At 39.0% G+C, this 72,089-nt stretch overlaps 4 protein-coding genes across 4 annotated transcripts; 1 reads left to right on the top strand and 3 right to left on the bottom strand.

The window, feature by feature from the left end:
- Positions 1-35,608: 35,608 nt before the first annotated feature.
- LOC129240659 (uncharacterized) lies at positions 35,609-37,720 on the bottom strand. Its single transcript, XM_054876587.1, has 3 exons — positions 37,502-37,720; positions 35,832-35,999; positions 35,609-35,773 (listed from the first exon to the last, which is right to left on the bottom strand). The coding sequence occupies exons 1-3, from the start codon at positions 37,718-37,720 to the stop codon at positions 35,609-35,611; spliced, it is 552 nt and encodes a 183-aa protein (XP_054732562.1).
- A 9,736-nt stretch (positions 37,721-47,456) lies between these two features.
- On the top strand, positions 47,457-49,326 carry LOC129240908 (uncharacterized). Its single transcript, XM_054876981.1, has 3 exons — positions 47,457-47,702; positions 48,927-49,094; positions 49,162-49,326. The coding sequence occupies exons 1-3, from the start codon at positions 47,457-47,459 to the stop codon at positions 49,324-49,326; spliced, it is 579 nt and encodes a 192-aa protein (XP_054732956.1).
- Positions 49,327-53,842: 4,516 nt separating this feature from the next.
- LOC129240654 (uncharacterized) lies at positions 53,843-55,867 on the bottom strand. The gene is made up of 3 exons (XM_054876585.1): positions 55,649-55,867; positions 54,075-54,242; positions 53,843-54,007 (listed from the first exon to the last, which is right to left on the bottom strand). The coding sequence occupies exons 1-3, from the start codon at positions 55,865-55,867 to the stop codon at positions 53,843-53,845; spliced, it is 552 nt and encodes a 183-aa protein (XP_054732560.1).
- A 4,071-nt stretch (positions 55,868-59,938) lies between these two features.
- On the bottom strand, positions 59,939-62,953 carry LOC129240653 (uncharacterized). Its single transcript, XM_054876584.1, has 3 exons — positions 62,735-62,953; positions 60,171-60,338; positions 59,939-60,103 (listed from the first exon to the last, which is right to left on the bottom strand). Exons 1-3 carry the CDS (start codon positions 62,951-62,953, stop codon positions 59,939-59,941), a joined length of 552 nt encoding a protein of 183 aa, XP_054732559.1.
- Positions 62,954-72,089: the final 9,136 nt, after the last annotated feature.

The following is a 72,089-nucleotide window of genomic DNA, read 5'->3' as shown; positions in this document are numbered from 1 at the left end:
TGACGACAAATGAGTTTCTTCGCCTTACACTTATTTTCGTGGTGCAAAGCAATGCAATGCTGGAATCATCATCATCGTCACAGCGGTCTGCCTACAAGAAGTATATCGCTGTGATAGCGACGTATAGAAAATTTCTTTGTTCGTTTGAAACGGAAGCGGTAAAGTGACTTCCGCATTAAGTAGCACCGCTGCTGTAAAATACGATACACTAACATACATATACATATATACGTATGTAGAGCGTTGAAATGGTAGAAAAGCGATTGAATCTATTTATTAAGAATATTTTCTCACAGCTGTGAATGAAATTTTTCTTATTTTATTTTATGACTATCAAACTTGTAGATATGGCTGGTGCTTGTTTTGTAACAAATCACATTCATCATCACGTTTGTCGATACACGTCATACTAGACGATTCGAAGCTAGTAGAAAACGACTGAACTTCAACTTCATTTGTTTTCTTCTTCTCCTTTTTCTTCTTTCTCTTAGCATCACAGTTCTTGGGGAAACATTGCTTCATTCACAACCTTTCGCCACCCGTCTCTATCTAACGCTACTTCGCCACACAGCTGCACGTTCAGCTTTGCTTAACGTCTGCGAGCCATTTCTTTCTGGGACGTCCTCTTCTTCAGCCTCCAAAAGGGCGTAATTCAACTGCCTTTCGAGTTGTTCTCTCATTGGGCATTCTAAACACATGTCCAAATGAGGATTTTATAAGGGGCTGGGGGTAGTCAGAGGCCCGAAGAAAAGATGATTTTCAATAATTTTGCTGGTCAATTTATTTACAGGAATATTTTTCAGAAATAAAAACATAGCATTAATACATCATGTTTCGACTTGATTTGAAAAAAATTCATAAAAAACAAATAATAATAATTGTAAAAGTTATCGCTGTTTGCGTGGAACCCGTTTCTTCAGAAGTCCCTTGCGGTGATCATCACAAGTCCTTGGAGATTCATTTAAAATCAATGTGCTTGATCGACGCTTTTTTCAAAATTAACAATATGGCGGCCTCAGGAAATATTTTTCAGATTTTCGAGAAAAAAATCGACAATTGTTTAAAAAAATCGAAATTAAAAAAAAAAATCCTTCAATCAGGCACGAGCTTTCCCTGTTTTTCAAAAGCAGTATACATTTTATTGAATTTTGCCAAGCGGTTTTTATGTTACAGTGATCACCAGTTACATGCATACAACATAATTTTGAGAAAAATGCATTTAATGTTTTGCTATCGAGCTAAGGAGCGCCCTTTGTTAATTGTTGAACAACTCGAAAAGTATTTGTCGGACTCACTTCAAATTTTTACACAATGTTTTTAAGATATTATACTTTCAGAAAATGCAAAACAATTTTTTTTTTAATTCTGACTACCCCTAACCCCATAAATCTTATCACAGTTTCGTTTTTCGTTAAAACTTGCAGCTCATGAGTATATCTTATTCGATAAATACTGTCCTGCAGTCTTATTGGTCCATAAATTGTTCGCAAAATTTTTCTATCGAAGACCATTAGCTGATTAATGCCGGTAGTTTTTAGCGTCGTGTTGTATGGATGCAAGGGCGCAATTGGCAAAAGATGGGGTCTTTCGCCTAGAGTTGTGTTTTGGCTCTATAATACCATAATAAAGCCAATCTTGTTGTATGTAGTCGTTGTCTGGGAAACTCACTTGAGAGGATGACATCATTTAAAAAGCTAGAGGGAGTTCAAAGGTCTGCACTCATTGCAATCAGTGGGCCGCTTCGAACTACTCCTACTCTAGCACTTAATGTAATGTTAAATGTGGCACCTATAGACATCGCAGGCAGAATTGCTGCTGCACGTACTGCAATCAGACTGAGGGGTTTGGGCTATAGCGCAATCTCGCATATGGACATTCAAGCATCCTCAGAAACTTTGAGTTCATCCCCCCGTCGACGGATCAGTGTGCTCCCTCACTTAGTCCAACTGGAACTTTTCCCACTCATATATCCTCAAGGGAGGAGTGGACCGGGGGCAACACCTGGGAATAGGGCCTGGTTAACCTGTTCACGAATGGCTTGAAGGTGGACGGTAGGGTTGGAGGAGGAGTATTCTGCGAGGAGCTCCCCATCAAGCTCAAATTTAGGCTTCTGTACCACTGTGGTATTTTCCTAGCAGAGGTGGCCGCAATCAAAGAAGCAGCTGATTGGCTACTTACTTGCTTAATAACTGTTAAGAAGGTAAATATTTACTCCGATAACCAAGCGGCAATTAGGGCCCTAGGCTCTATTATGGTGCACTTGAAACTGGGCAGTGAATGTCTGGTCTCACCTTCGATTGCATGAGAATTCTTCGACATAAAGATAATCTGGGTACCTGGTCATAGTGACATTGCTGGAAACCGCGAAGCCGACGAGCTGGCCAGACAAGGGACCTGTGAGGTAGTGTACCCGCGAAAGGAGAGGATCGGGATGCCCTTGATAACCTGCGCTCTGCTCCTGAAAGGATGGATTTTGCACCAACTCAGCGAGCGCTGAGCAAGTACACAAACGTGTAAGGTTACGAAATCCTTCTGGCGTTCGAGAGATATTCTGAGGATGGCATCCTCACGGGGCACTATCCGCGGGGTATACATGAGTCAGCTGTATGGAGGATGAGTCATCTCAGCACCTGCTCCTTAGCTGCCCCGCTTTAAGCATCTTGGTTCTCACTTCTTTTCTGCGTCTACTGACATAGCAGGTCTTGATATCAAAAATCTGATGAACTTCAACAGCAGCATAAAACAGCTAACACAACCGCAAATTAGTCACCGTTCATAGTCCATCAATTTTTAACCCTCCCCACCCCTCTCCTTTTCGTCCTATCGTTTCTTCTCCTCTTTTTCCCTCTTGCAATGGCATCACAAAGGATGAACCAAACCTCTTTCGTCCAAGTGGGCCCACTCTCTAGGCAACCGTTACAACCTAATCTAACCTAACCTAGCGTCCATAGTTTGCAACAATAGGTAAGTACGGGGCAGATCAAGGTTTTGTGTGTTGGTCACTGTTGGTCACCAGATAATAATTTTGACTTAAGCAGTTTCAAATGAAAGTAGTAAGACTTATTTGCTGCTAAAACTCTGTCACTAATTGTCACTGACATATCCTTATTGGCTGATATTTTGATATCCAAATATGTAGGTAAATTCTTGCACGCTGTCGAATGTATAGTCTCCGATCAGCAGGTCATCATGCTTTAAACCGGAGCTGGACCGGTCCATAGAGTTCGTTTTTTCTGTAATAATTCTTGGCTCAGCAGTTCGTTCTATTTTTTTCTAGTTTGAACGCACTCTGTAATTCACTCCGCCTTTTCGCCACGATAAGTATATTATCTGCATATGCACAAAGCTGGATCGGCTTGTTGTATGTAGTCCCATTTGGATTTAGTTCGGTAATTGCTGTGTGCAGGATCAATGTTGATAAAGCGTCTCCCTGTTTAACTCCCGATGTATTGGGAAATGATTCAGAACACTCTCCTTGTACAATGACCTGCGCCGTTGTATTTGTATGCGTCATAATAGCTTTAGCGGGATGCCTATAGACTGCAGCAAAAATTTAGTATGCCTTCTGTCTATGCTGTCAATTGCTTGTCCACATAAAGTCCACAAATAAGTAGTAAACGTTAATGACATATTCGTATAGCTTCTCGAAAGTTTGTTTCGCTATGAAATCTTGATCTATTGTAGACCGGTACTTTTTCGGAATATTCGCGTATGTTTGTAAATGTTTTATAATATTCATATTTAAAATATTCATTGCGGGACACAAAATTTCAGTTCAGTTTCGGTACGGGTTTAGCGAAAACTGCGCTGAACATTTTGATAAATTTTTTATTAAAAACTTTTAAGCTTTTAGTTTTTGTAAACATTTTTTTGGCATACTCTCTTCAAAACCCACGTTTTTAAAATCAACTGCTCCCTCATCGTGTGTGGCTAGTGCGGAATTATTCAGTGCTGTAAAGCTGGCCACAAACAGGGTACAATTCCCAGCGATTTGTTGCAGTTGGAAGAAAATCCATCGTATATGGCGAAGTGCGGACACAAATATCAAGTAATTGAAAATGTTTATTTACCTAAGATTTGTTGCTGGTTTGTCGCGCAGTTTGTGGTCTTTCTCATTTTGTACTGACCGTCATTGTGAAAAGAGTAAGCCGAAAAATGAAAAGTGTTAATACAAATTGTTTAGAAGAATTTATAGTGTATCAAAAATGAGCCATCATTATGGCAAATAAAAAGTGAATTATTCAGAAAAAGAGTGGAATGGAATGCTGTGGAAATAACTGTAGCGGAGAGAGTCCAAAATCTTTAATTTTTGCCGCCAGAGTTAGATATTGGTTGAAAGAATTTAAACGTGGGCGAATATCCGTTTGGCGGCCGCCGTAGCCGAATGGGCTGGTGCGGGACTACCATTCGGACTTCACAGAGAGAACGTCGGTTCAAATCTCGGTGAAACACCAAAATTAAGGAAAACATTCTTCTAACAGCGGTCGCTCCTCGGCAGGCAATGGCAAACCTCCGAGTGTATTTCTGCCATGAAAAAGCTCCTCATAAAAAAAAAAATCTGCCGTTCGGAGTCGGCTTGAAACTGTAGGCCCCTCCATTTGTGGAACAACAATAAGACGCACGCCACAAATAGGAGGAGAAGCTCTGCCAAACACCCTAAAAGGGTGTACGCGCCAATTATGTATATATAGAATATTCGTTTTTGATGAGGCGAGACTAGGACGCCCGGCAGACCTGGTTACCGAGATAATCATTCAAAAAGTCCACGACATGGTTCTCGCTGATCGCTGATCGAAAAAACAGAAGCGCGCGAAGTAACAGAGGCCATAGGTGTGTCGACCGAAACGGTAATTAATATTTTACAAGAAAAGTTGGCGAAGGAAAAACTGTCGGCCCGATGGGTGCAGCGATTACTCACGGTGGACAATACTCGGATGCGGCTGTTAACTTCAAAGCAGTGTTGGTGTAATTTAAAAGAGATCCGAAGGAATTTTTGTGTTGAGTTGTCTCCGCCAATGAAACATGGATTCATAATTACATACATACCAGAAACTAAGCAACAGTCAAAACAATGGATTTCTCCCGGTGAATCGCTCCAAAGAAGGCGGAGACAGTCTCAACGGCCGGAAGGATCATGGAGACGATATTTGGGATGCGAACGGCGGCATCCTCATACATTTTTTTGGAAAGAGGAAGAACGATCACTGGATAATACTACAGTGAGCTATCGGACCGCTTTCACAAAAAATTGAAGGAGACACGGCCGCATTTGGCGAAAAAGAAGGTGCTATTTCACCACTATAACGCAGCAGCTCATTCATCCGAAGTTGTCACCTTCAAACGTCGCGTGAATTGCGTTATGAATTGCTGCCGCACCCCCCTGTGACTTTTTCTTGCTCCATTACATGAAGAAATGGCTCGCAGGGAAAAAATTTGGTTCAAACGAGGAAGTCATCACCGAGAGAGAGACGTATTTTGAAGAGTTCGACGTATTTGGGAGAAGTATATCTTTCTAAAAGCGGACAATGTTGAAAAAATTAAAAAAGTGGTGTCTTCATTTCTAACACGGAAACTTATTTTACACCACCCCTCATACATATATCGCAGGGCAGGCGAAAATATTCCAATTAATTGGAACACAAAGTTGCACACCGGAAGTTATTTTAATTATTAATACATCCAGGATAACCGAGAGTGAAATTTTGTATAGCTACTCACCTCCTTTAATAAAAGATCTGCATATTTGCCTCATACATATCTACACAAACGGCATTGAAGCATCCACCCGCACCTATTTGGTTTGCCTACATTCATATGTATATACAAGTGTGTGTGCACCCCATACACTCGTACAAATAAATTGACTTATGCAAATATTAAATTACCAACTAACTTATTGAGAATTATGAATTTTCAAGTTTATTGCAAAAAAATGTTGAAATTGCAATTGCCCAATACGAAGTAAGTATTTGCATTGCAAATCCATAAACATACACACACATGCATACATGTGTATGTGTGTTATGGCTAATGTGCTTCTATGGCTTCTTCCAGCACGCAAACCAGCTGAACGACCGCAGTCGTGGCGGCATATTGCAGTTGCAACATTTGTATTAAAATGAAATGAATGCGAGAAACTAGAATTACCATAAAAAGGAAAATTGCGCTCACTGCATCGATGGATGTATGTGTGTTTGTATGTATGTGCATACACGTGCATACATATTTTAGTTACTAGCTGGTTAACTGAGCACTTGTCTTTGCGTTTGTAATATGATTGGCTGTTGGTTTTTTGCAGCTGCGCCGGAAAATTTGACGTAATAATTGTCAAGCTGACATTTCTAACCGTACAGGCCGACAGCTGAACGGTAATGCAGCACCAACTACAACAACAAGAGCACCAGCAGCGACATCAGCGACGCTGCAGTGAACAACTAGGTGACGAACTTAATGTGCCGTTGGCGGCTAACTTGACGACCGGTTGTTTGACTTGAACGCCACAAACTTTGGAGAAGGTGGTAGAGGCATGAGACAAGGACAAACTGTCTGGTTGGCTAAGAACGAGAGAGAGAAACAAAGATGGAGGGAATGAGGCAAGGAGGCAAGGAATGGTGTTAGAGAGGTCGATCAATTGGTACCCTGGTTAATACCATCGATAAACGCTGCCCATGTAAGCGCAACCATGGTGAGTCTGTCACGTCAGATTGATGGCAAGTGTACGCACACAGCGCGAATTAAGTGTGGATAGACGCATAGAGTAGAGGTAGAGGGATAGGGAGTAAAGGCCGCCTTCAAACGGCTCATAACGCGGGTAATTTGTTTTGCCATCAAGTGAAAGAGCGAGAAAAGGCGTCAATGAAAAATATGGAAACCAAAAACTGCACTCAATTGTGATTTTCACACGAATCGCCAATGGCAATCGACCAGCTGTGACTATGTCGCTTGGTAAGCAGGTAAGCCGCAGTTCTTTACAACCACTTTTTATGTTGTTATTGTTGTTTTTCACATTGTCGTCGTTGTAAATGTAAGACACCTGCAAACGCACCTGTACGCCACTCCAACGCCACCTGAATCGCAAACACTGTATGTGCGCAGTCAACTGTTGTTGTTGTTGCTGTTAGCGGTATTGCCTCAAATCGCACAATTAAGTGAAAAATTTCATAGCGACAACAACACGTGAAATGCTGCAACTAAACTGGAAAGCGTAACAGCAACGCGTCGTGTTGTCGGCCACGGCGGGAAGGCGCAATGGAAGACTGCTGTCGTCGCAATCCACAAGACGGCTCGCCAATAACAACACCGTTCGTTGCACCAGCGTTTTATTATAGTTAAACTGGCCATTGCTCGTTTTCTTCACAATAACCGCGGCTGCTGTCTCTGTTACAGGTAATCGGAGCAGTTTGAGCGGAAATGCAGCAGCATGACAAACTAAGTAGTGCAAATATTCAGTCACTCACTTTTCTTGTGGCCAGCACCGCAATGCTATTTCAGCGCTAATAAGGAAGCGTTTATTTAATTTATGCGCTAAATATTTTAGTTATGTAGCAATTCGTACGCGTGTGGCTGCAAGGAAGCGCAGATGGTATGTGGTTGGTCATAAAATTTTAATTGCTTTCATATCTCGCATGGCGGGAATTTTACAATTCAATGGCGAAATCAATGAAATGCAGTTGTGATGCCGGCTGAATGAAGGAAGATTGAACGGCGGGCGCGGAAGATAATAAATTCAATCCAGCTTATTAATTAGCAAAAAGTTATTAAAAAATGTCTACATGGATAAATATTCTGAGCTTCTAAGTTTAACACTTACGAGGGGGGTTCAATAAGTTTCAATAAGTTAGAAGGTGTTCCTTAAATATGCTCTCAGGTCGTTAAAATTCTCAAATCCTATCGCTTCCTAAAATTCCCGTTTGATTTTAATTGACTTAAAGTCTCTAGAGAGTAGAAGGGCTATACTCTCACGGTCTTTTGTTTTTGATGTAATTAAAGGAGAAATTGATTGTTCATCCCTATTATGTAGCATTCTCTTTCATATTCCTACTAGAGAATTTAATGATCACGAGTTCTATTCCGCTTGACTTTTCGGTTTCAAAGAATGAATTTTATAAATTCCCAAACTCTTTTTTTAGACTTGAAATTAGTGCTTGGCATTTTTGCTTGATCGTATTAACGGGTCTGCTATGTCAAATAAAAGAGCGTTTTGGAATTAGGTGATCTCATCTCAACCCTTTTTTGACAATCAGCTGAGTGTTTTTACTTATGGATCGGTACTATGGTTTTTGATCCATATCTTTCGGTTTTTGTAGAGCTGCGAACGACACATTTTATTTTATGCATTTTCCTGAAAATTTCAAAATGTTTCAATATGTAAGTAATAAGAAAGTTACCAGAATATTTCGCCTTTGTTTGAGCGCAATTTGAGGGGTATTGGTTGTAAGCAAAGTCGCAATCGCCACAGAATAGAAACTATTATTGATCCAACACTTTCTACTTGAGAGTTCCCGTTTTTAGCACGACACAATTTCGTTCGATTAAGTAGCTGCGCAAGTGAAATACCGAAAATAACAACAACACAATCAACGCGACAAAGCGCAGGTGTTTGCACTCAACTGTCAAATCGGACGCAGCGCAAATAGGAGCGGTGGCGTTATGCGCAATGAGTGAGTGTAATAGCAATATTGTCTAAAATAAAAATTCAAACGAAATACAACAACTAAAAAAAGCATAGTACTCGTAGTTGTGTTGTTGCTGTTAAATGCGGTCAATTTACGCGCCAGGTGTGTGCACGTCAAATTTACCTGTAGCGCCGCTGTTGAGCCGTTTCGCTGATGGGCTGCGCCAAATGTCTCAATAATTAAAATCGACTGAAATCAACGTGAAACATAAATGCACGGACATACATACATATGTATGTAGATAAATATTGTATGTAAATAGAAATAAACCGCGAGTGAAATAGAGGGGAATAAGAATAAGTACAAAAAGCTAAACATTCAACAAATTGCTTGACCAATGCACAGCGACGCATGGTGAATGTCAACATAAAAGCAACAACAAGTGCCTACAACGCAACTGTAAATTGATAAAAGTGTGTCAACTGCAGAGAAGGCTAAAGTGGCGTAAGTGAATGGAGGGCGGGGAATTTTTTTTTTTTGGTTACCACAAACAGCCAAACGTCCAACAGCTATAAAGTAGGAGAAAAGTCGATGAATGAAGTGAAAAAATGTTTCAAGGGAGAGATGGCGCTCGGAATTTCGGAGAGGCCGTTGAGTAATCGTCCAGTGAGTCGGCACTTCAAAATGTTGCCTAAGTAGCCTAAGCTGAAAGGAGGCACTATCCAGTTATCCGAAGAAATCAAATATCTTGGAGTAACCCTCGATAGTAAACTTCTTTGAAAGTCACACGTTGAAACAAAGTCTTCCAAAGCATTAACAGCCTTCTGGCGGTGCAAAGCTGTCTTTGGAAAACGCAAGATCCTATGGATCTACACAGCTATGATAAGACGAACCATTATCACCTATGCATCAGTGATCTGGATGAGTAGACTCTCACTCGTGGGAGTCCGGAGGACCTTATTGAGACTACAACGCACTGTGGCCATATGTTGCACCGGTGCTTTTCCAACTACTTCAGGCCCAGCACTAGATGCTTTAGTTGATCTACCACCACTTGATGTTGTCATCCAAGGAGAGGCCTTGAAGGCCATCTGCAGGTTGAATTACAATGGGAATCGGTACGGCCTCTGTCCGGCATTGGTCAACAGAGAAAGCGTGGACTTGGATCCAACGTTCCTCTCCATGCCCCTTGACTCCATGCTATCAAGAGTTGGACTTGAAAAGAGGTACAGTGTGGTGCTATCAGAGGCTCAATTGCGTTCGAACTCTGAAAATTAGAAACAGTGTTTTTTCGCATTTTCAGCTTTCTAACCACATCTACGGTAGTTGGGTCCTGTAAATCCAGGCTAAACTATGTCGATAGACATAATATCCTGATGATAAAATAGTTCCCTGGACACGTGGGTATTGCGAGATTTCTGACTCTTTAGCTAGGGTGGGATCTGGGGCCAACTTCTTTGGCACCGAAGTCCGTTCTGGCACTCTTTTCTGCAGCCATCAAAGCCACGATTAGCGCAGGGGTAACTTCAACCCACAAGCGAGCTTAGCAGACTGAGGGGTGCTGCAAATGGGCAAAACTGATGTTACCTGTCACATTCGACCGACTGTCGCAGATCCTTCTTTTATTAAGCAGAATGGACTGAGCCTACAGTCTGGTTGGACTGAGTACGGGTCACTCTTTATGGACGAAGCACATGAAAAAGGTAGGCATCTCAGACAGCAAGACGGCGGGCCACTTTCAGTGCGTCTACCCGGCCTTCGCTCGAATCAAGCTTAAAGTCTTTGGCACTGATATGTTAATGAGCAACCACCTTGGTTCCCTGGCACCACAAGATCTATTAAGATTTCTTCGGCGGTCGGGTATATTTAAAGAAAATTAAAAAGGGAACCCGAATGCAGTACAATGAATTTAATGTGTCTTAGGGCTGTACTTGCTAGTGTGTCGCGCACAAGTATAAACCGTCCGGTATTCAAAATACTTTTACGCAAAAAAGGCACAAAATTAGGGCGTTAACGTTGTAGGGCGCAGCTGCCTTAAGGCAAAATTTGGCCAAAATAAATCTCAACCGGCCACACGTGTCCTATAGCCATATAAATACCAACAACAATTGGCAGCGAGACGAATAGGGAACAAAACAAACTAAATTTTACCACCATTTCAAAGGAATTTCGTCAATTGTCAAGCCAAGCTAGCAAATCACCATGGCCCCCTAACGAGCGCGGCGACAGGCTGCAATCATAGTAGTGTCGCATAATTGCCTGAGATCAACAACAAAGATATAAGCCGTCTCATATACATACATATGTATGTATGCAGAAATACAGGGTGCTTGCAAAATATGATAATAATTGACTTATGTATATATAATTGGCGCTTGCATCCGGTTTGGGTGTTTGGACGAGTTACTCCTCGAATTTGCGGTGTGCGTCTTGATGTTGTTACACAAATGGAGGCAGCTACGTTTTAAGTCGACTCAGAACAGCAGAGATGTTTTATGAGGAACTTTTTCGTGGCAGAAAGGTTTGTCGGAGGTTTATTATGGGCTGCTGAGGGGCGACCGCTATTAGAAAAAACTTTTTCTACCATGGCAACAGCAAATGTGCGTTCGGATTTCATTTCAATTAGAATTAGGTTGTCTGGGGTTTAAACTCAATTCCGCGTACACCCGGAGTTGATCACATCTTTTTTTTTCCTTTGGTTTTTTTTTGTGGGTCAAAACGCCTTCGCACTTACAGCGACCGTCGTCTACTGCATTGAGTGATGTGGTCACTAAAACAATCCCTCTTCTTTTTCTGGGACGACTTTCTGCATTATTTCGTGAGGGCCAAGAACAGCATCCATAAAGGACCAATTCTATTCATGTACGTCTGAATCCACCGTATTTGTAGCCAGCTTTCATGTTATAGGCTCATCTGCTTGGGCCTCTACCTGTAAGGCTTCGCTTTGTTGCACTATCTTTTGTTTCCGTAGTACGTTCTCGACGAATCTCTTTACCGCGTTCCAGCTGTCCTCACGTTCGAGCATTTAGTTGATTATGTCGCTCGGTGCGATGTCGCCAATCTGCTTCCTCAGAGCATCTCTTCCTGCGAGCCATCTGTCACAACTAAAAAAAGTGTGTTCAGCGTCATCGCTCGGCGCTTCGCTCTTGAGAGTTTATTATCTCTGGCATCATTATTTCAAGGTTAGTTGCATCCCACCGATGAATCATTAATGCCAGAGAAATTAAAGGATATGTTTGATCCGTGCTCTAGTAATGATTGTCTTACAATTTTGTCTGCCGCTTAAATTAGATGATTCCGGTTACGTATTGACCTTGAGCAGCCTCATTCCCAATGAAGATGGGTCTAGAGTAGTAAAACGACCTTGAATTGTTACCGATTTGGAAGAGTAACTCCATCAGTAGTTAAATTGTTACAAAAAGTAAAGAAGGAAAGCAAAGTAAGAATGCCTAATTTTATTTTTCCGCTCCTCAGGCAATAAAAATATTTTATTGTACATGAGAGGCATAACCTACATAAATAACTGCGCCGTAACTTTGACTTCTCAACGCGCCTGATGATGGTAAGCAAACAGAAAGTAATTTCCTCAAAGTGACTGTAGACAAATATCACAGACGACGGAACAATGAGCTGACTGAGATTTATGACGACAGCTTCTTTCTAGAATTACGCCGAGAATATCTTTGAATCCTGTTTAGTCTAAAAAAAACGGGACTAGTTCAGATGGCTTCGCGAACTAGGTCATATCGTCCGAATCGATACAAACATTGCGGCTCTGAAAGTATTCGATGCCGTACCAGCTGGTAGTAGGAGAGGAAAAGGAAGGCCTCCTCTGCGGTGGAAAGATTAGATGCAGAAGGGCTTGCTTCACTTGGTGTTACCAACTGGCGCCGGTCAGCACAGGAAAGAGAAGACTGACGCTTTTGTTAAACTGGGTCGAGATTGCTGAATCAGTTGTCACGCCAATCAAGAAGTGAATAAGAAGACTGAAGAAGTATGGGCACTTTTCATCTGTCAAAGAAGTAACACAATCTAATGGACCTCTTCATACTGATCAATTTTCATTAGAAGATTTTCTTAATAAATTTCGTCCCATTTTATAAAAAAGGTAGCAAGGCTATCAAAATTTATTAACCAATATATCGAAAGAAGTCAACCATAATTCTATAAATTATCGTTTAGGGTCAAAATTTGTGGTATCACCAGGGAAAATGCTTTACTTTTCGGAACTTGTATTATGAAATACTAGAAAGTAAGAATGGAATAGTTCTTTGGTTTTGCTTTGCTTTCTTATATCATTTTGTTGCACCCTTTTTGTACAAGAATCACATGTGGGCGTTGGATTTCTGCACAGCTCAATCCGATTTGCATTGCGCGCATGCACACCTTGAAAAGCCGAAAGCTGCGCCGAAAAGCTAAACAGTCAGCCAACTGTTGCTGTATGCTTCGCTGCTTGGGTCAACAAAGGGTGTGACCGGTAGGCAGACTGACTCGAGGCTGCGCCATGGTGAGTGTGTGCAGTCATCGTTTAATTCAATGTAGACTTATTCAATATCTCAGATTTCATACACATAAAATAGATATATACATATACACACACACACACGCATACGTGCATATACAAACTAAGGTGGGCGTTTTAAGGTTCCATGCCACATGCCTACATATTTACTTATACACATTCGCATAAAAATGCATGGAGTATGTAATAATGTATGCGTGACTTGGTCTGGCGTGATGCAGAATATAATTTATTTTGACTTTTGGCCATTTAATCGATGATTTATGTGCCTCTCGAATGAGTGACTGCCAAGAGTCGGGCAGCCGGCCGCGTTCGTTTATTAGCCGACGGACTGGCGAGGTGGGTGAGGGACTAAATATCTGATGTGCTTAACATTACACAGTATGATGTGTCCGGCTGGACTTAAACGTTTTGAAAATGTAGTGAAAAGCCAAATAAAATTAACAATCTTTTGATTGGATGGGGGCTAGAAAATGTAGATTTTTACCTGATCCAAAAATGTACCATCTATGATCTATGGCCTATGACCTATGGAATTCCACACTAGTCTGCTAGTCACACCTGACGCCAACATTGCGTCCATCAGAGGAGTGACGTCGCATTTGTGCAATTTATTTAGGTGCTGTGTATGTTGTTTTCTTTACGTCTTGAATTATTGTACTCATTTTCACATATCTCTCTCGTAACTGCAGCAGTGTGACATCACGCCTCTCCGATGGATGCTATCTTGTATTCTAAGCTTCCCTGCGATCCTCCTTTTTTTGATAGGTGAGGTATGGTTCAAAATGCCTGCGCACTTACAGTGACCGTCGTCTATTACACCGAGCGATTTTAGCACTAAAACAATCCCTCCTCTCTTTCTAGGGAGACACGCTTCCCGGGACTACTTTCTGCATTACTTCGGGAGGACCCAGAACGGCGTACATGAAGTGGACCAGTAACCTACTTCTAAGTCCACCATATTTTTAGCCAGCTTGCTGCTATAGGCTCGTCTTTTTATGTCTCCATCTGTGACGCGTTTGTGTCTATTGACCACAATTGGCTCCTGCGTCTAAGGCTCTCTCCTTTAGACATATGGAGGTTTTATCTCATCGATAGTCTCCATTGCTCTGCTTTTTGGAACAAAAGGAACATCGGAAGAATGAGATATCAAATATGTCAGCATCAATTTGTTCCCGTCTGGTATCGTCGTGGACGTTATCTCAGGCGTTCGTGAACGTCATGCGTCAATTAAACAGTTGATGCCTGCTTACTCAGGGATTCCTACTCTTCAGCCGCCTACTTCGCCTATCGGAGGTGCTGCAGAATTTTTGTTGATTAAGTCTTGACAGCATTCCAGATATTTATTGATGCACACAAGGCTAGTATCTGTGAGCGCACCTGCAACGCGTGTCCAAGTAGTACTTCCTGAAGCTCGTCTCGAAAACGGGCTCATTGGAATAAACATGCTCAGCATCTTCGATTGTGTTGGAGCAGTGTGATCAGTAGGGGTTGTCTGCCAGCTTAAAGCGGTGCAGATACGACCGAAACCATCCGTGTCCGCTGATGAGCTGCGTTAGATAAAAATCAAGGTCGCCGTGTTTCCTAATCACCGATCATGTGATTTTGGATATAAACCTATGGGTTCAACACCCGTAGATCCCATCTATGGATTGAAGACATTCTGTAGCTTTTTTCTCCTGATGATGCGTTTGCTCCCTGCCTGTCATAGAGATGATTAATTTTTCGTGCGTGTATATCCGTAGAGAGTTTTCCGGCGATAACGCAAATCGCGTCGTCAGAGACGGTCCGAAAGCGTAAGCGGGTCTTAGTGCGTTCCGTCGTCCAAGCTGTCAAAATTTACCGCAGGTAAAATAAAAAAATAATTGGCATACTTCTGTTAAGGGTTCGGTCGAGCGGCCTATTTGTGGTGTGCGTCTTGATGTTGTTCCACAAATGGAGGAACCTACAATTTTAAGCCGACTTCAAACGGCAAACAGTTTTTTATGAGTAGCTTTTTCATGGCAGAAATTCACTCCGAGACTTGCTTTTCCTTGGGGAAGTTCGACCGCTATTAGAAAAAACTTGTTCTATCATTTTGCTACTCCATGCACGGAAATTCAAAGCTACGAACTCCCGAATGGTCCTCACACACCAACGCATTCGGCTACGGCGGCCAGATAAATATCACCATCTCCCTGAACGTATAAATCACCTCACGACCTCCCTGCCATGCCAATTATAACTCATCAACTGTGTATTTGCCTGTCACCCATGAGAGCTTAATGGCGAAATTTTCAGATGCGGCCGAAAGAGAAACAAGTCATTGCCCGCCTAGCATCGTGCACGCCATGAGCGTTCCTAAGCCGTGATTGCTGCCTGACGAGCAATAAATTTATCCCTACATCCTGCAATTGGGAAAACACTGCAGCGATGCGGCCGCCTGTTCCTAACCATATCGGGAAGCTCCACTCAATAGCCGCCTCTACCAACCTTTTCTTCGCCCAAAGCTGGCTATTCGTCGCAAAGGGTCACTGGGCCCTATTTCGAGATACCTCTTTTTCGAAAAAAAAATTTTCTTCTGCCTAATTAACTCATAATCTAATACTTTCATAAGCATTTGACCCCCGCCGTCGTTTTTGTCACATTTTCGATTTGAGTGCGTCCGAACTAAAAGGTTTTTAATATATTTTTTCCACGTTTTCAATAAATCAACTCACTGTGCACTTGTCACATTTTCGGGCAACTTTTGATTGATTGTTTGCGCATATGATTTCTACAGTTGCAAACCGTTGATGTATTGTCAAATTGAGTTGTTGTTGCGCTGTCTTCCAGTGTCCGGCGCAAGAAGCAGTAGGCGGTCGCAGCCAATGCAGCGGACAGTGCGTCACAGGCGGCAGCAGCTGCTGCTGTGCCGTGGCTAATTAAAATTGCATGGCAAGTAAATAGGTAATACAAAAATTAATAAAAAAGAAATAAAAAACAACTGGCGTGTTTACATACTTGTAAAAATAAACAAGTAAAATCCATAAAAATATTAATTCACACTATTTTAAGTCAAATATTTATTTATTATGGACCATATGTGGGACGGCAATGGCAGAGCCAAGCAATTGCAAGGCAGCTATTGTTGGCACAAAACGGTGCACTGGCCCGCTGCTGTCCAACCAACCAGCCAACCAAATACCGAATGGCAAGCGGTCATAACAAATTTTTTGGTTATAAATTCAGTGAGAATAAAAACAAAAACCACCAATCGATTTTGTTGCACGCCTGCAGTGTTCTCAGCCGCCTCTGGTACAAAGCGCGCAAACTTACTAGTGTATGTACATATGTATGTATGTATGTGTGCATGTGCCGTGGAGTTTCACTTACATGCTAAAAAAATATGATTCACCTTTTTTTAATTTTTGAAAAATTTATTGCAAACAAATTTTCATAATGCACGGCTGCTGTTTGCGCGCCGCTACCGCCAAGCGCGCTCAAACTGCTGTCAATAAATTTCGGTACTATTTTCTGGTGCCACATTTATTTATACAGAACATTTATATTTATTTTTTTCTGCTGGTTTTTGTTGTTGTTCTGTAAGTTTTTGTTTTTTTTGGTATTTGCTTTGCGTTTGTAGCTCGTTGGCAAATTTCATTGGTGTTTGCAAGCAATTTTACATGAATAAAATCTCGCCACAGCGTCAGCCAGCAACAGCTGAACACGAGCCGGCAAGTCGATATTTATCGCCATTCATATTGATATAATATACCTATTTATACGAGTATATGTATGGATATGTAGTGCACACTACTACTACTATTGGGTGTTCCGTTAAGGGATAACAACACCAATCTAAGATTGTGGAAAAATGTATTTAAGCTAAAGGTAGTATTAAAAATAATATCTAGCAGTATAGTGAAAGGGGCGCCACAGCCGGATGAGTTGGTGCGTAACTACCATTCGGAATTCAGAGGAAACGTAGGTTCAAATCTCGGTGAGAGACCAAAATGAACAAAACATATTTTCCAATAGCGGTCACCCCTCGGCAGGCAATGGCAAATCTCCGAGTGCATTTCTGCCACGAAAAAGGTCCTAATAAAAAATATCTGCAGGTTGGAGTCGGCTTGAAACTGTAGATCTCTGGAACAACGTCAAGACGCACGCCACAAATAGGAGGCTGAGCTCGGTCAAACACCGAAAAAGGGTGTACGCGTCAATTATATGTACAGGCCGTCGAGGTAAATCCGAAATGTTGAACTTAAATAAAAACTATTGGATATTTACTCAAAAATAATTTTATTTGCACTTAACTTTGTATAATGTGAGTACACATATCATAGTTGAAAATTATTCAATGTAACCTCCATCTCGTGCAATTACCTGCTCCAGCCGGGACCTGAAGCGCCCACATGCGCGAGCTACCTCCTCTTCGTCCATTGTGGTCATCACTTCCTCGATGATTGTCTTCAAAGCGTCCTTAGTGTTACGAGGCTTCGCGTTAACTTTTGCTTCAACTGTGCCCCACACGTAATAATCAAGAGGATTGCAGTCTTTGCTTGAAGGTGGCCAAAAATCTAGTGACCAGTGGTAGGGTAGGTTGTTCTGGAGCCAAGCCTGAGTCTTCTTTGCCTTGTGAGCAGGTGCGGAGTCCTGCTGAAACACATATTCTCTTCCAGCAGCCACGCGGTCCATCCAGGGTTGCGTTCTTTTTAGCCAAACCACTAAATTATCTCTTTAGAGCTTTTTCCGGCGCGAAGTGACTCTAGTATCGCAGCTCTTCTGTCCTGCTCTCGACTCATCGTTTCACTAGCACTTATGCCGGCACTCCAATGTCAATCAGGAAACAATACGTTAAAAATATGTCCCTTCATCAGCGGTTTTAGACTTAACGCCACTGCTCCAGAGCTTTCGAAAGGTTTTCCGGATTTACCTCGACGGCCCTGTATATATAGGTTTTTAACTTCAAATTAAAGATTTTTAATTTCAAATTAAATTTTTTAAAATTCAAATGAAATTTTTTTAAATTCAAATTAAAGATTTTTAATTTCAAATTAAAGTTGAAAACCAAAACTAATAAAACTTTTTTGGTTACTTGGACATAAGTCACCACTATACCACGAAACTAAATTACTATTGTACAAAGCTATATTATATCCAGTATGGACTAATGGCATTCAACTCTGGGGCCCGGCCTCGAATTCAAAACCAACCAGAAATCTTACAGAGATATCAGTCGAAAACTTTGATACTTATTACAAATGCTCCCTGGTTCATCACTAACAAAGCCATCCATTCAGATCTATACATACCCTTTGTAAAAGTTGAAATTAAAAGATTTAGCGCAGCCTATTTACGCAGGATCAGCTATCACGGCATTTATACTTTTAGACGAAACCAATTAAATCCATAGACTTAAAAGACATCATGCTTTGGACCTTCCATATCGAAATTAGTCATACACGCATATTCCCCTAAAAATGCTTTTCTCAACTTTATTATGTAAATATGTAAATAGCTTACATATTTATAGGTAAGTATATTATTCTTGATCTCAGTGGAAATCAATAATACAAGTTATTTAAACAAAATGTTATATAATTTGCTTATTGTTCTATGAATAGATTGCAAATAAAGGTATTAAAAAAAATGTTACATTATGTTATGTTATGTTATGTTATGTTACGTTATGTTATGTTATGGCTTGTCATATTTTGTTATGTTATGTTATATTATGTTAGGCATGTGGTTTGATAGCTGTCAGGTGCTTGCGCAAAGTGCTAAGAAATCGTAAAAATCCACTATCGAACACCCACTCGCGCCACGATAATGTGAGTTGATCACCAGGAGTATGTGACCTGCCTCCGTTGGATTCCTTTGGTTGGTATCTTTTAAAGGAAAAACTATGTCATGATCCAAGAATAATTTCTGCACTGAAAGTCGAGAGACGACGTGGCATCAAGCAAATTCCGCCGAGACTATCAAAGTTTAATGAAGTAGTCATTTTTTTCCATATATAACTTTCAAATCTTTAATTAAAAGTCTTCAAGTCTTTATCAACATAAAAACATCAGCAGCGTTAAGATGAACACTGTATTTTCGTCAAACCCCAAATTGGGCAACCTTAGTAGTACACCCTATATATTTGTTGCCACAAGTGCATATAAATGGCATGTGCGCGTGAATCTATGAATGCATACAGTCCATACTCGTACATACATACTAGGTGCCTATATGCGTGTATGTTGGCATTGTAATTAGGCGGCAATAAAAATGTGCAATCATAATCATAATAATATTGTACAATAAAAATAAGAACAACAGTAGTAAATGTACAACGTGGCGAAAAATTTCCGGCGCTGCAAGCGTGCTACGAGCAGCCAATAAAATTAAGGAATATTTATACGCTTTTAAATGCTTCAGCGCGCCAAATTCAAAAATAACAATAACACCACAGTAAACAGAGAAAATTATTGGAAAATAAAATACAAGAAATCTTATCCACCAGCAAGTCTGAGGCGCTGACGCTTATTGCTGTCATCGTAAATTGCAATTTTTGTGCATCTTAACGAGGAGCTGAGGTGGGTATAGTCAGCAACTCATTTTGATTCACATCAATAGCGTGGACCAACGCTCTCTTCATATACATATGTGCATATGTATTTACGAGTGTATATGCATTTACGCTTTTCAAAATGCAAGCCTTTGCACCTTTATACTCTTATTGGATATGCAAGTGTGTGTACATCCTAGGGTGACCGCTATTTCTTAAGATGTTGGTATTGTTCGCGGCACTCTCTAGACAACTGAGGTTACCCCAAGAAACTACCAAATACGTAATATTATCATGGGTACAAAAGGACATGAGGTCGAAGTGCAAACCTCAGAAAGAATATAATAAAGGGTGAGCCATATATAGTTTGCTTTTTGAACCATGTCAAATGTGTTCATAATTTACTTAAAGGTTTGACATTTAAGAAATGGGACGCTATACGCTTGAACAAAGTTGGGAAATATTGAAAACCTATTTCCTAAATGGTAAGTCTTCTTCTTCTTTTCTGATGAAGCTCATTTTCACATCGGTGGATACGTCAATAAGCAAAATTGTCGGATTTGGGGCTCAGAAAATCCACACGTTACTGTAGAGAAGTAAATTCATCCACAAGGAGTCACTGTTTGGTGCGATTTTTGGTCTGGCGGCATCATCGGGCCATTTTTTTCGAAAATGAGCGAGAAGCCGCAGTTGCAGTAAATGGCGAGCGTTACCGTGACATGCTCAACGAGTTATTTCCAAAAATTGAAGAGGATGACATGGACGACATTTGGTTGCAACAGGACGGCGCAACTTGTCACACTGCCAAAATTACACTCGAACTTTTGGCTACCGTTTTTGAAAACCGAATAATCAGCCGAAATTCCGATATCAATTGGCCGCCTCGGAGCTGTAATTTAAGCCCGTTGGACTATTTTTTGTGGGGAGCCGTTAAGGACAAATGCTATGCGAACCATCCAGAGACGATTGATGCTTTAAAACATAAATGACAAAGTTCAATCATCAAAATAAAGAAAAAAGTTTGAAAAAATATTGATTAGTTTTTTTTTTATAGCCGATTCAAAAAGCAAATTTTACATGGCCCACCTTATATTAAGTCAGCCGGAAAAGGTTTAGAGGCTCTTGCTTAAGCTTGAGCTGCGAAAAATTAACTTTTTTGCTAAAGTAAGATCATGAAATCTTGGAAAAAAAATTACATAGTTGCGACTTTTCTTTATTTTTTTTCGTTTTCAAATCTCTATTGAGGATCATAATCACGTGACAACTAACGACTTTAGAGTATTTAAAAATCCGGAACGAATCAGGGAGTCAGTGAAATGGACTACTCTGGCCCCACTCCCACAGAAAATTGTACGCTGGTTGTTCCTTATGGCGATATTTTTCACTGATTCCCTGTACCTATTTGAATATAACTTCAAAAGTTATAGGATTCCCATTACGCAACTTCTAGGGATCACTCAGCGAAAATTGAGATATCGAAAAAATAGGAAAAAGAGCGTGTAGCGTAGTAAACATAACAAAAGTGAAACTTTTAAGGCAGACAAAGAAAGAGGGAGAGACCCGAGAGAGAGAGAGAGAGAAGGAGAAAGGATATATATTTAAATAGATTCACAGCATTTGCAGAGAATACAAATAGACAAAATTTACAAAAAACCGAGAAGGGTCGTCCGGTGTATGTAAACGCCGGACACAAACCGTGGTAACAACGCGCACTATTTCGAGCGTTTATCACCCGCATAAACGCAGCGATTCCTGGACCGCAGCAATGGCACAAATTACCGCAAGGCATTACCAATAAATCCGACGCCGGAATGGATAGCACTTTATAGTACGCACAAACACTAGCCAGGAAACGGAAATAAGCGCCAAAAAGTAGGCACCAAAAAAACGCCAAAAAAATTGGGACGACAAACGCCCCAAACAGTAGGCACCAAGGAAATATAACGCCAAAAAGTAGGCACCACAAATATATTGCCTACAAGTTTGCACCAACTAACAAACTCCCAAAAAATAGGCAGTGTTATTTCTCACTAGAAATTAGCAACCACAAGGAAAAACTCAGGAAAAATAGCCTAAAGTGTATCTAAGATATATATGAGGTATAGCTCCCTCTCTCCTTTTCCTCTATGTCATATCTTTTTTCTCACTTGCGGAACGAAAATGCCCAAAACGTTGTATGGCCTTGAAATTTTACTCTCCATTCTCTCTCGTCCATCGACGCCTAAGAAGTTTCACTTCAAAAAATTGGAAAAAATTTAAAAATTACCAAATAAATTTGTTAAAGCTGTTTTCAGGCTTAAGTCTGTAATCGAAACCGGTAAAACTTCGCCGAACAGCTTAATATTTCAAATTTAGGCTGTGCGCAAGTTAGTTCGAATTGATACCTAAACAGAGAAAACAGAAAAACTTAAATCACTGAAAAGTGTCGGTAAAATAGTGAAGAGTAACCTTAATTGAACTGTCAAATTTATTAAAGCGAATGTTAGGTTAGGTTAGGTTGAAGCGGTTGTTCTGTGGAGGCTCATAGCTCATTGTGATGTCACATGGGGAGCTTGTCCTTATCTCTCCTAAAACCAGTGTGTTTTTCAAAAATTTTAGAATATCTCTGATTTCTGCAGAACTGAGAACTTCCGATTCATCAAAAAATTGTCTACCTGGAATAGTAAACCTACGTCTGGTGTAGGTGCGAGATTGTCTCTTCCTCCTCCTGATCTAGACAGCTTCATGTACTTGCATACCCATCCTTTGGGCGTGTCTACCTATTAGCCAGTGCCACGTTATGCCTGAATTCAGTGTGCTAAGACTGTGCTTATTTTGGCTCAGCAGAGATTCTGTGCGTTTAGCATTGAGAGTCGGTCACAATTGTCGGGCGATTCTGCAAGTGGTTTCATTACTCCATCTGTCGTTCGTGTTCTTACGATTGCTTCAAGGATAAGTAGGTTACATGCTTGTAAGGGCATGTCTATGTTACTGTTTATGTATTCATCGGTCAATTTGGTGCCGAGTCCCGCTAGTTCCTCAGCTCTGCAATTAGCCTCAATGTCGCGGTGGCCAGGAACCCCCGTTTAGGTGAAATGACTCCACCATCTTGTTAAGAGATGTGCGGCATTTCATGGCTATCTTGGAGGTTGTCGACTACATATGTTTTTTTTACCAGTTTTTGTAATACTAGCATAAAATTTATTATATGTACCTCTAAATAGTCGCAAAACAAAATTATTTATTTGCGGAACGAGAAATCTATTATTTCTATTTTTTTATTTTGAGCAATTAATTTGAAAATGTTTTATGGGCGATCTTTAGCTCGTGGGCGATGATTTGACTACTAACCAGTCAACTACTGCCGACCAACATTTTATTTAAGATCCAAAATTTCTTAACGGAATCGACGAAACCAAAATTGCACGTAATTAGCGGTTTCACTATCGGCACCATAAACACCATTCGCAATTTCAGCGGCCTGCCTACCATTTTCGCCTTTATCAAAGAAAAATTGTGACATTTACCGTACCTTCTCTTTGCTGACTTCCATTGTTGACACCCTGCAACTCACAACTGAATGAAACAAACAAAAAAGAGCAAAAGAACTTTTTAGTGTGAAGTGTCACCTTCGCAACGAGCATACATTTAAAATGTTTGATCGATACCTTGTAAAGTATCGATCACTACAGCCTCCTACCGAGAAAATGATGAATTTATTTTTCCCCAAACTAATATATGTATGTAGTACAGTGCCAGCTCGCTAATCCGAAGGTGTGTAATCCGAATTATCCAGTAATCCGAATTGAATTTATGACGCATTACGTGCTCTATAGTCCGCATTCGTTGCAAGCTCGCTAAACCGAATTTTTGTTTTTTTATTTTTGAGTCTGTTTTTTTACAAAACCATGAACGGAATTTTAAAACTAACGGGACATTATTGAAATACAGAGCCATCAATTTAAAGAAGAAGAAGAAAATCGTGGACAATCAGGAAAAGTTTTAGCAAAGAAATTTGATGTAGGAGCTTCAACAATTTGCGACATAAAAAGAAATGCTGAAAATATTAAAAGGTAAAAAACCTGTGTAAAAAATGTATTCTGTGTATATTACTGTACATACATATTTATTCTTTTATAAGATTTGCTGAGAATTCTGATGTCAAACTTTTAAAACAGCGCAAGACACTCAAATCGGGAGAGAATGAAGAATTAGAGATTAAGTTGTATGCTTGGTTTGAAGAGAAGCGGTCACGGCATCAAACCATTTCAGCAGGAATTTTACGACAAAAGCTAAATCACTTCATCAAAAAATGTATCCGAATCAATCATTTCACGCTAGTGACGGATGGTTGCAAAATTTTAAGAAGCGATTTTCTGTGCGAACTTTGAAAATATGCGGCGAATCCTTATCTGCTAGACCTGATCTTGTACCTGATTTTCAAAATAAGCTCTATGACATTATCGAGACTGAAAATCTAATTGACGACCAAATTTACAATGCTGATGAGTCTGGACTCTTTTGGAAAATGTTTCCAGAAAAAACTTTAGTGCATTGTAAAGAAAAGTCTGCTCCTGGTACCAAAATGAGCAAAGAGAGAATCACCTTCTTGTGCTGTGCCAACAAATCTGGAACTCACAAGCTTAACATTGCTGTGGTTGGGAAATCAAAAACTCCACGTTCGTTTAAAAAACAACATATTGTTGAATATTACGCATCGAAAAATGCATGGATGACAACATATATTTTTACTGAATGGTTTTTTAAATCGTTTATACCACAGGTAAAAGACTATCAAATTGAAAATAATTTGCCCAAAAAAATTTTATTGTTACTGGATAATGCGAAGTGTCATGGAGAGCCGCTGGTATCTGAATGTGGGCAATATAAAACTCATCATCATAAATCAGAACGCGATACGACTAACTAAGCTGTTTTACAAAAAAGATCTCTTGTGTGAACTGGTAAGCTCTGTAGCGGATGATTCAGACATTTTTTTGAAACAATTCAGTTTAAAGGACGCTTGTGAATTACTTAAACGATCTTGGGACAGGGTGCCCAATTCTTCTATAAAGTCTTGTTGGAAGCATGTTCATTCTCAGAGGTGGGCTTCAGATGATAACATCCCTCTATCATTGTTACAACAAGAGTTGCCAGAGAATGATCGTGTTGAAGAAACAGAAGAATTTCGCACAATAACCAACTTATTTCACCACAACAATGACGTGCATATTTCTGAAGATGAAGTTCTTAGCTGGATTATGAACTCTGACAATACTTCGTGTAGTAGTTCAGAGTCAGACACAGAAAATGTGGAACCAGAGCCTTTAATTACGAAACACGTTAAAAATCGTGAAACTCTGCAGGCCTTAAATATTTCAATAGATTGGGCAAAGGAACCAGGTCTGCAATCAGATTACATATTAATGCTAAAAGAATTGCGGAACAAGGCTTTAGAAGCATGTGCACTGAAAGACAAGCAAACCTACATCACTAATTATCTACGTTAAAAAAAAAACGTAATATGTAAATACATACATACATAAGTACATATGTATTTATAAAAATCTTTAATTTTTTCATTGTTGATTAATAAAAATAAAATAAATTTGTTTTGAAATCCTGGCTTTTGTTTTATTTTCGAATATAGTGAATTATAAGAATAATAACAGCACATCCAGTAATCCGAATATCTCGTTAATCCGAATCAGGGTCTGCAATCATTAATTCGGATTAGCGAGCTGGCACTGTATATGGATTTGTCAAACGAGTTCGTGTAGTTGTTTTCTTCAAACGAAGCAGGTATCCAGGCCTTCAATGAAACAGTATTTACCTCACTAAAATTTAGACGAACTCCCACGCAACCTTGGCAGCTTTTTGTTTGATAACCTAGAGGGTTACTGCAAAAATTTAAACAAATTTGGGTCACCCTAGTGTATGCAAGTACATACATTTGCTTGACTAAATTAGTATATATGTAAGTATATGAGTATCTTCTCTTATCCGCTTCACGCACTTCGGATTTGAATCTATTTCCCTGCATGCCCCCCCCACTCTGTCCATTCAATTGCAAATCCATTGATTTGTATTACGAAGTTTTTAACTGCTATGCCCGCGCGCATTTGTGAAAAAGAGTATTATAATTTTGTTTACATATCTGTTATATGTATCTATGTAACAGCATAAAAACATCGATACATTATTTATTTGCATATTTAGTCTGTGAATTCAATAATTCTTGAATTAGGGCACCGTATTCAGAATATTAGTAAAAATAGTTTTGGGCAAAGAAAAATCAAAATCGATAGATGCTGAAATTTGGCTAAATTCGCAAATATCCCTTCAATCGGTGCATTACGTGCATAATTCATTCTCGCATTATCTGTATCGAAAGGCAATGAAACACAAAGAATATTAAATATACATATTTCTTATTTAAGAGCTCAATTTTCCCGAATTAATACGGATTTGTATCGAGTCGTTCTACACTTACAAATCTGGCTGTCTTTGGTGAGTACTGTATCTCAGCAATGTCTTCTGGGTGCCAAGTTGATTGCAGTTACACTGACTTCGTGTTGATCGACAAGCTCGTGTTCCTGGGTTTTCATTCTACTTTCCGGCAATGGCTTAAATGCTATGTGAGTCGAATGCGGTGAGTTGTCACACTCGATGATGTTCAGCCTGAATTTTTTTTCGCCACCTCTGGCGTACCATAAGGTAGCGTTCTGGTATTGGACTGTTTGTTCTGTTTATAAATGACATTGGTTCTTGCTTTTCATTCGATAAGTGTCTATTATATGCCGACGATCTGAAATTTATTCAGTCATTAGGATTACTGCAGATATGATGAAACTCCAATCCGAATTTCTTCTTCTTCTTAATTGATGCGATAACCGCTTACACGATTTTGGACGAGTTTAACAAGGCACACCAGCCGTTTCTTTTTCGTGGTAGCCGTCGCCAGTTGGAAACACTCAGTGAATCCCAGTCGGTCTCCACCTGGTCTTTTCAACACAGAGGAGGCCTCCTTCTTTCTCTGCTCACACCAACTAGTACCGCATCGAATACTTTCAGAGCCGGACCGTTTGTATCCATGCGGATGGATCTTTATTCACTAAATCATTAAACTAATTAAAATTATGTGAAATTCGAACTTTTATTATCGATAATTTATCAGTCTGATATTAAAATTTGTCTGATAAACTAGCTAGGAAAATGGCGGTCTTTAAATTTACAGCCTAGAACTTTATTGTGGTCTAGGTAAGGGAAGCTTCTGATTTCTTACTCAGTAAGTAGATGAAGTCGTTGACGTGTGTTTAGTAGAATTTGTCGAAAGCTTCTGCTACCTCGGTTGCACTATCACGACAGACGGCGGACCTGATGAAGATGTCAACTGCAGCCTAAACAAAGCAAGGGAGGTGTTCGCGCGAATACATACAGTATCGACGAGTTCGCAAATTTCCAGGAGCACGCAACTGCGAATATTCAGCACATACATATGTATGTGAAATCTATATTGTTGTACGGAAGTGAAAAAAAGCTGGTCTCCAACAACATCACGCAGAGGCAAACTTACATTCTCTCGTCAAGAAATACCTTCGCAACACCTGTAGAATATTCTGGCTGAACACCATCAGCAACGACGCGCTGTGGAGATCAACGAATGAGGAGCCCATTCTATGGCAAACCAAATGCAGAAAGTGGCGATAGATAGATCACATGCCTAGAAAACCACCAGATAACATCACGAGAATGACACTGTACTGGAACCCGCAGGGGAGCAGAGGTGCCGGTCGGCCAAAGGACACTTGGCGAAGGTCAATGTTGCGCGAACTAGCAGATGCCGACACCTCATGGGACGCCGCGAAAACAACAGCCCAGAACCGTGCACGATGGAAGAGTCTTACCAACGTCTTGTGCTCCTGAGCGGAGTGAGCAAGGGTATAAAAAAAGTAGATTAATGACAAAGAAGATCATACTGGAACAATCTGCAAAATTTATCGCAATAAAAATAAATGAAACGTAACTTCAACCTAAAGCGAATTATATGGAGTTGTATGGAATTAGATGAGAATAATTTCAGAATCATCACAAGAATTCTAACAGGACATTGTAGATTGATTTATCATATTACTAACCTGAGAATATATACTCTAACGGAACTTGCAGGTGCTCTAGTGAGGAAGACGAAACCACCAAACATGTGCTGGCATCGTGCAACCGAACAGGAAGTGTATGTTATGGTCACGAATCCAGGATAAGTAAGACGGCCTCACACATTAAACGTTCTGTATTCGCAAAATTGGTGTCAAAAAAGAAGTCGGACGTCTAGCATTATTGCGATTATTTGGCACTTTAAAACTAGGAATCCCACAATTAATTTGCTGTTGGTAGAACAGTACAAAGAAAGAACCAAACGTAATAAATTCAAATAAAATTTCAGTCGTGTTTTGTTGAGTAAAAGTCCTAATTATAAACATGGGTAGACAGCGTGGACAAAGCCCAACTGAAGTCAGAAATTTAATTATTAGTCATCACGAAAAGGGTAAAACCCCGTTCGGTTGAATATGACGTAACAAAACGATTTAAAGAAACAAATTCGGTGGAGAATAGGAAGAAATCGAGACGATCAATACTGTTTTCGGATACAGATGGAACAGTGGATGGTGCAATAAATTGAGAAAAATCCATATATGAGCGCTCCAAAGCTCGCAACAGAAGTCGCCCAACACCTTAATATTAAATGCAACCCCGAAAGTATACAAATAGTGATGCGAAAGAATAATTATAATGGCAGAGTTGCACGAAAAAAACCTTTCATCAACGAGAGTAACCAACATAAGAGAATAAAATTCGCAAAGCGTCATGGGGATAAAGATTTCGAGTTCTGGAAGCACGCTTTATTCGCAAAAGAAAGCAAGATTAAGACACCTTTCTGATACCTTTGTTATGCTAGTTTATACTTTAAAAAATATATTACTTGCAAATTGTTATATTCAAATTCGTTGTAGTTTAGACGTTACAGTCCTTTAAAACGAGACCGGTTGGAGTACGACGCCCCGCCCAGGTATAAGCGCGTTAACCGTGTTTTTCTCGAAACTATTTTTTCCGAGTTGGCGTTGGTAATTTCTCAAAAAGTACTGAGCCGATTGATTTCAATTTTTAATATGCTATTGAGTGGACTTGTGGCTCTCGCGGGTACCAAAATTATAATTTTGTAATCAATTTTTCAATTTTTTTTTAAGAGCGAGAACGTGAAAAAATCCTTTTTTTTTTTGTTTTCCACTAAACAGATAAAATATCTAGAATTTTTTTTTTTTTTTTTTTGTAAACCTGCTTCGCATCATATTGACATATCTCCTGATGAATAATGGACCGAATTTTTTTTTTTTTTAGACATACCTGAGCAGCCCAATCAGTTACGCTAGTGGCATTTGTTACGTCAGGGGAAGCAATTTTTTTTTATTATTGTCATTGAAAAAAAAATAGTACCGTAAAGTATTTGAAACTCCTCCACAAGCTCCAGACATCAAAGTAATTGAACATCTATAGGCTCATTTGGAAAACCAACGGAAAAACTTTGTTATTAGAAACATAACGACCTAGAAGATGCTATTAAAAAGGAGTGGAGGAAAATAGATCCTTTGACAGGCAAGAAGCTGGTCGAACCCATGCAAAGACGACTGAATGCTGTGAGAAAAAATAAAGACTTGTCGACTAAGTATTAATTATATTGTTTTTTCTTAAATTTTATTTGCCTAACTCCGCTTTTTATAAATATACGAGTTCTGTTTTGGAATATATCTAAGTTGTTATATTTATATTTTCTATATACGAACGAGTTGAAGTTTGTTTATGAATTTTTGTAGTTTTGAAGAACGAAAACGCATTAGATTTCAATTTTAATTTATATTTTTTATTTAAAACCATATCACTTGGGTGTCCGAGTTCTTTATTGAGCCACGGTATGTATGTATTTACGCAAAATCCACATGATAACCCTCGGCTCCATTTAGTTGCACACATCTGTACGTGCACGCCGTTTACGTACGAGTATGGCGAAATAATGAATACGTTTGTTGTTGTTTAGCAAATAAATACATACTTTTCACGCTCGCTTGACTGACCATCCGGCTGGGCAAAGTTTGATCAGGTGCTCAAACTCAAATGCGACAGCGTTTTTTTTCCAACACGAATATTCAATGTGTTCAATGGGCTTTGTGTTGGTGTTGTTGCAGCACATGTTAGTTTGTCCATTAATGGCGAGATTGCAAGCAAATAGCGAACAAAAATTGTATTCACCACAAACTGCTTAATATGAATTCAAATCAAATATAAATCAAATGAGAAGAAAATAGAAAAAAAACAAAATTTCGCAGTATGTCAAATATACTCGCATACAATTGCATGTGTGTGTGTGTGCGTGTTTGTTTTCAAAAGCCGCGAAAACGCGGTCGAACAGCTGCAGCCGTTGTTGTTACGCACTTGTTTTTCGCTCGCATGTCCATACATGCATACAAACATCCATACACAATGTGTACACATACATACATAGATGCATATGCACATACATACGTTAGTATGGAAATGTTCGTTAAAGAAGAAAATACCAACAACAACATGCGCTGAACTAAAATCGAATGCTTGCAGCTGGGCACTAAAGTGAATAAGAAAAAGCAAAGCAAATGACTAAAACGCTTAATTATCGCTGGGACTTGACCGCAAAATGAGTGACTGCAAAAATTCCAAAGCAACAACCGGCACAACAATCATCTCCTGTTATGACGGCGAGTGAGTCAGTCAGCCAGTCAGTACGAGGGTAAACTAAATCATTTTTTCTTTTTTTTTTACATTAAAACAAATTTCACAGAAAACACCATCAAAAGCACCAATAAGCTGCAATAGACACAACAACATCCAACAACACCAAAGTGTCGTCCAATAAGCTTATTGTTGTGCACGCTGCTGCCCCTAAAATCGCAAGTGCGCTTAGCTGATAAGCGATTTCACTGCATCACCGCATGATGCAGCTGGCGCCAAATAAATATTGCACTACTGCCCACTTTACACTTTCACATGTACACACACACACACATATTCGCATATGTAGGTATGTATGCAATTGCATTTCGCAATTGTTGGCGCCTGCTGCCTACCGGCCACTGCAAATAAATTTGCAAATAGAGGAACGAATTGATATGTATGAATGTATGCTATGTATGTATGCGTGTGTGTATGTGTGCATAATACACTTTATTGCTTGCATTGCATTGGCAAACGCTGGCAATAATCGTTGCTTTTGTTTACGTGCTTACTCTATATATTTTTCATTGAATGCAGTTAATCTCGGTTGTTTATATGACACACACACACCCATATAAATACATTGGATGTGCACAAGTAGTATGCGATCGCGCTATTGCTTCCGCCGTACTGTTATTTTTATTGTTGTGCTAATTTGTAATTTTTCTAATTTTGAGTTTTTAATTTTTTTATTATTGTTTTTTGCTTGCTACACGCGCTCAATCAGCTAGAACCGTGATTACTTAGCAAACGATTCTATTTACGAGCAAAGTTCAAATACTTGGGTATTCACAACTGTGCCGTAAGTATCGTATTGTTGTGCAAGGTTTTGAATAACTTTTTTACTAAATAGAAAAATTATGTTGACTGATGGAAATCTTTGTAGAAATTATAAATCTCTCGACTAAGAGTACATTTAGGGGGCTTGCAAGGTACTGTTAAGATGTGGTTTCAAGTCCTCCAACCAATTCTTTAAGGGGACAGATAACTGTAAACGGCCATATTTCCCCTGATTATCATTAAAATTATTTAAAATGAAGAAGTCAATATTTTTTTTTTTTTTCAAAATTGGCATACAGTTTTTTTGTACATTAAAATAATATAACATTTTTTTTTTTATTTTCATCATATAAAATGGCGGATGTACACTCAATTCTTCCATGCAGGTCGCAGCGGGGCTTCTCAATCGGCGGGCATTGTAGCATCGGCGTCAATTAATGTCATAATTTCTATATGAATTAAAAAAAAATGGAAAACAAATTCGCAGAAAAAAATGCTTAAAAAAAAAAACAAATTGAATTTTGGAGCGAATTTTCCTACTATTTTTGCTTCGAAAAAATTATTTTTTCGAAAAATTTTCGAAAACTTAAATTCACATAGGAAGTACTATCATAAAAAAGATGTGTGCAAAATTTCAGGGAGATCGGTCAATTTGAGAAAAACGCGTCTAAGGTTTGTCTACATACATAACTATACCTCTCCCAGCGCTCGAACGCAAAGAATGGAGTCGTCACGGTTGACGATCTATAATATTGGGTTGGGGAAAAGGTAATGTCGTATTTTGTCAATTGAGCGCGACATTTAAACATATCTTGCGTTGTACTTATTGCATCGGGTCACACTAAACGGTGATTTGAAGACGGACGACAATCTGTACTACAAGTGTCTCTTTGACAGTGTTGTGATCGTATGTTTCAGTCTTAAGTTATAGCGCGTCAAAGATGGAGTCCACGAGGCAGCTTAGAGGTAAAAATGCAACGAAGGCGGCGGCAAAAATGTGTGAAGTTTATGGGCCTGATACTGTAACGATTCGCACAGCACAGCCTTGGTTCGATCGATTTCGTTCTGGTGTAGTAGATGTCGAAGACGCAGCCCGTACTGGTAGGCCAATTGTCGTAGAGGCTGATAAAATCGTTGAAATTATCCAAAGTGACCGGCATGTGAGCATTCGCTCGATTAGTCAGGAACTAGGTGTAGACCACAAAACCGTTTGGAACCATTTGCAGAAGATTGGATTCCAAAAAAAGCTGGATGTTTGGGTGCCACACGGGTTGACGCAAAAAAATCTCTTGGACCGAATCAACGCTTGCGATTCTCTGCTAAAACGGAACGAACTTGACCCATTTTTGAAGCGGATGGTGACTGGCGATGAAAAGTGGATCACGTACGACAACGCCAAGCGAAAAAGATCGTAGTCGAGAAGCGGCGAGCCGGCCCAAACCATCGCCAAGCCCGGATTGACCGCCAGGAAGGTTTTGCTGTGTGTTTGGTGGGATTGGAAGGGAATTATCCACTATACTATACTCAACTATGGCCAGAATCTTAATTTGGTTCTCTACTGTGAGCAACTTGACCGTTTGAAGTAGGCGATTGACCAGAAGTGGCCAGAATTGGTCAATAGGAATGGTATTGTGTTCCACCAGGACAACGCTCGTCCTCACGCATCTTTGATGAACCGCCAGAAGCTACGGGAGCTCGGATGGCATGTTCTATCGCACCCACCATATAGTCCGGACCTGGCGCCAAGTGACTATCATCTCTTCCGGTCCATATAAAACGTCCTTGGTGATACCAAGTTGGCCTCAAAAGAGGCTTGCGAAAACTGGTTGTTTGAGTTTTTTGCAAATAAAGAGGGGGGAGGGGTCTATAAAGGGGGGATAATGAAGTTGCCTTCTAAATGGTATCAAGTTTGCGAACAAAACGGAACATATTTGACTTGAATCGGATAATTCTAAGTACGTTAAATAAAGCGTCAAATTTCGATCACGACGCCTCACATGGAAAAATCATATTAAAGCTAAGCATCAACAGCTTAAAAATAAAACCAAGATAATGTACTGGCTACTTGGTGGCAAATTTCAACTTAGTCTGGAAAACAAGGTTAGATTGTATAAAGCTATATTGAAGCCTATATGGACCTACTGTATACAGCTTTGGGGAACTGCTAGTAAGTCCAATGTGGAGATTTTACAACGCTACCAGTCAAAGACCTTGCGAACACTTGTTAATGCACCTTGGTTTATCACAAACGAAGCCATACACATGGATCTAGGTATTCCATTTGTTAAGAGAGAAATCTCAGTATATTCTAAGAGATACATTGAACGATTGTCAAATCATGTAAACACAAATGCTATTTGCTTGTTGGACACAACCAATGAAATTAGACGATTAAAGCGCAATCATGTCTTAGACTTGCCATTCCTTTAAATTTGTCAATTTTATAATAATAATAAAAAACAAAAAAAAAGAGCTAAATATGAAATTGTTAAAATGCTCCAATAAATTTTAAAATTCTAATATAAGTTATACATACATGAAGTAAGTTATACAATTTTCGAGTAAAAATTAAATCTAGTAACATAAAATATGCACAAGAATTGTAAAAAGAAAAAATTCTATAGTTTTCTATGTAGTTTTGCACCAGCGTAAATACTATGCTGTCATTAGGTAATAAGATCTCTTTTGCTGAATATCTGTATTCTAAGATAGATTGCAAATAAAGTATTTCCATTACAAAAAAAAAAAAAAATTCGATCTCAAATACGACATTTCTTTTTCCCCAACCCAATATAAGAAATACTTAAATTTACGTTCTAAAATTTTTTTGACATATTCTTAAAGGATTATATTAACATTTTGTGAAAAAAATTTTTTTTTTCGAAATTTTACAGGTATCTGTCCCTTTCATCGTCCTTCATATATCCACACCAGTGTGACGTCACACAAAAACTATTTCCCTTTCATTAAACAATCGTATTGGCAAAGTATATAAGAATACAAAAATCGAAATCAAAGACTTTCTACTTTCTCTTAGTTACTAGAATCACTTACGAGGGGGGCTCAATAAGTACCCGTGTTAGAAATGACACCAATTTTTCTTTAATTTTTTTATTTTTTAACATAGTCCCGTTTTAGAAACATTTACTTCTCCCAACGCTCCGGGCATTTCTTAACCCCTCCAAGAAATAAGATTTGCCGAACACTTCAAAATACACCTTTGACCCGGCGAGGACTTCCTCGTTTGAATTAATTTTTTTTCCGCAAGCCATTTCTTAATGTTAGGGAACAAGAAAAGGTCGCAGGGAACCAGATCAGGGGAATACGGGGTGTGCGACAGCAATTCACGTAGTTTAGCGGCGACAACTCCGGATGATTGAGATGGTGCCTTATCGTAGTGAAACAGCACCTTCTTTTTCGCCAAATTCGGTCGTGTATCCTTCAATTCTTTGTGAAAGCGGTCCAATAGCTCACGGTAGTATTGTCCAGTGATTGTTTTTCCTTTTTCCAAAAATATTTATAAGGATGGCGCAGTTCGCATCCCAAATTTCGTCGCCATGATCTTTCCGGTCGATGCGACTGCCTTCGCTTTCTTAAGAGCAGATTAACCGGAATTTCCTGGATTTCCTATTGTTTCGAGTGTTGCTTGTTGTCATCAACGGGGATAACTTGACGCAAAAATTCTTTCGGATCTCGCTTAAATTGCTCCAAACGCTGCTTAGAAGTTAACAGCCACATCCACTTGTTGTCATCCGTGAGCAATGGCGGCTCCCATGATGTAAAATATTTTTTGCCATTGCTGTCGATACACCTATGGCCTCTGTTACTTCGCGCACTTTCCATCGTCGATCAGCGAGAATCATTTCGTAGACTTTTTGAATGATTTCCTCGGTAACCACGTCTGATAGGCATCCTTATCGCCCCTCATCAAAAACGAATGTTTAAATTCGTTCAACCAATATCTAACTGTGGTGATAGATAGCGAAGCGCCTCATAGACTTTCCATTATTTCCTCGTTTTTTTCCCATCCAAAATCAAAATTACCGAACGATTCTGCTCTTTTTTCATCTTAACGAAAATCACAAAACACTTCTTACTCGAATAGCTGTCAAATCCAAACTAATCTATCCCTCTTTCTGAAATTTTTTTTGTCGCCGTCTGATAGATGGCAGCAAACGAAGGTAACACCAACTTCCCTCAGGAACGCTGTCTGTTATCACACACGGGTACTTATTAAACCGCCCTAGTATTAAAAAGTGAACGTAAGAACAAAGTCAAGTGAGTTATCAAAATAAAATGTATACAGATATTTATTATTCATCCAGCAGAAACAAACTGAAGAATATAATTTTTTTTAATTCTCACAGTCCGAAACTTGGATATATCATCACATCAACGATACTTTGTACCCAGTTTAATGGAGAAAAAAGCTTTTATATCTGCCTTCCATTCATTGTATGCACCGACCATTAACTTAAACATATATTCTCCTTCTGGAACTGGAAAAAGGCCAAACATTCCATCAAATGGTACCAGGTTTTCGAGAATGATGTCATTCTAAATGGATGAGAAAGTTTGAATTCGATTATGAATTGTCCATTTGCAGCTTACGCACATTATAGGGGCACGTGTGATTAATATTCGATTCTTTCAGAATAGCGGCTAAAAACAATTTGAGAAAAGGGTAACGACTTCTGTTAGCCATAAATGCACAAAAATTCGCAGAAATATTATATAAAAACGGTCGATAACCACTGGCTCTCTTAAACATGCTTAAGTTTATCTATAAAGAAAAAGAAACAAAAGAAAAATTTGAACGAAAAGTAGAAACGAAATAAGAAAATTTAAGTAAACAATTTATTAGCCGGGTGGAAAAAGACTACCGGTTTGATACGAATCGATGCTTTAAGCAAGTTTTCCCATCAAGATATATTTTTAGGTAATCTAACATTCCTCGAAACCCTTCAGAACGTTTATATAATCTTTCTCATTTACTGTAAGGCTGGAGAGGGTCCACAGGTCTCCTCTCATTGGTTTGAGGTGTTTGAGCCAATAAGCTAGACTAAACTGCGAACAATCTAGTATTCTTAAAAACTATGATTTCATCCCCATAGTACTGAATCATTGTCCATACCTCATCAATTCATATTCCCTCAAGGGAAGAGTGCGCAAGGTGTAACATTTGGAAGCAGAGCATGGCTAACATGTTTACGAATGGCTCGAAGTTGGGCGGAAGAGTTGATGGAGGCAATTAGAGCCTTGGGCTCGTTGCTTGTGCGTTCGAAATTAGTCGTGTAATGCCTAACTTCTCTCTTGATTGCATCCGAATACTTCAATATCAGGCTCATTTGGATTTCCGGTCACAGCGGCATAGAGGGAAACTGCTGGGCTGATGAGTTGGTTAGACAGTGGACCCTCAAGATAGGTTCATCGCAAAAAGAGAGGGCACGGGTTCCCTTGAGAACTCTCTTGTGGTCTACTCCTGGAAAAATGGGTCTCAACGTGCGCAAAGATGCAAATTCGAGAGATCCTTCTAGCCGCAAGTAGATCGGCAGAGCTTGAGGGAACTTCTAAAGCTAACAAAGCCACAGCTCTCGAATTTGATTGGTATCCTTATCGCACATTGTCCTTTAGGTGTAAATGCTGTATGCAGCTTGGCATTGCTTCAAGTCCTGTCTGCAGAAACTTTCTGTATGATGAGATGGAATCATCTCTTTCTTCTTAGCTGCTCTGCTCTCGTCGGGTACAAGTTTACACATCTGCGCTCTAACTTTTCCGCTATGCCTGCCGAGATTGCCAGTTTATATATGACACACCTGGTGAAGCTCCTCCTTGAAGCTGTTAATGCAAACACAAATCGTCACTGTTGGTCGTCATCCCCTAATCCAAAGCCCCTTTTCCCTTTTCTTCCACCTGTCTGGCTTCTTCCCTTCTCCTTTTTCCCTCCTCTCCCCCTGTATTGTATCACAACGGACAAACTTTGAATTTGTTTCTAAGTGGACTCCTAGCTACGGCAGCCATTTATCTTAACCGTACGCGGGTTTTTGGATTTTTTTGGCCTGACATTTTAGGTATTTCGGCAATATGTGAGTGGAGGTCCGCGAGTCAGGGTCCTCGATACCCTTAGTCGACGTCTTTATTATATTGATTTCATTCATCTGTTACCAAAAACTGTTCTTTGAACATATAAATAACACTAAAATTATAACATTTGAGACTTTTTGCTTAGCCTCTATTGGCTTGCATATGCACGAGATATTACTCACATAATTTCAATATACTCACACTGACGTTGTTAGCCGGTATCTGAAAGAGCTTCACATGGATAGATAGTGCGACTACTCCTCGCTTTGGAACACTTAGGCGACATTTTTGAAAATCCGCAAAAGGTTTATCCAAAGCTGTACATTGGATATTGGTTAATTTTACGTAAGAGTTGGCTAATCGAAATAACGCCAAAAAGGAGATTAGCGAAACCCAACAGTATTTCGTAGAGGTCGCCATGTCAATAAAATATATTTTATTGAACATTTTCTAAGTAATTATTGTGCAGTTATTAAGTTTTTCGAAACAATTCGTGTGTAGCCATTAATTAATATAGTAAAACTATTGCAGTCTCGGTAGGAAATTTGTTTCTAAAATATAAGTTTTTGGAAGGTTTATATGCTACTTAAAAAAAAAAAAAATATATATATAAGGCAACGGTTTTTTGGTCATCTAATATAGTATCTATTATGATTGATATTCCAATTTCCAGCATTCAGCTAACAGCTATACAAAGCCGGGTAAGCCGGTCTTGCCGAAAAGCATTACTAGCTGAGCCATTTGCCAAAAGAAGGTCGAAATAATTTGAAGGTTTAGGTAGCATTCACTAAAAAATATTGAATCTGATATGCCCGGCATTTGGCAACTTCGCAGATGTTGGAAACCACAATAAAGATATTTTTTGTATTGATTTTTTTACAGTAGTAAAATTAAGTATGTTAATATGTTCATTTGGGAGATAGTTCCTGTGGGTATGATTCCAATCAATACATAAAAAACGTATTCAGACAAAACGTTTCTCTAACAACTTTAATAAAGCAGTTATTGGCAATTATGTAATTATAGGTATAAAAAAAATAAATAATTGGCGCGAACACTTCTGTTAGGTATTTGGCCGAGCTCCTTCTCCTATTTGTGGTGTGCGTCTTGGTGTTGTTCCACAAATGAAAGGACCTACAGTTTCAAGCCGACTCCGAACGGCAGATATTTTTATGAGGAGCTTTTTCATGTCAGAAATACACTCGGGGGTTTGCCATTGCCTGCCGAGGGGCGACCGCTTTTAGAAAAATGTTTTTATTAATTTTCCTTTCACCGAGATTCGAACCAACGACCTCTCTGTGAATTCCGAATGTTAATCACGCACCAACCCATTCGGCTACGGCTGCCACCAGGTATATAGGTATTATAGGTATGGTCATGTTAAAATCATGCCGTTTAAGTGAAATCCATACACACTTCGCCTGAAGTAGAAACAGGTTGACCTAAAATGCCAATAAAAACTGAAAGCGGCGATTTGTTGTCCATTAATAGTACATTAAAAATCCGCTTGAATTAAAAACCTTGCTGATCCTTTTTTCGAGATAAGTGGATTTTAGCATTTTCGAAAATTTTTTGATAATTAAGCGATAATGTATCTTGGCGGTGCTATTATTTAACCGTGCAAGTGTATGTGTTTGTGTGTGTGTTCATATACATACGTGATAAAGCACTAAACTCGCTATTTCGATTAATCAAATAAATTGTATTGTAATTGTAGTGCATTGTATACCGGGCACTCCGGCAACAGAAAATAGAAGCCTATTCTTTTCATAGCCGCTCATTTTCATTTGTACCTTGTTCATCAGTAACAAGTAATCTCTTCAGAATTTTCGTTATTTATGGTCTGCAAGAGAAGGCGAAGCATTCCAGGATAGCTGGTTGTGCGCTGGGTTTGGGACCCGCCACTTAAAAACCTCCCCCAATGAAAACATACACAAAGCCAAATGAGAACTTCCAACACTGATGACGACCCCTGCAAACGAAATAAGGAATATGATTTGAGGGCATGCACCTGGAATGTCCGGTCCCTTAATGGGGAAGGTGCCTCTGCCCGGCTGGCTGATGTCCTCGTGAGAGTAAAGGCTGACATCACTGCCATCCAAGAGATGCGATGGATGGGGCAAGGTAAGAAAACCATAGGACCTTGCGACGTCTACTACAGCTGCCATGTAAAGGAGCGCAAATTCGGTGTCGGATTTGTTGTCGGAGAGAGACTTCGTCGCCAAGTACTGTCGCTCACTCCGGTGGACGAGCGTCTCGCAATAATCCGCATCAAAGCGCGATTTTTTAACATCTCGCTAATTTGCGCCCACGCCCCGACGGAAGAGAAGGACGCTGCGACCAAAGATTCCTTCTATGAGCGCTTGGAACGTTCCTATGAGCGCTGCCCCCGCCACGACATAAAAATCGTGCTTGGCGACTTCAACGCCAGGGTGGGCAAGGAGGGAATTTTTGCTCCCACAGTCGGAAAACTCAGCCTGCACAACGAAACATCCGGTAACGGACAGAGGCTGATCGACTTCGCCGGGGCCCGAAACATGGTAGTCTGCAGCCCCAGATTCCAGCATAAAAAGATACACCAAGCTACCTGGCTGTCTCCTGATCGAAAAACGCGAAACCAGATCGATCATGTTGTGATAGATGGAAGACACGCTTCTAGTGTATTAGATGTACGCACGATCCGAGGACCCAACATCGACTCGGATCATTACCTTGTTGTAGCCAAGCTGCGCACCCGCCTCTGTGCAGCAAAAAACGTACATCTACCTACGCAAAGAATGTTCGACATCGAAAAGCTGCAATCACAACAGACAGCCAGAAGATTCGCCACTCGACTCTCACTCCTGCTCTCGGAGAGCACTGCCCAACAAACCGGCATGCGCGAGCAATGGAGCAACATTTCTCGTTCCCTACGTACCGCCGCCGAAGAAGAAATCGGATTCCGGCGAGCCCGAAAAAACAATTGGTACGACGAGGAATGTCATGCTGCCGCAGAAAGAAAGGATGCCGCCTATAGAGCCACGCTGCGATCGGGCGCAACGCGAGCCATGTGGGATCGCTACAGAGAGCTGAAAAAGGAAGAGAGACGTATTATCCGACAGAAAAAACGAGAGGCCGAAATATGTGAGTGCGAGGAGCTTGAGATGCTGGCCAATAGGAACAACGCCCGAAAATTTTACCAGAAAGTTCGGCGGCTTACAGAAGGTTTTAAGACCGGGGCGTTGTCCTGTAAGAACAAAGACGGCGATCTGGTGACTGACGTACAGAACAATCTTAAATTATGGAGGGAACACTTCTCGAACCTGTTAAACGGTGACAGCTGCGCATGTCATAGAGAATGTGAAGATCCCGATACCCCAATCGTTGACGACGGAATTGTCGTTCCGTTACCCGACCATGACGAGGTGAGAATAGCAATATCACGGCTAAAGAACAACAAAGCCGCGGGCACCGACGGACTGCCGGCTGAGCTATTCAAACATGGCGGCGAGGAGCTGGTAAGGTGCATGCATCAGCTTCTATGCAAAATATGGTCGGATGAGAGCATGCCTGGCGATTGGAATTTAAGTGTGCTCTGCCCAATCCATAAGAAGGGCGGTCCTGCAATTTGTGCCAATTACCGCGGGATTAGTCTTCTAAATATCGCCTATAAGGTTCTAGCGAGCGTATTGTGTGAAAGGCTGAAGCCCACCGTCAACCAACAATCACAATACGCCAAATCTTGGAAAATACCCATGAAAGGAGAATCGACACACACCATCTTTTCGTCGACTTCAAAGCTGCATTCGACAGTACGGAAAGGAGTTACCTGTATGCCGCTATGTCTGAATTTGGTATCCCCGCAAAACTAAAACGGCTATGCAAGATGACGTTGCTCAACACCAGCAGCGCCGTCAGAATTGGGAAGGGCCTCTCCGAGCCGTTTGATACTAAACGAGGTTTCAGACAGGGTGACTCGCTGTCGTGTGACTTCTTTAACCTGATGTTGGAGAGCATCGTACGAGCCGCAGAACTTAATCGCTCAGGCACAATTTTTTATAAGAGCGTACAAATGCTGGCGTATGCCGATGATATTGACATCATCGGCCTTAACAACCGCGCTGTTAGTTCTGCCTTCTCCAAACTGGATAAAGAAGCAAAGCGAAGTACCTCCTGTCTTCAAACAAACAGTCGGCGCACTCGCGTATCGGCACCCTCGTCACTGTTGACAGTTATAATTTTGAGGTTGTAAAAGACTTCGTGTATTTAGGAACCAGCATTAACACCGATAACAATGTCAGCCTTGAAATCCAATGTAGAATCTCTCTTGCCAACAAGTGCTACTTTGGACTAAGTAGGCAATTGAGCAGTAAAGTCCTCTCTCGACGAACAAAACTAACACTCTACAAGACTCTCATCATGACCGTCTTAACGTATGCCGCAGAAGCTTGGACGATGACAACATCCGATGAAGCGACGCTTGGAGTGTTCGAGAGAAAGATTCTGCGTAAGATTTTTGGACCTTTGCACTTTGGCAACGGCGAATATCGTAGACGATGGAACGATGAGCTGTATGAGCTTTACGACGACATAGACATAGCGCAGCGAATAAAGATCCAGCGGCTTCGTTAGCTGGGTCATGTCGTCCGAATAGATACAAACGCTCCGGCTTTGAAAGTATTCGATGCGGTACCAGCTGGTGGTAGCAGAGGAAGAGAAAGGCCTCCTCTGCGTTGGAAAGATCAGGTGGAGAAGGACTTGGCTTCACTTGGTGTGTCCAATTGGCGCCGGTTAGCACGAGAAAGAAACGACTGGCGAGCTTTGTTAATCTTGGCAAAAATCGCGTAAGCGGTTATCGCGCCAATTAAGAAGAAGAAGATCATGGAAAAAAATATTCTTTCAACTCACTTAGATCATAAATGCGATCACGAAGAAAATAGGTTGAAATTATGTGCAACATGTGGTAAAAAAAATCGTTTTTGGCAACCGTCAAAGATCAGAATTTTTAATTACTGAAAATCTTGCTGGTTTAATTAAAACGCATGTCAACGATAATTTTGACGAGTCCAATTCTAAATTTCCCATTAGCATTTGTAGTACTTGTCGAAAAACTATAATGGAACGAGAGAAGGGTAATGCAAAGAGGCCACTTCCAACAATGCCTAACTACGAGGACATGAAGTTAGCAAAAGAAACCAGAACAACTTATGATTGTAATTGTTTTATATGTCTAACGGCACGATACAAAGGTCACTCTAAAATAGTTAAGGGCAATGGTCATGTACGCACTTTTCATACTATAATAGATGAAAGTTGTGGTCTTTATGGAGCTGCTTCAAATGCTCAACTTCCCTCTACAAGTGGACATAGTACTGCTGAAAAGAGAACGTCCATGAACATTTGCAGTAAATGTTTTCAAAAAATTGGCAAAGGTGTGCGTCATTCTTATGGCGCAGGTCCTGCTTCATCTCGTGCTCGTGAAAACGCCTTGAGTTTAGTAGAAAAACTACCAGAAAAGCAACAAAACCAAGTAGTAACATCGATTTTACGAAAAAGGTCCGAAGCAAGTACGAACGATGGTGATATTTTATTAAATACAACAGGGTCTCAAATGAGGGTAACTTTGAATAAAAACATTGAAAACGAATTTGTTTTTAATACTGAAGGGTTAGACACATTCCAATCGACTACTGGAGCATCTCAAAATCAAATGAATAAAAGACCAATTTCATTAGAAGTTTTGCTGGAAGAAAATCTATTCCAAAAAACTATAAACAAGATATGCGTGAAAAATCGAATTTATTGGAAGATATTTTTAAAGAAGTTATTTGCACTTTTGAATCCAAAGAAGATATGGTTAATAGACCTGTTGTATATGCTAATGCATCAAATCTTATTAACGCAATCTTTGACCATCGGGATATTAAAGAAATCCAAAACGCTAAAATAAAATTGTTGGCAGATGGGGGTCTCGGCTTTTTTAAATTATGTATAACAGTTTGAACAGAAGGAGAAGAATGTGATTCGAACTTCAATGAAAGTAAAAGATCTCGATACTCCACTGGTGGGAGCATGTCCAAGAAATAGAATTTAAATAGCGTTTACAGATTAATTATATTATCAATTGTTCCTCAAATTAAGGAAACTTACGGAAATGTTAAGACCCTATTTGAATTAACAAAAGTCAACGACTTAAAACTTATACTAATTATGAATGGACAGCAAACTGCAACAGCAACGTATCCTTGCTCTAACTGTTTCATCACTTTGAGTGAACTGCAAAGTTTTGGAAAATTGCGTGGTGGTGCCGATAAACAAGAATTGATGGAATTTGACTTAGATAATAAAATTTTGAAAATATTCAAAAATTTAAATGATGATTACAATAAATTTAAATGTTTTGGCAAAAATAAAAAGTATGCTAAGGAGTGCCACAGTACAATAAATATGCCTCTCTTTTTTTATGAAAAAGAATCGGAGAATGAAGATGTCCTTATTGATGAAGAAGAAGATGACATCACAGTACGTTCTTCAGAAATGTGTTGAACTTAACCTGAACTTAATCTTTTACAAGAATTTACAAACCACCTATTCTGGAACGGCGTAGTCCCTGCTGTAGTGCGCGAAAAGGCTCTGCTTTGGCCATCAAAATTGAAGTTAGTAGCAAAAAATTACACACAAAATGACAAAATTTAACCAACATTCAGACCCAGAAACCAGACTATATATTTCCAAAGGTTTAGGATGCGCTGAATCCAAATCTGGCCTCAGAATTCCTCTATCAGCTCTGGTTTTCGAGATATCCTAACCTAAAAGTGCAAAAAACACCGTTTTTGCCCATATTTGAGGTTATGTAGCCTTGCAGATGTTTTCTTTCTCCCAAATTAAAGGATGGCATCTTTAAATACAAACCTTCTTTTTTCAAATGGCGTTGAGTTTGCTCAAATATCATTTTTTTTTTTTGCAGAGATATCGCATTTTGAAATTTTCATGTTTCTAAATTTTCCTATACCTGAAAATCGATTGAGATAACATAGACATGATATAGTCGATTACTAATTTTCTTGAATTGAGTCTTGAGCCTACTTGTGTTATGAGACATCAAGAAAAATAAGAATTTTTTCAAGAAAGATATGTGACTAAACTCACTGTCTCCAGGGTTAAGTGGGTTAGCCTGCTTGCGGTATGGTAGGGGTGGTTTCTAGGGGTTAGGGCTGTGTGTGACTCGGTACCCGTGGGTTAGATAGTGTAGGGGTTTGGTGAGTTATCACACTTATGGTGTGAGACAAAATTTTAAGAAAAATAAGACTCAATTCAAGAAAATTAATAATCGACTATATCATGTCTATGTTATCTCAATCGATTTTCAGGTATAGGAAAATTTAGAAACATGAAAATTTCAAAATGCGATATCTCTGCGAAAAAAAATGATATTTGAGCAAACAAAACGCCATTTGAAAGAAAAAGACTTGTACTTAAAGATGCCAGCCTATTCTTTTGGTGAAAGAAAACATCTGCAAGGCTATATAACCTCAAATATGGGCAAAAACGGTGTTTTTTGCACTTTTAGGTTAGGATGTCTGTCGGCCTGTGTTATCAGGGTGAAATTTTCGAGGGTAATGCCTGCCGAAAACTTCTGCAAGAATCGGATAAACTACTTGATCCTGAAATTTGCGAGCATGTTGGTCCTTTAAAATTACAGCCATACGTCGCTGCTTTTAGGACAATAAAATTGTATATGACTGTTTCTCCACGTAACGTGCAAGTATTACCGATTTAGATGAGAACTTAAAACAACTTCGAAAAGATCTAGAAAGTACAGGAACATCTCAGACTCTAAAACTGCATATTATTCCTGATCACTTGAAAGAGGGCATGTCATTATTAAACAACGATGGTCTGGGTTTGTGGTCAGAACAGGCTGGTGAATCTGTTCACAGAGAATTTTTACAATTTTGGGAAAGATTCAAAAGAAATTTAATAAATGATTCTTCATATTCCAGCCGTTTAAAAAAGCGGTTGTTACTTTTTCTTCACAGCATTTATAGAAACATGCCCAAGTTATTAGTAATTTCATTCCTACATTAATTTTATAGTGAGAAGTTAGTAATTTTGAAGTGGATTAGGCCTATCATCAGGGGATACCATATAAAAAAAAACGCCAGGATACTATCTCGTTAAATGGTGAGGAAAGATATCGCTTAATTATGAAAAAATTTTCGAAAATGCTAAAATCCACTTATCTCGAAAAAAGGAACAGCTAGGTTTTTAATTCAAGCGGATTTTTAATGTACTATTAATGGACAAAAAATCGCCGCTTTCAGTTTTTATAATATTGGCATTTTAGGTCAACCTGTTTCTAGTTCAGCCGAAGTGCGTATGGATTTCACTTAAACCGCATGATTTTATCATGACCATATAACAACATAATTGCCAATAACTGCTTTATTAAAGTTGTTAGAGAAACGTTTTGTGTGAATACGTTTTTTATGTATTGATTGGAATCATACCCACAGGAACTATCTCCCAAATGAACATATTAACATACTTAATTTTACTACTGTAAAAAAATCAATACAAAAATATCTTTATTGTGGTTTCCCACATCTGCGAAGTACCCAAATGCCGGGCATACCAGATTAATTATTTTTTAGTGAATGCTACCTAAAACTTCAAATTATTCCGACCTTCTTTTGGCAAATGGCTCAGCTAGTAATGGGTGATAACCCGAGTGAACTTTAATTACGTCCGACGCCCCCTTAGTCGAATGGATTTGTATGTGATTACCATTCGGTAGAGCTCGGTTTAGAGAGCCATTGTGGACAAGAAAAACGCAAAATGGTAGAAAGGGTTTTTTACAATAGCAAGCGTTTCTCGACAGGGAATGGTAAGCTTCCGAGTGTACTTTTATTTCTACCAAGAAAAAATAAAAAACCATCTGCCGTTCAGTCAACTCCTAACCTTCGGTGGCGCAAGGCAATTTATCGAGTTAGTCTTTTATGAACAGCCGCAGTTCTGCAAGATGACATAGTTGCGATAAACGCTGCTGCTTGGTCAGCCCGAATCGGCAACCAAACCAAAACTGCACAATTTGACTACCATCTGGTCAACTGCAAACTTAATCATTAAAAGTGCTACCTTCACGAAATCTATTATTGGTAATAAATTTCGAATATCTAACGTTATTTAAATCTGTTGTTGGGTCTACGCTCCCATAGTCTACGGTAAGGGTATTTATTTCAAGGATGAGAGATTACAAGGAAGAAAAGTTGTGAGAGTAGACTAGGTTAGGTAAGCCAAGTTGTTTGTCTAAAACAAGACACTCGATGGCCATCTCCCTAACAAAGTTGCTTAAACCACTTGTATCTTTTTTTTAAATCTCTCAGGTTTTCAAAGAAATAATCGCCAAGATATTTGGCACGGCTGAATATATTTTAAGTGCAGGGCGTTCACAGAGGAAGCGTTGTACCAACTCAATGTTTTTTCAACATTGTTTTTTCTACTGTTGTTTTTTTTTCGAACGAAGTGTAAAAGCCTTAGTCAATGTGGGCCTTTAACGCCACTAGTCCGACCGTTCATTCTACAGATGTTAGATAGCATATGGTCTATCCATCGAATAATCTTATCGTTCATCCCTATGTTCGTCAACGCTGAATTTGTCGATTGCTGAAGTTCTCGGTGTTAAAAGTGCTCTTGTTATGTAGATCCATAAGTCTTTCTAATGTTTTGAGTAAAAACGAAGGGAGACTAATTCGTGACAAGCGTTTCCTGCTCTGTTTCTGCGAAGCTGCCATCTGGTCTGTGCAAAGAGCTTGGTGCGCAAAGTTCCTTGTAAAGACATTTCGTAAGTCTTGGGAACTCAGATGTGTTCTCCAATTTCAGGCATTCCGGCAAGACCGGCTTACCCGGCTTACCTCTGTATAGCTGTTAGCTGAATGCTGGAAATTGGAATATCAACCATAATAGATACTATAATATATTAGATGACCAAAAAACCGTTACATTATTTTTTTTTAAAGTAGCAAATAAACCTTCCAAAAACTTATATTTTACAGACAAATTTCCTACCGAGAGTGCAATGGTTTTACTATATTTTGTATGTGTGTAAGAATATTAATTAATGGCTACACACGAATAGCTTCGAAAGCTTAATAACTGCACTATAATTACTTGGAAAATGTTCAATAAAATATATTTTATTGAAATGCCGACCTCTACGAAGTACTGTTGGGTTTCGTTAATCTACTTTTTGGCGTTATTTCGACTAGCCAACTCTTACGTAAAATTAACCAATATCCAATGTACAGCCTTGGATAAACCTTTTGCAGATTTTCAAAAATGTCGCCTAAGTGTTCCAAAGCGAGGAGTAGTCGCACTATCTGTCCATGTGAAGCTCTTTCAGATACTGCTTAAGAACGTCAGTGTGAGTATATTGAAATTATGTGAGTAATATCTCGTGCATATGCAAGCCAATAGAGGCTAAGCAAAAAGTCTCAAATGTTATAATTTTAGTGTTATTTATATGTTCAAAGAACAGTTTTTGGTAACAGATGAATGAAATCAATATAATAAAGACGTCGACTAAGGGTATCGGGGACCTCCACTCACATATTGCTGAAATATCTAAAATGTCAGCCCAAAAAAATCCAAAAACCCGCGTGAACGAATGGCCTTACAGTACGGTTAAGATAAATGGCTGCCGTAGCTAGGAGTCCACTTAGAAACAAATTCAAAGTTTGTCCGTTGTGATACAATACAGGGGGAGAGGAGGGAAAAAGGAGAAGGGAAGAAGCCAGACAGGTGGAAGAAAAGGGAAAAGGGGCCTTGGAATAGGGGATGACGACCAACAGTGGTGATTTGTGTTTGCATTAACAGCTTCACGGAGGAGCTTCACCAGGTGTGTCATATATAAACCGGCAATCTCGGCAGGCATAGCGGAAAAGTTAGAGCGCAGATGTGCAAACTTGTACCCAACGAAAGCAGTGCAGCTAAGAAGAAAGACATGATTCATCTCATCATACAGAAAACTTCTGCAGACAGGACTTGAAGCAATCCCAAGCTGCATACAGCATTTACACCTAAAGGACAATGTGCGATAAGGATGCCAATCAAATTCGAGAGCTGTGGCTTTGTTAGCTTTAGAAGTTCCATCAAGCTCTGCCGATCTACTCGTGGCTAGCAGGATCTCTCGAATTTGCATTTTTGCGCACGTTGAGACCCATTTTTCGAGGAGTAGACCACAGGAGAGTTCTCAAGGGAACCCGTGTCCTCTCTTTTTGCGATGAACCTATCTTGAGGGTCTTCCCTTGAGGGAATATGAATTGATGAAGTATGGACAATGATTCAGTACTATGGGGATGAACTCATAGTTTTTAAGAATACTAGATTGTTCGCAGTTTAGTCTAGCTTATTGGCTCAAACACCTCAAACCAATGAAAGGAGAACTGTGGACCCTCTCCAGCCTTACAGTAAATGAGAAAGATTATCTGAACGTTCTCAAGGGTTTCGAGGAATGTTAGATTACCTAAAAATATAAATATATTGATGGGAAACCTGCTTAAAGCATCGATTGGTATCAAACCGGTAGTCTTTTTCCACCCGGCTAATAAATTGTTTAAAGTTTTCTTTTCTTTCTTTTTTTTTATAGATAAACTTAAGCATGTTTAAGAAAGCCAATGGTTATCGACCGTTTTTGTATAATGTTTCTGCGGATTTTTGTGCATTTATGGCTAACAGAAGTCGTTACCCTTTTCTCAAAATGGTTGTAGCCGCTATTACGAAAGATTCGAATATTAATCACACGTGCCCCTATAATGTGCGTGAGCTGCATTGTGGACAAATGGACAATTTATAATCGAATTAAAACTTTCTCATCCATTTAGAATGACATTATTGTCGAAAACCTGGTGCTACGTGATGGAATGTTTGGCCTTTTTCCAGTTCCAGAAGGAGATTATATGTTTAAGTTAATGGTCGGCGTATACAATGAATGGAAGGCACATGTAAAAACTTTTTTCTCGATTAAACTGGATACAAAGTATCGCTAGATGTTGTGATATATCCAAGTTTCGGAATGTGAGAATTAAAAAAAAATTATATTCTTCAGTTTGTTTCTGCTGGATGAATAATAAATATCTGTATATATTTTATTTTGATAACTCACTTGACTTTGTTCTAACGTTCGTTTTTTAATACTAGGGCGGTTTAATAAGTACCCGTGTGAGACGACAGACAGCGTTCCTGAGAGAAGTTGGTGTCAGCATCGTTTGCTTCCATCTATCAAGCGACGGCAAAACAAATTTTAGACTGATTTATAGGTTCGTTTGGATTTGGCAGCTATTCAAGTAAGACGTGTTTCGTGATTTTCGCTAAGATGGAAAAAGAGCAGAATCGTTCGATAATTCGCTTTGCTTTTCGATGGGAAAAATGGGGGGAGATAAAAGCACAGTTGGATGCTGTCTATGGGGATACTTCGCCATCTATGGCCACAGTTAGATATTGGTTCATCGAATTTAAACTTGGGCGAACAACCATTTTTGATGAGTAGCGATCAGCACGCCCGTTTTCTAATATCGAAAGGCTAACCCTCTATATTTTCTACCAATGCTATAAGATGCTCAAATATAGAATTTCATCTTTCTACAAAGTTCGGCACTCGAAGTATAACCAATTAAAAAGGTCATAAATTTAGTTTGGAAAATTACTTCTATTCAATTCAAAGTAAAAAATGGGTGAAAATAATACAAAATTAAGAATCGATTTACTTTGCTCGATATGACCACCTTTTGCCTTGACAATGACCTTGATACGGTCCAGAAACGTATCGCAAGCTGCCCGAATGTGACTTGCAGGTATTTTGTCCCACTCGCGGGCAATGGTTTTTTTCAGCGCCTCGAGACTGGGCAATCTTTTGAAGTTCGGAACGTTTTTTTAGCCATTGTTGGTACCTCGAATTGGTCGAACAGGACGTAATATTTTCGGCAGGAGACGCAGGGGAAAAATTAAAACTAAGGCCCCCGGAGCTGGAAGGTGAGAGCGATCTATTCTTCACAAATATGTTTACTTCAGTCATAATGCAGAATAACTGCGAAGGACAAAAAGGCTATACAAGATGTTTGCTCATTTGTCGCTTGACTCGAATGAACAGAGGCGACCAAAGCATCGAAATAAGATTTGCATTTCTTACAGATGTTAAAAGAGTACGAAAAAGTAGACGCAACACTTTCTATAAGCAATTTTAGTCATCACTCGTGGTATTTATATGAAGAGACAGTCATTCTATCACTGTTTGATGATGAAGTTGATAACCCAACAAAGAAGAAAATGACGCAAAAGTTATTTGGTAAGTTAAATTGACTTTATGTGATATTTTTAAATCGTTTGTTGATTTTTTTTGTTTGTTATTTGTACGATTTCGTATCGAAGAAGAGCAAACAATTTCTATCACGACTGCACATCGATGACGGTTTTCTAAAGGAAGATGTATCTGCTTGGCATAATAATGTTGATCTTCTGGAAGCTAAAAGAAGAATAAGTCATTTGAGAGTTGTGAATGGTACTACTGCAAGCGCTGTTAAATTTATGCAAGATTTTAACGGACTTATCCCAGCTGAAGAAAATATCGACCATATTAAAATATCCGCCGCATATTGAAAAATTATCTCAAAGTCAAATCTTACAAGATCCAAAAGGCGCATGATCTCACACCAAAGCAGCAACAAGTCAGACTTGAGAGAGCGAAGAAATTGCTTCGCTTGGCCGAAAGCGGTCAATTTCCGAACATTGTGTTTTCTGACGAGAAAATGTTTCAAATTGAGCAATTCGTGAACGAGAATTTGAGTCATCGATTGGCCACCAGGAGGCAGCACTCCCCCCAGGTAGTGGTTTGGGCCGCTGTAACCGCAGATGGGCGCTCTCCAATCGTTTTCATTGAGCCTGGCGTTAAGGTAAATGCGAAATATTATAACTAGTGAATCTTTTAGTTCGGACTTTGCTCTCTAAATGGCTCAAAGAGAATAATCCATCGGATTCGCATCTGGTGAATTTCAGAGCCGTTGGGTGGACGTTATGAAGTTCGGAACGTGGTTATTAGCCAATCTTGGTTCACTCGAGCTTCGAAATGTCCATGGTCTGCCACCGAAATGCTTGTCTGCCCACGGCTTCAAAGCAACCTCCACAATTTTTTCCCGATAATATTTCGTATTTACCTTAACGCCAGGCTCGATAAAATCGATTGCAGCAGGTGCTGCCTCCTGGTGGTCAATCGATGACTCAAATTCTCGAATGAATGGTCGGTGAAATAAACCCTTTCGTTTTGGGAGTTCACGAATTGCTCAATTTGAAACATTTTCTCGTCAGAAAACAAAATGTTCGGAAATTGACCGCTTTCGGCCAAGCGAAGCAACTCCTTTGCTTTCTCAAGTCTGACTTGTTGCTGCTTTGGTGTGAGATCATGCGCCTTTTGGATCTTGTAAGACTTGACTTTGAGATAATTTTTTAATATGCGGCGGATATTTTAATACGGTCGATATTTTCAGCGCAGCAAGAACTCTTATTCTTCTTCTTCAGCTGGGATAAGTCCGTTAAAATCTTGCATGAATTTAACAGCCCTTGCAGTAGTACCACTCACAACTCTCAAATGACTTATTCTTCTTTTAGATTCCAGAAGATCAACATTATTATCCCAAGCAGATACATCTTCCTTTAGAAAACTGTCATCGATGTGCAGTCGTGATAGAAATTGTTTGCTCTTCTCCGATACCAAATCGTTCAAATAGCAAAAAAAAAAAATCAACAAAAGATTTAAAAATATCACATAAAGTCAATTTAACTTACCAAATAACTTTTGAGTCATTATCATTTTCTTCAACTTCATCATCAAACAGTGATAGAATGACTGTCTCTTCATATAAATACCACAAGTGATGACTAAAATTGCTTATAGAAAGTGTTGCGTCAACTTTTTCGTACTCTTTTAACATCTGTAAGAAGCGCGGGGGCCTTAGTTTTAATTTTTCCCCTGCGTCTCCTGCCAAAAATATTACGCCCTGTACGACCAATTCGAGGTACCAACAATGGTTAAAAACAACGTTTCGAACTTCACAACGTCCACTCAGTGGCTCTCAAATTCACCAGACACGAATCCGATGGATTATTGTCTTTGGGCCATTTTGGAGAGCAAGTTCCGAACTAAAAGATTCACCAATGTGCGAGGTGCTGATAAACTCCACTGTCCGTGAGTGGGGCAAAATATTAGGTCTATGAATAAGTTCGTGCGGTTTTTTTTCGAAATTTGAATTTCGGATCATTCCCATGGCTTTTAAACATTTGGAAATGGTTGATTCATCAACTCCCAAAGTTTTTGCAACCTCTTCTTGCGTTTGAGCCGGATCTTGATCGAGCAATTCCTCCAATTCGGTATCCATGAACTTTGGCGGCGCGGCCAAAATCACCACTTTTAAAGCGTGCAAACCACTTCTGGCACGTTCGCTCAGCTAGAGCATGCTCACCATAAACTTCCACCAAGATACGATGACTTTCGGCTGCTTTTTTCTTCATATTAAAGAATTCCCCGCAAAAACACATTATTTGGCACGAAATTCGACATTTTCAAGTGTGGTAAAAATATTGTTGTTTACACTTCAAATAAAAAACTTATACTGACGTTTGTGCCTTACGACAGTAGCTCTCCAATGAATGTTTGGAAATGTGGATCGATGGAATAATAATCAAGTTACGCCATCTGTTGTAAAACCGCACGAACTTATAGCATACCTGCAAGTCACATTCCATCAGCTCGCAATTCGTTTCTGGACCGACTCAAGGCCATATTCAAGGCAAAAGGTGGTCATATCGAGCAAAAATAAATTCATTCTTAATTTTGTATTATTTTCACACATTTTTTACTTTGAATTAAAAAAAGTAATTTTCCAAACTTTTTACCTTTTTAATTGGTTACACTTCGAGTGCCGGACTCTGTAGAAAGATGAAATTCTATATTTGAGCATCTTATAGCATTGGTAGAAAATATAGAGGGTTAGCCTTTCGATATTAGAAAACGGGCGTCCTGATCGCTACTCATCAAAAATGGTTGTTCGCCCAAGTTTAAATTCGATGAACCAATATCTAACTGTGGCCATAGATGGCGAAGTATCCCCATAGACAGCATCCAACTGTGCTTTTATCTCCCCCCATTTTTCCCATCGAAAAGCAAAGCGAATTATCGAACGATTCTGCTCTTTTTCCATCTTAGCGAAAATCACGAAACACGTCTTACTTGAATAGCTGCCAAATCCAAACGAACCTATAAATCAGTCTAAAATTTGTTTTGCCGTCGTTTGATATATGGCAGCTTACGATGCTAACACCAACGCATCATCACGCACGGGTACTTATTAAACCGCCCTAGTATTAAAAAACGAACGTATGAACAAAGTCAAGTGAGTTATCAAAATAAAATGTATACAGATATTTATTATTCATCCAGCTGATTATGAAACAAAATGAAGACTATGGTTTTTTTTTTTAATTTTCACAGTCCAAAATTTAAGTGTACCATAACATCTAGAGATATTTTTTATCCAGTTTAACTGAAAAAAAGGCTTTTACATCTGCCTTCCATTCATTGTATACGCCGAACATTAACTTATACATATAATCTCCTTCTGGAACTGGAAAATGGCCAAACATTCCATCACGTAGCACCAGGTTTTCGACAATAATGTCATTCTAAATGGATGAGAAAGTTTTAATTCGATTATAAATTGTCCATTTGTCCACAATGCAGCTCACGCACATTATAGGGGCACGTGTGATTAATATTCGAATCTTTCGCAATAGCGGCAAAAAACACTTTGAGAAAAGGGTAACGACTTCTGTGAGCCATAAATGCACAAAAATCCGCAGAAACATTGTATAAAAACGGTCGATAACCACTGGCTTTCTTAAACACCCTTACGTTTACCTATAAAAGAAAATAAACAAAAGAAAAATTTAAAAGAAAAGTAGAAAAGAAATAAGAAAATTTAAGTAAACAATTTATTAGCCGGGTGGAAAAAGACTACCGGTTTGATACCAATCGATGCTTTAAGCAGGTTTCCCATCAATATATTTATATTTTTAGGTAATCTAACATTCCTCGAAACCTTTGAGAACGTTCAGATAATCTTTCTCATTTACTGTAAGGCTGGTCAGGATCCACAGGTCTCCTCTCATTGGGATCAGGAGGGCGCTTCGGACCACTCCTATTCTAGCGCTCATAGTTATACTGAGTGTGGCACCCGCGAACATAGCAGGAAAAACTACCGATGCACGCGCTGCAATCAGATTGGGTTCATCCCCATAGTACTGGATTATTGTACACCTTCGCTAGTTCGAATGGAACTTTTTCCAATCATATTCCCACAAGGGAAGAGTGCGCAAGGTGTAACATGTGGAAACAGAGCATGGCTAACATGTTTACGAATGGCTCGAAGTTGGGCGGAAGAGTTGGTGGAGGCAATTAGAGCCTTGGGCTCGTTGCTTGTGCGTATGAAATTAGTCGTGTAATGCCTGCCTTCTCTCTTGATTGCATCCGAATACTTCAATATCAGGCTCATTTGGATTTCCGGTCACAGCGGCATAGAGGGAAACTGCTGGGCTGATGAGTTGGCTAGACAGTAGACCCTCAAGATAGGTTCATTGCAAAAAGAGAGGAGACGGGTTCCCTTGAGAACTCTCCTGTGGTCTACTGCTGGAAAAATGGGTCTCAACGTGCGCAAAAATGCAAATTCGAGAGATCCTTCTAGCCGCGAGTAGATCGGCAGAGCTTGAGGGAACTTCTAAAGCTAACAAAGCCACAGCTCTCGAATTTGATCGCACATTGTCCGTTAGGTGTAAGTGCTGTATGCAGCTTGGGATTGCTTCAAGTCCTGTCTGCAGAAGCTTTCTGTATGATGAGATGGAATCATCTCTTTCTTCTTAGCTGCTCTGCTCTCGTCGGGTACAAGTTTACACATCTGCGCTCTAACTTTTCCGCTATGCCTGCCGAGATTGCCGGTTTATATATGACACACCTGGGGAAGCTCCTCCTTGAAGCTGTTAATGCAAACACAAATCGTCACTGTTGGTCGTCATCCCCTAATCCAAAGCCCCTTCTCCCTTTTTTCGACCTGTCTGGCTTCTTCCCTTTTCCTTTTCCCCTCCTCGATCCTCGATAGGCTTAGTCGACGTCTTTATTATATTGATTTCGTTCATCTGTTACCAAAACCTGTTCTTCGAACATATATGTAAATAACACTAAAATTATAACATTTGAGACTTTTTGCTCAGCCTCAATTGGCTTGCGTATGCACGAGATATTACTCACATTATTTTTATATATGTACTCACAGTGACGTTGTTAACCGGTATCTGAAAGAGCTTCGCATGGATAGATAGTGCGACTTCTCCTCGCTTTGGAATACTTAGGCGACATTTTTGAAAATCCGCAAAAGGTTTATCCAAAGCTGTACATTGGATATTGGTGAATCTTGCGTAAGAGTTGGCTAGAGGAAATAACGCCAAAAAAATGGTTAGCGAAACCCAACAGTACTTATTAGAGGTCGGCATTTCAATAAAATATATTTCAATGAACATTTGCCAAGTAATTATAGTGCAGTTATTAAGTTTTTCGAAGCTACGCGTGTGCAGCCATTAATGAATATTATTACACACATACAAAATATAGTAAAACTATTGCACTTGGGTTTAAACTAAAAAGAATTATATCTCGGTAGGAAATTCGTCTCTAAAATATTAGTTTTTGGAAGGCTTATACGCTACTTTAAAAAAAAATAAGGCAACGGTTTTTTCTTCATCTAATATATTTATTATGATTGATATTCCAATTTCCACAGCTATACAGGGAAAGCCGCGTAAGCTGGTCTTGCCAGAAGCCTTGAAATTGGAGAACACATCTGAGTTCCCAAAACTTAAGAAATGCCTTTACAAGGAACTAACGTTGCTTTTTGCACAGACCGGATGGCAGCTTCACAGAAACAGGGAAGGAAACACTTGAATATCTCATGAAAACACACTTCCCTGGATGCCAAAGAATGGACGAACAATACACAAAGTTATAGCAGTTCTGGAATTCAGATAGATCAACTGGGAAGGGACATTATCTGTGAGACTAAAGTAACCTGGGCGATGAACTCCTTGCAAGTCAGGAGGGAATTATTTTATTTTTTTTATACGATTAATTTATGCTTTGTTAAGATCTTTAGGGAATCCCTGTCTTCAGGGTATATCCCTAACTTACCGAAAAAGTTCAGGGTAGTCTTTATTCCCGAAGCAGGGAAACCGGGCCATAATACTGCGAAAGATTTCAGACCAATTAGTCTCTATTCGTTTTTACTCAAAACATTGGAAATATTTATTGAGCACTCCTAATGCCGAGAACTTCAGCAATGCGCAACATGCTTACCAGAAGGGTAGGTCTATAAAAACAGCACTGCACGAAGTTGTTGCTACAATAGAGAAATCTCTTAAAAATAAGGAGCGTTCAATAATATTGGAAATCGACAAATTCAGCGTTCACGAACATAGGTTCGAACGAAAATATTATTCGATGGATGGGCAATATGTTATCTCATAGAGTAGTCACCTCGAACATAGGTATCACTAGTCTAGGAAAAACAGTTACCAGAGGAACCTAATAATCACACACAAATCCATTCGAATACGGGGGCGTCGGACATAATTAAAGTTCACCCGGGTTATCACCCATTAATAGCTGCGCCATTTGCCATGGGCATCATTTGCCAGAAGACGGTCGGAATAATTTGAAGTTTTAGGTAGCATTCACTAAAAAATAAATAATCTGGTATGCCCGGCATTTGGCTACTTCGCAGATGTTGGAAACCACAATAAAGATATTTTTTGTATTGATTTTTTTACAGTATTAAAATGAAGTATGTTAATATGTTCATTTGGGAGATAGTTCCTGTGGGTATGATTCCAATCAATACATAAAAAACGTATTCAGACTAAACGTTTCTCTAACAATTTGAATAAAGCAGTTATTGGCAATTATGTAATTATATGGTCATTATAAAATCATGCCGTTAAAGTGAAATCCATAGTTAGTGTGGGAAAATTGGTGCACATTTTTGATGAAATTTAAATAGAAAAAAACCAAACTGTGATCAAAGCTATAAGGTCGAAATTTTTGTATTTCTGTTTGTGTTTCAGAAACATTATAGAAAAACAATATTTTTTTAATTCATGCTGATAACACGGTGTGACAAAAAAAAAAATTAAATATACTTTTATGGAGACCTAGCACGATTTGTGGCGATAGAAAAACTAAAAAAAATGGTATAGGAGAAATTTCCAATACACCCCCAAAATCTCATTTTATGGCCATAAAACCGTTTTTCAGTAGGTTGATGTGAACAATCCCTCCTAACTTCGCCAATTTCCATCCGATTTCGAATTTGTTTTTTTAGTTCGAAAGAACAAAAACAAGCCTTTTTGACAGTGTGTTGACATTTTTTCTGAAATGACGACTGACGAGACTGTAGACGGAAGTATTCGGAATTTTTTTATTTTTTCTCTATTTTTCCAAATTTGACATCATTTTTGCGATATTATCCGATATTAAGGATGTTTTTTAGTAGACTACTGTTATAGTGAATTTAATTCTGCGTCGAATGAGCTATATTTGACTGTAATTGAATTAAAATTCATAGAGTTGTGCGAGTTGTGCGAGTTTTAAGATTTTATTTTTTTTACTAATTTTATAGCAAGTGTCAGTATAAACACATCATCAGTACGAAACAGTACAGGTTTAAAATTTTAAAACATGTCGGGAAAAACTAATCTTCATTTCAAAAATGTTTGCTAGACCTGCTCCGTTTATAAGAGTCATCACTTGTTTTACGTTTCAAGGACCAGCAGTAATCAGCAGGCATGTTGATGGAGTTCTTCCCTTGAAAACGTTTTTCGATGACTCCTATCTCCTGGTGAAATTATAAACGGAGCAGGTCTAGCAAACATTTTTGAAATGAAGACTAGTTTTTCCCGACATGTTTTAAAATTTTAAACCTGTACTGTTTCGTACTGATGATGTGTTTATACTGACACTTGCTATAAAATTAGTAAAAAAAATAAAATCTTAAAACTCGCACAACTCGCACAACTCTATGAATTTTAATTCAATTACAGTCAAATATAGCTCATTCGACGCAGAATTAAATTCACTATAACAGTAGTCTACTAAAAAACATCCTTAATATCGGATAATATCGCAAAAATGATGTCAAAGTTGAAAAAATAGAGAAAAAATAAAAAAATTCCGAATACTTCCGTCTACAGTCTCGTCAGTTGTCATTTCAGAAAAAATGTCAACACACTGTCAAAAAGGCTTGTTTTTGTTCTTTCGAACTAAAAAAACAAATTCGAAATCGGATGGAAATTGGCGAAGTTAGGAGGGATTGTTCACATCAACCTACTGAAAAACGGTTTTATGGCCATAAAATGAGATTTTGGGGGTGTATTGGAAATTTCTCCTATACCATGTTTCTTAGTTTTACTATACCTACAACTTGTACTAGGTCTCTATAAAAGTATAATTTCACTGTCGCACAGTGTAATAAGCCTCAAATGCTACATTTCATGTATACGAGGTGTGTTCAAAAAATAAAGTGAATTATCATTTTTCTCAAAAAATATTTATTTATTCAATAGTTTCTATTTTATCTGCTTCAAAGTATTCCCCATCAGATATAATACACTTGTGCCAGCGTTTTTTCCAATCCTCGAAACAGTTCTGATATGCAATTTTTGGTTTGTCCTTGAGCACTCCCAGCTATTCGGTTTTTATCTCCTCAATCCTGGCAAAATGCCGTCCTTTAATGGGACCCCGTATATAGGCACTTTTTTTGTTCTTTTCTCTTTGTTGTTTTAAAGATAACTGTAGTTCTAAATTTGCTTTAACGTTAAATATTTTGTAAGTGACAGGTATGGCAAACTTACATACCAATTAAAAAGGTCATAAATTTAGTTTGGAAAATTAGTTTTATTCAATTCAAAGTAAAAGGTGTGTGAAAATAATACAAAACTAAGAATCGATTTACTTTTGCTTGAGTGGGCCAAAATAGCATACCTGCAAGTCACATTCCATTAGCTCGCAATTCGTTTCTGGACCGACACAAGGCAATATTCAAGGCAAAAGGTGGTCATATCGAGCAAAGGTAAATTCATTCTTAATTTTGTATTATTTTCACACATTTTTTACTTTGAATTGAAAAAAGTAATTTTCCAAACTTTTTACCTTTTTAATTGGTTACACTTCGAGTGTCGGACCCTGTAGAAAGATGAAATTCGATATTTGAACATCTTATAGCATTAGTAAAAAATGTAGTGGGTAAGCCCTTCGATATTAGTAGAAAACAAATTCTTATTTGTCATAAAAGGGACACCCTAATAAATATACATCTAAAATTTGTTTTGTTTGTGGTTAAATTATATTAAAAAACGAACGCTAAAACAAAGTCTAATGAGTTATCAAAATAAAGCAAATGAATTTTTAAATATTTATCATTAATCCGAGGTGGCTTATTATGGTTATGACATAAAATGAAGAATATGTTTTTTTTTTTAATTCTCACAGTCCGAAACTTGGATATATTATCACATCTAGCGATACTTTGTATCCAGTTTAATTGAGAAAAAGGCTTTTACATCTGCCTTCCATTCATTGTATGCGGCGACCATTAACTTAAACATATAATCTCCTTCTGGAACTGGAAGAAGGCCAAACATTCTATCAAATAGTACCAGATTCTTGACAATGATGTCATGCTATATGGATAAAAGAGATTTAATTCGGTTATAAATTGTCCATTTGACCACAATTGATCTTACATACATCATATGGGCACGTGTGATTAATATTCGAATCTTTTAGAACGATGTCAAAAAATATTTTAAGAAAAGGGAAGCGATTTCTGTTAGCCATAAATGCGCAGAAATCTGTAGAAACATTATATAAAAACGGTCGATAACCACTGGCCCTCTTAAACAGGCTTAAGTTTATCTATAAAAAAAGAAAAATAAAAACGAAAATTAGAAAACAAGAAAATTTAAGTAAACTATTTATTAGCGAGTTTATATGCATATATGTAATGTTCTTTAAATAGTTCGGTAACAAACCGCCGATAGATAGATTTAAACTCGTATATCCCCTGTAATACGAAATGGTGAATGAAGGATACTATTTTATATATTAAAAAAATGTTTGTACGAGTACATAATCAGTTTTGCGCGTTTTTGGCCTCGTACATCCATCATTGACCAAATATTTTCCACATACCAAATTGTGGTGAAAAATCATGAAATAAGGATCGACACTGCAACTGCACAAACATTAATCGCCAAACCGGGACCCTAAACAAGTTCTTCGATTTTGCTATTTAATAAACTAAAAAGTAATCTGGCATGCCCCGAAACGCTCAGATAATAGGTCTGTTCATGAAGCAAATAATTTGTATTCATCTATTCGAAAAACTTGCAAAGTGGGGAAAAATGAGGGAGCAAAACGACATTTCATTTTGAGAGGAAGTTGCAAGTTTCTACTGCATACATTTTTAATTGTAAGAATTTGCAAGTGAGAAAAGCAGCTGATCTTCTTCTTCTTAATTTCCGCGATAATCGCTCACGCAATTTTGGCTGAGTTTAACAAAGCGCGCCAGTCGTTCCTTTCTCGTGCTAACCGGCGCCAATTGGAGACACCAAGTGAAGCCAAGTCCTTCTCCACCTGATCTTTCCAACGCAGAGGAGGCCTTCCTCTTCCTCTGCTACCCCCAGCTGGTACCGCATCGAATACTTTCAAAGCCGGAGTGTTTGTATCCATTCGGACGACATGATCCAGCCAAGGTAGCCGCTGGATCTTTATTCGCTACACTATGTCTGTGTTATCGTAAAGCTCATATAGCTCATCGTTCCATCGTCTGCAATATTCGCCGTTGCCAAGCGTCGCTTCATCGGATGTTGTCATCATCCAAGCTTCTGCTACATGCGTTAGGAGCGGCATGATGAGAGACTTGTAGAGTGTTATCTTTCTCCGCCGAGAGAGGACTTTACTACTCAATTGCCTATTTAGTTGAAAGTTGTTGGCAAGATAGATTCTACATTGGATTTCAAGGATGGCATTGTTATCGATGTTAATGCTGGTTCCTAAATAAACGAAGTCTTTTACAACCTCGAAATTGTAACTGTCAACAGTGACGTGGGTGCCGATACGCGAGTGCGCCGACTGTTTGTTTGAAGACAGGAGATACTTCGTTTTGTCCTCGTTCACGACCAAACCCTATCGCTTTGCCTCTTTATCCAGTTTGGAGAAGGCAGAAATAACAGCGCGGTTGTTAAGACCGATGATATCGAAAGCAGCTGATCGCAAAGTGAAAATAAACACGAATTAAAATTTGCAAAATTTTCAAAATTCTAAATTTAAATAAAAATCATGATTAAAATGGAGAATGTAAGTAAATACATTTTAGATAAAATTTAAAAAGTTCATTTGAAGTCATATATTAAATAGGGATCGGACAAGGATATAAAGGAATGTACTGCTGAAGCACAGCCTCCAGTCACCGCTGCTGCATTTTCCGAAATACAAATCGAAAACGTTTAAGGTATATTTTGTGTTTTATGCTTGTACTTCTTGGTTATTAAAAAATTTGACAATATATTCACATACATACATAGACGGAAGCAAGGAAAATATGAGGAAAGCTGTGATTGCACACACATTGACACAACAATGCAATTGGTAATGGAAAGTTCTTCATCAGACAGCGATGCTGAAATGTAACAAATTATTGTGGATAAAAATCACGTTATTTTGCATTTTATTTGTTTCATTGTTTTTAAATTTAATACGAAGTAGTTCTGCTTAATTTTTATTTCCCTTTTTGTGATTTCTCTCGCCAACAATTTAATCAGCTGTTCGTAAAACTTGATATTTTTCTCTTTGCGAGCGAATTCTCGGAAATTAAATGACTGGCAAGTTACTGAATAATTTTTACATGAACAGAAATAATATTCTTCACTTACAGTGAGAAACAGATTGTCAAAAATCTACGCGATTGGTTTTTGTTGGCAAATGTACCTGGCTTACATAAAAAAATTATCAAAACTAAACAAGAAATAAATAAATTGTAAAACATGCCAATAAGTCCTGGTGCTATAGGTATTTAACGCAGTGCGTATTGTATGTGATGACGAAATTTTTTTATCCCGTTCTATTGAGAAATAAAATAAAATAAAATCTTGATTATATCGTTACCAAAAACTGTTCTTTGAACATATAAACAAACACTACAATTATAACATTTAGTACTTTATTCTTAGCCTCTAATGGCTTGCATATGCACGAGACGCTTATGCATATATAATATATGTATAGTACTCACATTATTTCAATATACTCACACTGACGTTATTGACCGGTATCTGAAAGAGCTTCACATGGATGGATAGTGCGACTACTCCTCGCTTGGGAAGACTTAGGCGGCATTTTTGAAAATCCGCAAAAGGTTTATCCAAGGCTGTACATTGAATATTGGTGAATTTTACGTAAGAGTTGGCTAGTCGAAATAACGCTAAAAAGTAGACTAGCGAAGCCCAACAGTATTTCGTAGAGGTCGGCATTTCAATAAAATATATTTTACATTAACATTTTCCAAGTAATTATTGTACAGTTATTTAGTTCTACAAAGCTATTAATGTGCATCCATTAATTAAAATTCTTACACACATACAAAATATAGCAAAGTCATTGTACTTCGGTTTAAACCGCGTAGAAAATTATCTCGGTAGGAAATTCGTCTCTAAAATAGTAGGTTTTGGAAGGTTTATATGCTTCTTTAAAGAAAATCAGGTAACGGTTTTTTCGCCGTCTAATATATCGATTATGATTGATATTCCAATTTTTATCATTCATCTTACAGCTTTGCAGGGGTACCGGGTAAGGCGGTCTTGCCAAAAAGCCCGAAATTAGAGAACACATCTACGTTCTCAAGCTTAGAAAATGTCTCTCCATTGAACTTTGCACACCAAGCTTTTTGCAAAGACTGGATGACAGCTTCACAGAAATACTTTAATATCTCACGCAAACACACTTCCCTGGATCCCAAGAATGAACGAACAATACACAAAGTTCTAGCAGTTCAGGAATTCAGACAGATGAACTTGCTAGGGAGACTATCTGTGAGACTAAGGTAACGTAGGCGGTAAACTTCTTCCAAGTCAGGAGGACCGGACGGAATTATACCAGCAATCAATAGGAACGATTAATTTATGGTTTCTTAAGATCTTTAGGATGAGATCTTGCAAGTTAAGAATAAAAAACAATATTCTCCAGGAGGCCAATAGGTCACGCAGAGAAGAATATACAATCAGGCTAATTTGGCCGCAAATATCATAGTTAAGAGAAGATCAGGAGAGTTGCTCAACCTCTCAAGAGAGAGCATTTCCAAGGTCGTAGCTTGTGTCACCTGTCATTGGCTGTTAGGTAGGAATATTTTTGCATGATTACTGCAGAAATTGTAGAGACGAGGAAGAGGAAGAAAGAGTCGAACACTTCCTCTGTAATTGCCGAACCTTAGCTAGGATTAGGGTAGGGTTAATAAGAAAATACCATTTTGACTTTCTTACGGAACTATCCGGTGTTGGAATAAAGCCTATCCCATGTTTCATAAGAGCGTCTCAATGGTTCCATGGTGAAAGAACACTGAGGTTCCCGTGTAACGCAGTGGTACCAAAACGGACCTACGTGGTCCAAGTGAGTTGGCTATTCTAAGCCGACTGCCACAAAAACCTAACCTAAGATCTTTAGGGAATCTCTATCTTGAGGGTATATCCCTAACTCATCGAAGAAATTCAGTGTGGTCTTTATTACCGAAGCGGGGAAATCGGGTCTTAATACTACGAGAGATTTCAGACCAATTAGTCTCTCTTCGTTTTTACTCAAAACATTAGAAGAGTTATTGATCTACATATCAAGCCAATGAATACAGGAAACAATTATGTATTTAGTTTGACAGTAGTCACACGTGATCGGTAAAAACAAAAACCTACTTGAAAGAGTACCTCCAATCTGATGAACCTTTACGAATAATAGTAAAAAATTATTCAAAAGAGTATTTGGTTCGGTAGTTGTTATTTTCCGTGGAATGCTCCTAAGCTACGCTTGCTCACGATTGTTCTATGGCGACTTAATTTAACTGAAATTGATCGATCATGAACCCATGAGGTCAACAGACAGATGAATGCACCAAAAATGCTGTTAATTAATATCGATATTGCAAATGGAACATAAACTCTTCATCAATTTTGTTTTTCAATGGCGACTAATAGGTGATGCGTGTTGGTTTTAATTGTAATGCAATATTTTATAAATTGAGCGATTTGTTCATCTGTGTAAGTGCGAGTGTATGTATGTATGTAGTATTGCTTATTACAAATTATGAATAGTTTGTTTTTGTCTATCGACATTTTTTTTTAAATCGTGTTTAGGGAACAAATTATATTTTCAATTTATGTATGCGCCTATGAATTGGCACAATACTTATATCAATAAGTCAATCAATTATATGTTCGCCGTTGCTGTTTACAACCTCCTCTCACCTCTCGACCAATATGTTGAATCCGTTCCACGAAATATCACCTGGTCTGGTATCAACGAATTTTTTTAGTTAGTTTGTTATCGGAGGTAACGCCTTTCATATGGTTTGACGGGAATGGAAAAGATGGTAATTGGTCGGTGCAAGGCCCGGAAAGTATGGCGGATGCTGAAGGAACTTCTTCAAGCTCTTGGAGTGCGGCTCCGACGACTAGTGCAACATGGGGCCCGGCGTTGTCATGAAGGAATATAGTTTCACCATGTCGATCAGGATTTTTCAGTCGTATAACCTCATTAACGCGGTCTAGCTGGGCAATGTAGAGCTCCTTGTTGTCCATGATTTTCTTTTCCACCATTTCCCAGTGAACCAGGCCCTCTCAGTCCCACCAAACACGTACCTCCTGAAGCCACTCACTCCTTTCTTTACTTCGTATTCATGTATAGGCACCATTTCTCATCTGCGTGACGATTCGGTACAAAAAGCGCTGTTTATGACCGCATGTTGATGGCGGCCGAGATGCTCGGAAACAATTTTAAGGTGGCTTTCTTTGAGATTTTTTCGTTGAGCTCGTGAGGCACCCAGACTCCCAATTTTTCGGTAAATCCTATTAAATGAAGATGATTGAAAAATCTTTTTATGATCGCGGTTCATATTTTCCGCCAACTAACGACTGGTTTGGCGATCGTTCTCTTTTAAAAGTGATTGGAGACGTTCTTCATCGAATTCACAAGTTCTTCCGCTGTGGGACGTGTCATCGACGTCAAAGTCGCCATTTCTGAACTTTGCAAACCATTTTCGTGCTATAGACTCGCGACTCGCCTATGACACCTTCTCCATACACGTCGCAAATGGCCCGGTCTGCTTCGGCAGCTTTTTGACCGCGATGAAAAGCAAAAAAAAAGCATGTGTCGGGAATGTTAATTTTTGGCTCCTGGATATTCCATTTCTAAGCCTCAAAACTAATAAAAAAAATCTTCTTCTTCTTAATTGGCGCGATAACCGCTTACGCGATTTTTGACGAGTTTAACAAAGCGCACCAGTCATTTCTTTCTCGTGATTAATTGGCGACAGTTGGACACGCCAAGTGAAGCCAATTCTCCACCTGATCTTTCGAGCGCAGAGGAGGCCTTCCTCTTGCTCGGCTACCACCAGCTGGAACCGCATCGAATACTTGCATAGCCGGAGCGTTTGTATCCCTTCGGACGACATGACCGAGAAAACGTATACTTGCTGGATCTCTATTCGCTGCGCTATGTGTATGACGTCATAAAACTCATACGATGGTTGGTTGGTTGGTTAAAGTGGTGATTCTTCCAGAATCCAACTAGCGCTTCCGCGCTATTTTGTTGCCACATCCTCGTTACCAACTTGTTTAACGGTTATTTACAGCATAGCTATATCCAGTCTGTGCGGTTAAGGAACCTTATTAGGTTGTTAACGTCTAAGCCAGATAGTTGTTCGAGATTCTCGAACAGCGGTTGGCCCAGGGTTAACATTCTGTCCTTCCATAGGGCAGGGCATTCACAGAGGAAATGGAAGATTGTCTCCTTTTTCTCCGGTTGTTATCAACTGTGACAGTATGTATTGTGAGGGATACCCATTTTGGCTGCTTGTTCTCCGATAGACCAAAAGCCAGTTATGATTGCCGTTAGTCTCCAGGCGTCCCGTCGTTTCATTCTTATTAATGCCGACGATTGCTTGAGGTTGTAGGTGGGCCATAACGTTCCGCTAATTTTGCATTTCGTCTGGACTTTCCACCTAAAGTCTGCGATTCGGAGGTATTTTTGGGAAATTGTGCTCTTGACTGCACCTAGTGGTGTGAGTACCGATTCTGCAAGAGCGTTATTCATGGCAGATCCCCCTCTTGCCAGTTCATCTGCTTTTTCGTTACCTTCAATGTTCCGATGTCCCGGGACCCAGATTAAGGTAACTTTATGGTTTTCACTCAAGATGGTGAGGCTATTCCTACTTTGTTCCACCACTTTGGAGGTTGTTGTGGCCGAACCCAGTGCCTGGACTGCAGCTTGGCTATCCGAGAGAATAGCGATAGAGAAATCTGCGATTAGTAGCCTACAGGCTTCCCCAATTGACACTGCTGGTATTAGGGAGACGCACAGATTTCTCAATTTTAAGTCTGTGAGAATATATACCAGCTCCAACACCGCAGCCCATTTTACTTCCATCCGTATAGACTGTAGTGTCGAAGTTGTTTAGAGAGAATCCCTTATCCCATTCTTCCTTAGTTGGAAAGAGAGTGGCAAAATTCCGATTGAAAGTTACCGTCGGGACGATGTAGTCAGTTCTCACCGAGATTAACTGAGTTTGTCGCAATAATAGACTAGCATGACCATAAGTTTTTTCTCTCCAGCGGCCCGCTTCGTTTAACCTAAATGCACTCATGGTTGCCGTCTTCTTAATATGTAGGTCATACGATACTCGCTGATAAATAACACAAAAATGCAATGAACACAGTTTTGTAGAGCAGAAAGAGTTCAATCGAATGAATACTTAGCCTTTGCCAAACAGCAAACAAATAGTTGTAAAAAAACATAAAAATATATAAACACGCTATGAATTTCTTCCCTAACCGATACTCATTTCTCGCCAAAGCCTAATTTTAAGAGTTATTAGTCGACAAATCCATACACCATTTTTGATACATTTTTGGGTTTTAAGCCCAAACTGCCTGCGGGTCTCGCTCTACATACACCCTATTTTTTTTGTTTTTTTTTTTTTTTTTTTTTGCACATCTCATTTTATCCCCAGGCTATCCGAAAATTCGACGGGAGGGACAAAAATAAACACTTTATATAAACACCCCAATATATGCACATATGTATGTACATGTATACTCGTATGCAGGTTGATATCAAAAACAAGTCCCGCCAAATACTCAATCAAAATCTAATACCTCAACATTTGTTTACACCATCATTCTTCGTTTCATACGCAAAATAAATATGAACAAATATGAAATATTAACGATGTTGTTTGTCTGTATGTGTGTATGGATGTGTGTGCTCGCGATTGCCTGAACGGCTTTCAAACAAATCATCTATTTGTTTAAATTTCAACACTTCATAGTCTTCTGCTCGATACAATTGAAAACACTGCGCATTCATCAAGTGATTTCCGTTTTCATCGAATAATAAACAACCCCAAACACACCATCACTGGTTGAAAGGCAGAGGAGGTTAGAGAAATGCTTCGATAGACACTTTTTTGTACACACAGTTTGTAGGAATGAAATGAAAAAGATTAAAAACGAATTATAAACATGCAAATGAAATTAATAATCGAAAAATCCAAATAAATATTGGCAGTTCTAGCTAATGCTGAGTCAATGGATTAAGCAAAGTCAGGCGGCGGAGTAGTTTGTCGGTCTGCAAGTTGATTGTGGGAAGGCCTGACTACCACGTATATGTGCATGTGTGTATGTGTGTATGTACACTCGGCGACATTACTACCGCGGCACCTCGAATTTTTCCCTGAAACTAAGCGAAATTTACTGCGATATTACGACCTATGAAAATAGTTTGTAGTTCATATGAGAACAGAAAAGGAAAAAAATCAACACTTTCAAAAAGTATATACAGTGTACTCTCTCTTAAGCCGGCACTTAGGAACTGAAAAATTTTTCCTCTTATGGGAAAAGTGTAACAGAAATTAAAATATTTTGTGGCTGATCTTTCATATTTAATTTGATTTATTTCCCAAAAGTAAACAGAAATTTCATTACGATACAAAAACACGATAATTTCGAGTTTATTTATTCGAAAGAGTGTTTCAGGTCATTGACCGGAAGCAGGAATGTCCTTCAAGATGTCGGTACAATCCTTTTGGATAGTCTCTACGGACGCAAAACGTTTCCCTTTCATGGCCAAATGCAATTTTTCGTATAGGCAAAAGTCACAGGGAGCCATATCAGGCGAATACGGTGGTTGATTGATGGTTAAAAATCAGTCACAAGAGTTGATCAATGAGATGGTGCATTATCATGCAATAAGCGCCAGCTTCCTCCTTCTCGTTATTCAGGACGAATTCGATGAATGTGATGCAAGAAACGCTTCAAAACGCCTAGAAAATTGCACTGACGGTTTGGCCCGTTGGCAGGAACTCCTTGTGAACAATTCACTTGGAATCGTAAAAACAAATGAGCATCGATTTTTTGGGTGGTGACTCGTCTGGGGCCTTCCATTCGGCACTTTGACGCTTAGTTTCAGGTTCATGTTGGAAACACTACATTTCATCACCAGTTACAATGTTGTAAAGGAAATTCTCGTATTTTCTCGCCTCTTTAATGAGGTCTTTCGAATGTTGAATTCTGAACAATTTTTGGTCCTCAGTTAACTTGTGCGCAATGAAACGTGCACAGACCTTTCGTAAGCTCAAATTATCAGTTTAAATGCGATAAACCGATGTTTTGGGGATATTCAACTCCGATTGCATGAATTTCAACCATGATTTCGTTTCATTTTTGATAAATTTACGAACAATTTCGATGGAGTTTTCGGTGATTACTGAATTTTGGCGGCCCGTATGTTCATTGTCATTTATGTCCTCACAACCATCTCTGAAACGTGTACACCACTCATGAACTCTGGCACGAGATAGACAATCATCGTGATAAACTTTTTTCATCAATTTAAATGTTTCGGTAAACGTTCTACCGATTTGAAAACAAAATTTGATATTAGCTCTTTATTCGAAACTCATTTTTGTACCGATGACACAAACATACTGACACTTTAGACGGAATAACTTCGCTTCCACTGAAGCGAATGTCACCATGCTTTCACTGGAAGTCGGTTAGGGGTGTAACTTCCAACGCACTAACTCATTAAAAAGAGGGCGCCATCAAAAACATTTTTATGACACCAGTCTGGTTTATTTTGAACCTCACCTGGTATATATTTTGGGTTCATTATGATTTAAAATAGGTTTCTTCTTTTATAAAAATTATTACTATACGGAAGGTGGGAGGTGCTATTGACCAATATTCCCATTTTCAATACCAAACTATCATCGACAAAGAGTAATGGGTGTACCAAGATTCACTGCAACAACACATGGGCTAACGTTTTTTTCGTTCAAAATTAGTTTTATTCATCAACGAAATTTCCATCAAGAAAAGGCAATCAATCCACCGCAACTCAATACCACTTTTGTAAAACGATTTTAGTAATGATTTGCCTCATAATAGGCCTCAGTTTCAGCGAGCAATTTAGGTTCTTATTTTTTGTCAACAGTGAGTAACGCAGCATCCAAGTGGGTGCTTTCTCATAGTTAAATGCTCATACAATACAAAGTCAACTCGATCTTTTGATATCTTTGAGATGTCAGCTAACTCGTGCAACTTCACTTTCCTATCGTTTTTGTGGATTTTTTTGAGATTTTCTGGTGCTGCCGCCTCATTCGGACGTCCACTGCGTTGTGAATCATCAGTGTTTTATTGTTGTTTCTGATGGAACGGAGTCCATCGGTATTTTTCCCCATCAAAAAGTAAGTTAAAGTTAAAACACAAAATTCTGTTTGATCCGTTGTTTTGAAGATAACAAAAGTAGCGTCACCCTTAGCACAATAACTCACAAACTAATGCACAGAATATCATGAAATTTTCACAGCTGCCTTTTTAAGGTTAGTACTAACTGAAAAAGAGGTGAATGCGATAAAACGAGTGCCATCTATGTATTAGGCCTGGGACTTTTCAGCCCATGTGTTACATATACTAGGTATTGCTCCAGTTATCCCGCATATGGATGGACGGGCAGACGATTTCTCTCATCATTCCGAGCATTTTGATATATATCGTACAAGGTGGCGCAAAATTAATCATCCAACGTTAAAAAAAGAAACCATAATTTTGAATGATGTAAATTTTTATTTTGATATTTACGCGCTTTTTGTCTAGTTTACAAGTGTCAAATATGATTGAAGTTCGACGTCATTTAAAAAAATTAAAATCTTCGTATAGAGTGAACGGTAGAGTATATATAGGGTGATAGGGTATAGCTATCTCCATTCCTTGATGTGAAAAAGTGCGCGCGGGTATAAAAAAGTTATATATTACAGTGCTCCGTTATTAATGTCGCCGAGTATTTGAATTTCTACGGGAAGCAGACAATTGGCTGGTGCTGTGGGGGCACACTTAAGCACACATAAAAGCATCCATAGGCGAATGAATGAATGTATGATTGTGCATATGTGCACACTCTTTATTTAACATTTTGAGCCCTTCCATGGCAAGCATAATAAATAAAATTAAACATATTGCGGGAGTTCATAAAATTATCGGTTTGATGAAGTAGGTGGCGAAGAGTGGGTCCATATGTACGCGAACCAGCATAGCCCATACGGAGGATATCTGTTTATGTTGCACTACTTAGAATGTGTGAATATTTTTCGTTTATTTCTCTAAACACTTAGCATATTTATATACAAGCATATGAATGCAACGAACAGTAGCAGCTCCGTTGGTGTAGACTTAATTTGTGCAAGTTTTGCCTAACCTGTTATGTGGAGGAAGTTTAAACTGGAGCTGTTAGTTTAAACTTAACGTAACTCAAGAAACTCAAGAACCTTTAGAATTTAGATGTTTCTCAAATTTCGACCTAAGGACTGAATCAGAATTGCAGTGATACAGCGTGAAACGGGTTAACGAGTGGAGATCAGCTGATCCATTTCCGTCGGAAGATTCAGGAGGTTAAACACAATTGCGATGGAGATGGAAAACACTATTCCGACGGTTTGAGTTTCAGTTGGCCTGGCTGGCCGAAAGCCATCACATAGACCTACTGGTCATTAATGGTACCAGATGGAGCTTGACCCTTACGATTCTTTATAGTTGGCTTCCTGTAATAAGTCTGCGTCTTTTGGAAATTTAAGTAAGCTCTGAAGCTTTAACCCCGAGAGACATTCTAACCTCTCATATTGTAGAGCTCCTAAACATTTCATTCGGGTTACAATAAAATTAATTTCGTAGTGAAATATTCTTGCCGGCTTTATTTGTGAAGCTACTCGTTGGAGTTCATTGTTGCAAAAAAAAAAAACTTACTTATAAATTTGCGTATTTTCTTGTGCAAATCGAATATTATTTGCTTGTTTTTTGCCTGCTGTTGCTTGTACACAAACAAAGTGTCATCAAGTTATCAAAAAAGCAACCC

Source organism: Anastrepha obliqua, chromosome 3 (genome assembly GCF_027943255.1).
Source record: "Anastrepha obliqua isolate idAnaObli1 chromosome 3, idAnaObli1_1.0, whole genome shotgun sequence".
Lineage (NCBI taxonomy): Eukaryota > Metazoa > Arthropoda > Insecta > Diptera > Tephritidae > Anastrepha > Anastrepha obliqua.
The sequence above is the reverse complement of the archived record's forward strand: the minus strand, read 5'-3'. Positions and strand labels throughout refer to the sequence as shown.

What these genes read in the sequence shown, in the direction of transcription:
- LOC129240659 (XM_054876587.1), bottom strand. Translation starts at nt 37,720, where the DNA reads ATGGCGACCTCTACGAAATACTGTTGGGTTTCGCTAATCTCCTTTTTG. An exon ending in TACCGGCTAACAACGTCAGT is followed by an intron (nt 36,000 to 37,501) that starts GTGAGTATATTG and finishes TTTTCTTTATAG; the next exon opens with ATAAACTTAAGCATGTTTAA. An exon ending in ATCACACGTGCCCCTATAAT is followed by an intron (nt 35,774 to 35,831) that starts GTGCGTAAGCTG and finishes TCATCCATTTAG; the next exon opens with AATGACATCATTCTCGAAAA.
- LOC129240908 (XM_054876981.1), top strand. Translation starts at nt 47,457, where the DNA reads ATGTTCAATAAAATATATTTTATTGAAATGCCGACCTCTACGAAGTAC. An exon ending in TACTGCTTAAGAACGTCAGT is followed by an intron (nt 47,703 to 48,926) that starts GTGAGTATATTG and finishes TTTTTTTTATAG; the next exon opens with ATAAACTTAAGCATGTTTAA. An exon ending in ATCACACGTGCCCCTATAAT is followed by an intron (nt 49,095 to 49,161) that starts GTGCGTGAGCTG and finishes TCATCCATTTAG; the next exon opens with AATGACATTATTGTCGAAAA.
- LOC129240654 (XM_054876585.1), bottom strand. Translation starts at nt 55,867, where the DNA reads ATGCCGACCTCTAATAAGTACTGTTGGGTTTCGCTAACCATTTTTTTG. An exon ending in TACCGGTTAACAACGTCACT is followed by an intron (nt 54,243 to 55,648) that starts GTGAGTACATAT and finishes TTTCTTTTATAG; the next exon opens with GTAAACGTAAGGGTGTTTAA. An exon ending in ATCACACGTGCCCCTATAAT is followed by an intron (nt 54,008 to 54,074) that starts GTGCGTGAGCTG and finishes TCATCCATTTAG; the next exon opens with AATGACATTATTGTCGAAAA.
- LOC129240653 (XM_054876584.1), bottom strand. Translation starts at nt 62,953, where the DNA reads ATGCCGACCTCTACGAAATACTGTTGGGCTTCGCTAGTCTACTTTTTA. An exon ending in TACCGGTCAATAACGTCAGT is followed by an intron (nt 60,339 to 62,734) that starts GTGAGTATATTG and finishes CTTTTTTTATAG; the next exon opens with ATAAACTTAAGCCTGTTTAA. An exon ending in ATCACACGTGCCCATATGAT is followed by an intron (nt 60,104 to 60,170) that starts GTATGTAAGATC and finishes TTATCCATATAG; the next exon opens with CATGACATCATTGTCAAGAA.